Raw genomic sequence first — 72089 nt, 5'->3', positions numbered from 1 at the left:
GTCAGCTCTGGAACTGTCTCCCTCTGTCTGTATTTCCTGTTGCCTATGATCTCCAGTCTTTCAAACGCAGTGTGTCCAGGCATCTCAAAATGATCGGATCTTGAATTTGGCTCTCTGTTGTATTTTGTTTTTCTCTTGGAGGGAACTGTTACTGCGGGCTCATGGCCTTTGGTTCCTTCTTCCTCGCATATATATATATATATATATATATATATATATATATATATATATATATATATAATTCTCAATATCATTAGCCTTCAGTTATTTCCCTTGGATTCTCTCTAGTTGGGAAGGCAAGTACAACTGCCAGCACTGATAACTGTAACAGTGGCTGGCAAGTTTACATGCATGTTTCTGGGGGTATGAATGGGCTGGCATACCAGTTAGTGTCCCCCCGTTTGGGGGAGGTGGTAGCTCAGCCGTTAGAGAGGTGGCCTGCAGTCCTACTGGACCTAGGTTCAAATCCTCGCTGGGGCAGGGAACAGTAAAATGATTTGAATTTAATAACAGCAGAGTTAACTGATCTACCAGAAGATCCACCAACATGTAAAAATACCCCCGCTAATACCAATACACCAGTCCTGTATGAGGCAGCCCTAGCATGTATTCAATATGGACGGTGGGTGTTAGAGCCGAAGTGGTGACATGTAGAGGTGTATGGTATGTAGGAGGACTACTGGGCCTTGGGAGCAGGCTGTGATGCCTGTGCCCGGAGTCGGACACAAAAAAAAAAAATCATAGCACAGTGTTTGAAATTTACTGTCCATATAGGCTGAAGTGATTGGCATATAAAGTACATTTATGCATATTGCATCCATATGAAATATAGCTGCAGTACTCGTTACATTTATAACTTAGACGGATATTACATAAAAATCAATTGGGAAAGAGTGTCTGACTTGGTTCAGGCTAGAGGAAACGTAAGTGCACTGAAGGAAATGAGATCAAAAGTTTTATATATTAGCTAGTAGCTTAAGGCATGGTTTGCACTCAATAAAATCACAGTAAAAATATATTATGAACATAATAACATGTTTTGCAGAATTAAAGTTATGTATACAGAAAAAAAAATAAGAGAGCCACTGGAATTGGTGAGAGAGTTCAAATACTTGGGTACAGTGATTGAAAAGAGAGGAAAATGTGCAAAAAAAGTTGAAAGTAGAGTGACACAAGGAAGAAAAATAGCTGGTGCAATGAAGGCCTTGATAAGAAACAGAGGCTTGAGTGTTGCAGCTGCATGAGGCTTACATGAATGAGTGTTAGTGCCAACTTTAACATATGGATGTGACTATGGTGTGGCATGAAAATGAAAAGTCAATAGTAAGAGCATTGGAGATGGGACTCCCGAGGATTGTATGTGGAGTACAGAGGGAGGATAGGATACGAAATAATGTGATTCGTGAAAGATGCAGAGTGAGGACGTCAGTGGACACCAGAATTGAAGAGAGTGTACTGAGATGGTATGGTCATGTGGAGAGAATGGATAACAATAGAGTGGTGAAGAAGGTATATCTGAGCGAATTCGAAGGAGGGAGGAGGCGAGGTAGGCCAAGGAGAAGGTGGAGAGATATGGTGGATGAATGTGTGAGGAAGAGAGGTTTGGAAGTCGTTGAGGCTAGGGAACTGACAGGAGATCGAGCTGGCTGGATGAATTTTGTGAGGAGAAGTGAATGATCAGGGATTTTTGGCACCACTTTTTAACGTGGCAGCGTCTGGATTGACTCTGTCGGATACGATTATGTGAAGCTACAGGACGTGGTGAATGTTTTTGGCGTATCCGATAGAGCCAGGATTCCGGGGGCTTGAATGATGAGTGAATGGAAGCGTGGCCTATTGGATTGGGCAATTTTGGGCTGTCTGGACATTGCTACTCCTCACCCTGCCCTTGGGTGGGAAAGGAGGTCCGGATGATGATGATGATGATATCCAGAAAATATCAGGCATGGAAGCAGAAGGAGTTCGAAAGGTTCGAACGAGTCTACCTTTCCTCTTAATCACCTAGTAATGGCTGATCGTGCAAAAAAATATTTATTTGTAAAGTATTATTCATTTCACTGATGCATAAAGTTAATATGAGAACTTAAATTATGAACAATTTATTGTTCATAGGAAAGAAGCCTCCTTTCCTTCGCTCCGACACACGTTTCTCCTTCCTCTTATCAACCTTCTGCTTGACTCACTCCGTCATCCACATCCACGTATCCACTCGTGTGTGTGTGTGTGTGTGTGTGTGTGTGTGTGTGTGTGTGTGTGTGTGTGTGTGTGTGTGTGTGTGTGTGTGTGTGTGTGTGTGTGTGTGTGTGTGTGTGTGGTTGCAATATCTTTTTTGTCAAGCATTGTGGCCGGGTGGGTAGGTTAGGAGGTTCAACGATGAGGTAGGAAGGTTGAGCAGAATGGTGGGGTAGGTGGGTGGGTGGGTTGGTCAGAGCAGGAGGGTTGGGGGGGGAGGGACTGTGAGTGGATGGAGTGAGTGCTTGGTCAGGATGAGTGTGATTGGTATTTTAGGTGCGAGGGTGTGGTGCATGGGCACTGTGGGCGGGATGGTGAGTGAATGGGTAAGGGGACGTGGTAGGTTATTGGGTAGGGGAGTGGGCAGGGGGGCTCTTTGAGTGAATTAGGTGGATTATTGGGTAGGCGGGCAGGCAGGGGATCTGTGAGGAGGGGTAGGGTAAGTTGATAGGGAGGGGGGTTGATGGGTTGAGAAGGTGGATGGGTGCGTCTGTAGGTTAGTGGTGCGAGAGGTTGGAATCGGCGGCCTCGTGGGTGGATGCTGAGGTTGGGAGAATAGCCAGGGCGGGTGAGGGAGTGAGGAGTGGGATATTATACTAATAGAGTGAGGAGTTTCATGACAGAAACAGGATTACTTGTATATGGGAAGTATGGCTAATGTGAATGTGTCCCTGGAGAAACTGGCCCAAACAAAAACAGGTACAAGGGGTAAACATAGGTTGTCCCTGCGAGGATTTGATTTCGCCAAATGGGGAAAGCATTGGTCCATAAGGGAAATTGTGGTTTATGGGGAAAATAGGTTCATGTGATAAGTTCATCAGGGAAATAATCGGTCCATGGGGAAGTAGATCCAATGGAGACCATTTTAAAATAGGTCCATAGTTAAAATAGAATCATGAGGAAAAATTTTCCATTGATAAAATAAGTCTATGGGGAAAATAGGTTTGTGGGGAAACTAGGTCCGCATGGAAACATTTGTCGGATGAAAATTGGCCCACAGGGAGAATAGACCCATCGGGGAAAATAGGTCCACGAGGAAAAATGTGTCAGTGTGGGAACTGGTCTCTGGGGGATATAGGTGGGTGGGAGACCACGCCTATTAATTCTTGCCAGAGACGGTTCTGTGTGTTTATTTTAATCAATCTATCGCTGACCCAAATTATTATCTTTTCAAAAAACTATAAAATTTACACCACCAATATAGTGTTGTCACATGATAGGTATATACAGATCCCTCAGTATCATCATCGTAAAATAGAGTGGCTGATAAGAGTGATTACTGAGGATTTTTTGTGTATATTGCAGACATTATGATCCAGAATATTTGTTACCAGATCTACCTGCTGCAAAAACACTAGAGGTGTAATCTTATAGGAAGGCAATGTAGGAGGAGGGCTCTGAAGGTGCAAGATACAATTACGGTGATCAATAGCGTGTGTGTGTGTGTGTGTGTGTGTGTGTGTGTGTGTGTGTGTGTGTGTGTGTGTGTGTGTGTGTGTAAGGCTGTATAGCTGGTAAAGGACTGCTCACTATAACAAGTATACCACCTGATTTATATATTATTGATGCTGAAACATACGCATGTTTGTCGTCAGTGACCTGATATCCTATAGTTCTACAGTAAATATATTTTGCTTTGTCTGATGCATCGAAACACTCTAAGCTATGTGCTTGCAGGCAGACATCAAAACACATGCCGTTTAGCACTGGAGAGTGGGAAAGAATATGTGTATCTCTTGGTCTGCTGCAGCCCACTACACCAAACGACTGTAAGCGATATGTTGAGGAGAGAATATGACATAGTGGAGACGGGTTGAGGGGGTTGGGGGATGAGGGCAAGGAAAGGATAAGCAACTGTGCTGTTAATATTGTTCCCTGCAATTGCTCATCTCTTTTCGACTGTGTCAATGTATTAATGATAAATAAATGACACCTACGTAGACGAGCCTGCACCAAAATCACACACACTAATAGTAGCATATTGTCATGGATATTGAACTAAGTGCAGGGGTGAACAGAGGAATTAACGAGGGGGGGAAGGAATATCTAAAATGGTCTTCAACAATGGTGCTGTAATAATTCTGCATAACAATAATTTTGGCTCAAACGTTTTTAAAGGTTACATTAGGCTCAGATTCTTCCAGTTAAATTAACTGAAATTAAATAGGTAACAAGAAGGAAGTCCCTGAGAGTGCCACAGCCCCATCTGCCAACTGGACCAGGGGCTGAACATTTGACTTTGCTCTGTGACATTGCCCTTTGACCAAATGCTCTCAAATACGAACTGTTTCAATCCTGTCTGACTCTTAACTTATCCATAAAGTTTGGTGCAGATTAGACCAAAAGCGTCTGAGCTGATCTTGTCCACTGACCTTGACCCTTGACCTTTCCCTTCCACCTTGAGCACTAATTTCTTGTATTCGATATCAAATAACGATATATTTTTTTTAAATAACAGAACGGAGGAAGGAAAAACAAATGAATAAAAAAAATAATCCATACACCAGATTACTGGTGTCTTCTGTTCATAAAATATCTAACAGTTAGACCTGAACAGCTGTGGGTTGAAATTTGGAGGGAAACAACTCTGGGGAAGCGAGTTCCAGAGAGATGCAGTTCGGGGAATGAAAGAATTCTGATAGGCAGAAGTTCTGCAATATTGCTGAGTGACATTCCAGTCATGAGCGCTACCAGATGCCCGTGTAGCACGAGGGAAGGCATGGTGAGGTGGCACAATGGACGCAACTTCGTCTGAGCATTGGCCATAAAAATATCTGTAAAATAATGCAAAGGAGGCAACAATCCTTCTTACTTGCAGGGGAGGTAGATTATTTGTAATGGCAGGGTTGTTAATGATTCTAACTGCTTTATTCTGAATTTTGTCAAGTTGTTTTAATGCAGCCTCTCCACAACCATTCCACAAGGGTGAGCAATATTCAAGCTGAGAGCGCACATGACTCTTATAAATTATAGCTAACTGCTCATCAGCAAAGAAGTTACGGACTCTGTACAATAATCCAAGTTTCTTTGAGGCGATTTTAGCAAGTGATCTAACATGAGAGGTCCAGCTGAGGGCATTTTTGAGTGAGACGCCAAGAATTTCAATACTTTTGGAAACGGGAATATTAGTAGCACTGAAGGTAATGTACGAATCTGGCAATATCTGTCTATTAGTAAATTGTATATATTTAGTTTTACTAGCATTAAAAGAGACAAGGTTGTTTTGTCCCCATTCACTGATCGTAGATAGGTCTTGATTTATGGAGATGGCTGTACTGAGTTGGGAGGTAGAGATACTAGACTTTGTAAATGGGTGTCTGCGTGTGAATGAACTATGTAGTGTTGAGTCATCTGCATATGAGTGGATGGGATTGTGAGTGACAGGTAAGAGATCATTAATATGAACCAGGAATATGGTTGGCGCCAGAACTGACCCCTGCGGCACGCCAGCGTTAATTGAGTGGAAATTAGAATATACATCATCTACTTTTACTGTATTAGTCCACAACATTACACAAACTTTTGTTTAACGCAGATAAAGAAAAGATTAAGTTGACCGTGCAATGTGCCTTTGACCTCGGACCTACTGTCTTCAGAAGCTATAGGTCAACTCGTTGGCTAACGGTCAACCATTCCACTATTTTTGGTGCAAATTAGATTAAAACTTTTGTAATTATTTTGCTTATACACAAACACATAGGTCAGCATTTTACCTTGCCCTGTGACCTTGACCTTAGATTGATTGTTCTCAAAATCGAATTCCTTCGTTCTTGTCTTTCCCTCAGTCTTTATACAGGTTTGGTTTTAGCTGGATGAAAACAAAAATTGACCTCAGAACTTTGGTATAACCCTGTGACATTTACAGAGCTTCAAAACACTGGCATTCACTAGGCTGACTCTCAACGCTTAAACTAAATTTTTAACATAAGACAAACTTTAACTTTTTTCAAACAGACTGACAAGCACACAGAGAGACATATCACGAAGAAAAACAAAGCATCGACTCAAGTTCCAAGACCAGGTGTAATAAGTGTACAAAGCACTACAACCAGCCAAAAGAAATCTCGCGTATAGCCTAACAATAGTGCAAAAAAGGATTAGCCTGTGAGAATGAGTGCTCGAAAGAGTGTTTGTATTAGGGAAGTGTGTGGGACAAGAGGAAGTGTTGAGAGTAACAGCGTGTGCAAGGGTGTGGGTGTGTGAAGAACAAGATTGCTTATGATGGAAGATGGTAATGCGGAAAAATGCTACGCAAAGAAACGACAACCTGTGCAGAAAGACTGAGCGAGAAGTTAACTGATAACACTGGTTTACAAAAAATTTGAGGCAAGCATGAAATTAGGTGTTCTAACCTAATTTTGGGGTGCTGATTTCAGATTCGAAATCCGTTTTCACTCATCACCTCTAGTTTTTGAAATATACATGTATACATGTATGTACTTGTATACAAATAGGCCTAGACCCAAAATATTCGTCAAAAATCCATTTACCGTCCCATTTTCTTGGAACTTGGTTTATAACGCGCCACAACAAGCTCAAACATGTCAAGCACTACACGCAGAAGGACTGGGGGTCGAGGAGCACTTTCGTGCCAGGGAAACACAGTGCCCAAGAAAATCCTCTGGTCGACATGAACAAGATGTTTCTTCCCCCTCTTCATATCAAGCTTGGGCTTATGAAGAATTTCAAGAAGGCCATGGACAAGGATGACGCTACATTCCAACACCTGTGCACTCTGTTCCCAGCTCTCAGTTCTGCTAGGCTCAAGGAGGGCATCTTCATCGGACCTCAGGTCCGGGAGGTTCTGAAGGACGAGGTATTCGAGGGGAAGCCCACCTTGAAGGAATTGAGAGCATGGGAAGCATTTAAGGTAGTCTGCCATGGCTTCCTTGGTAATACACAGGCACTAGATTACCAAGAGCGTGTCGAGAAGTTGTTGCAGGCTTATCAGGATATGGGGTGCCTAATGTCTCTCAAGATTCACTTTCTCCACTCCCACCTCAACTTCTTCTCCCAGAACCTCGGAGCAGTAAGTGACGAACATGGGGAAAGGTTCCACCAAGATATTACTAAGATGGAGAGCAACCACCAAGGCAAGTGGAACCCCAGCATGATGGGGGACTTCTGCTGGATGCTCCTGCGCGACATCCTGGAGGCAAAGTACACCAGATCGTCCAAAAAAATTCACTTCTGACTGTCTGTAGTACTATGGTGTGTATATATGCTTATATCCAAGTAATGGTAATATTTAGTTCTGTCAGTGTTCTGTGTCTGTTTTGTTTCGTTCTGTAATAAGCCATTTTAATATATGAAATAAACTCATTATATTATAAATATATCCATTATAATAAAAAAAAAAGTTATATGTGAAAGCAAAAAAACTAGAGGTGATAGAGCAAAACTGTTTAGAAATCTGAATTAAGCATATCAAAATTGGTCAAAAACACCTATTCACATGCTTGCCTCAGATTTTTTTTTTTTTTTTTTTTTTGTTAATCAGTGTAATGAGAAGGCATAATGAAATGTAGCAGTATACCGTGTGTGAAGGAAGAATTGGGTAAAGGAGGTGGCAAGTTTGAGGAGTGTGTGTCAGATTTGAAGAGAGAGAGAGAGAGAGAGTTCACAACACTGCACCCACTAATCATCCTCTATGATTCTTTTTCACTGAGGAGGATTGGTCCCAAGTCTAATGAATTACTGTTTGATGGCTGACTGTATACTAATTCAAAAGTATGAACAGCAAACAATAATGAGACTGGAATGATTATATGTAATATTTTTCCGAATTACTCGTTCATTAATACTCTTGCCTGTTGGATAGCATGTCATGAAATCCTAATAGAAATGCATCCCAAACATTGCTACAATAACAAGTGCATGTCGACGATACAAGAGTCAGCATACTGTATAACTTGCTGTTAGAACAATGCAAGACACTTCCACATCTCATCCTTCCCCTTCACCGTTTCCAGATCCTCCCGCCTCTCCTCCCCTCCTTTCCCACCCCTCTTCCACACCTTGCCAGCTTCATCTGCCAGTCTCAGCTTTTCCTATAGAATGACTTCACATGCTAAATATACTCTTATGTTTCCATTCTTGCCTTACATATGAAAGCAACAATGTTGTATGCAACCAACCACTGGCAATTATGTTGGTTTATACCCTCCCCTGTACCGGTATGCTTTATATAATCCGTAATTCAACAGGGCATTTTATTATGTGTCCGACTTACGGCATGGACCAAACAACCCCTTGCCTGGCTCCCAGCAGCCTTACATATCAAACACCGATCACCTCTTATGATAATCAGCTGGGAGTAAGTCATGAAGCTTCAGTGAAATACACGTACATTGTCACTGTTAACCTTCTTCACTATTGCAGTCAGTCTAATAACAGACCATTTTACTCAGCTGAGAGTGAGTCACAAGGGCCTGAGAGTATTAATACTGCCACCATTATATCTCACGGTTGGTGCAATTCTAGTTTTCTGTTCCCAATAACTCCACATTTTTTTTTTTTCAACATCAGAGAGTGAGTCATAGAAGACTAAGATCTGCTGTTACTGTTAACCCTCTCGTGATCAGGCTGGCTTAGTATTCTACTCCACCTAACGCCAGACGATTTTATTCAGCTGAGAGTGGGTTATACGAGCTTGAAAGTTTTAATTCTATCAGCATTAACCGTTACATCGTTGGGGAAACTCTAGTATTTTACTGCAGCCAACGCCATTCTATTTAATTCAGCTGAGAGTCATACTGTAGAAGCCTCTGTTAACTCCTTCAATCCAATGACGTATTTTCTTTTAGTCTTGCTATCAGGAAACGACTTTACTTAGCTTAGGACGGACCTTTAGTAGTGAAGAGGTTAATGAGGAATATATGTAAATCCTCCAGTTGTAAGTCTCTCCAAAGCTGAGTAAACAAAGACGTCATCGTACTGAATGGCTTAAATGCCGCTGTGTACTTTCCGGCAATATTCAGTCTTGGATAACTTAACCCCTTCAATCCAATAACATCATAATTTTACACTGGCTGTGTTAAGACGACTATGTGTAAACTAGGAAAAATGTCTCATTCTGAATAATTACAAATTATGTTTCAAAACGCTGGAGTTAAATTTTAAAATATATCCAAAGCTGAATAAAACAGTCCATTGACAGCAAAAACAAAATAGAAACGACGTTATCGCATCACAGAGATTGACCGGAGCTGAGTACTTATGGTACTTATAGTACCTGTATTCTGGCTCTGTCCTTCAAATCTTTCTTTAACTATGACAAAATAATACTTGTTGGTTCCATGAAGGGTCCTTCGGGGTAAAAACTAAATAAATATTTGCTGAGATCCAATCTTCTCCTAGAATACCTGCAACTATTCCATTTTCATCAAGGTTCCCAACTGTACTGGTGGTTGAACAGGTACAAAAGGGAATTTAACTCCTTTCAAGAGTTTGTTCGGCAAGAAAAATGAATTCATTTTGTTCTAGTTGCGAATTGCCACTGCACGAACAGTTGCCTGCCTTCCATATGCAGCCTAGAATGTATTATCTGGGACAGTACTTATAAACTCTTTGAAGCTCAAGCAGTATATAAGATCATTAATTTTCTTTTTTCTTTTACTTGTTGTTGCTGCAATCCCAGGCTGACCTAAATGTGAATCTAGTCGACTTCAGGGAACCGACAGTTTCAACCGGTGTCTCTGATTTTTTTTTTTTTTTTTTTCTGAGATCATTTTGAAGGCTTGTCTGTTGATGTGATAATGATACATGAATGTGTTATGATTTAGGGAGCTGCACTGCGCTGTGAACATAGCGAACTGTTTGTAACAAGTAATTTGTGTTGGGATTGTAGTAGGGAAGGGTGTTGACCGCACCGTAGTCTGGCTAAGCGTACTCGTGTCTCTCTAGACAGTGTGATTTCTTTGGGGTGGATGTCTGGTGGTGGTTCGTGAGGGATGATGTTTGTTTGAAGATTTTGTATGATTTTGGTAGTTATGTAATTATGTATATCTAGATCACAGAAATACACCAACACTGTTGCTTTGTTATGGAATTAATGGTACTTTTCCCTTAAAGACAATAATAGCGTAAAACTGGACATCCACTCATACTTTCCGAAGCAACTATCATGCCAGGTTTTCTTTGTTGCGTGGTTCTGTCTGTCTGTCTGTCTGTCTGTCTGTCTTTGTCTCTCTCTGTCTCTGTCTCTGTCTCTGTCTGTCTGTCTGTCTGTCTCTGTCTCTGTCTGTCTGTCTGTCTGTCTGTCTCTCTCTCTCTCTCTCTCTCTCTCTCTCTCTCTCTCTGTTTTGCCGGTTTCAGTTGGAGGCATTGCTAGGTTTGGGAGTATTTGCTATCGTTGTCTTCAGTTCTTGGTTAATATAACATAAAATTATATATATATATATATATATACATATATATATATATATATATATATATATATATATATATATATATATATATATATATATATATATAATACTTCTTCTCTATAGTCTTAAAAGGTGCATGATTTTATACATGAGGTGCAATTAGGGACAAAAAATCGTCTACCAATCCACTGTGTTTACTGTATACTGAGGGCATGTCGGTCACGTTTTTCACCAATGAATCGTGCTAAAAATCATCATCTATGGACAGAGGAAGGTATCAGGCTTTAGGAGTATTTGACACCAGTGGAAAAATAGACGTAGAAGAGTTGATGTATCAGGCTAATGTTTGTTCCCAACTGTAATAGCTCTATGTTTCTCTAAAGTGTGGGATTGTAATACTTCTTACAACCAATAGACTTCTGTAAGTATGTCACAATACTAAAATAAATTTAAGGAAAATATTAAAAGAAACAATCGAAGCTGAAATAAATTTTACTATAATGCTAATCTATTACAAGAGAGACATTTATGTACAAAATCAGTATTTGTAAGTTCCAATCATCCTCCAAGCATCGACTAACAGCTGTCTGATTTAGCGTACAGTTCAGATCCTTTATTTTCAGTTTCAAATAGACTATGAGGAAAAAAAGAAATCTCAGTCCAGTTGCCGAGTGAGAATCTAACCCGAGACCACTTGGTTGTGGGTTAAGTAACCTACAAAAAAATAGTTCAAGAAAATTAGATAACATTTCATGACTTTACTAAAATCTTCACTTGTGACTGAGCCTAATAACTGTGGTATTAAGCGGGCCATACACGCACAGGCGAGCCCGTCCGGTGGCCTGAAGAGGCCGGCCCGTTCAGGCAAACCTGGGCGTGTGTGGGTAGGGAACAGGCGCCTGCGCAGGCGGCTTCAACGGTCGTCCTGGGATCTGTCGCGGACAGATTTTCGTGGTCAGGCTTCGGTCAGGTTCAGGCAAACAGCGTGTGTGGGGTACCGCAGGCCGTCAGGCGTCAGTCTTGTGTCAGTTGTGCGGGAGAATTTTAAATCCTCGTACGAGCAACCTGTGGCAGACCTCAGTGTGGCTATCAGTCTTTCATGTGGTGAAATAGCACTCTTCATACAGATATCCTTCTTCTTTAATACTAGGGAAACTAGTGACAACAGCTGCAGGTATGAATCCTCGTCCATCCTCAAGTAATTAAGCCAGTCATTTTTCTCGCACCGCAATTCTTTCAACAGAATCAGATTGAACAAGTTACTCCTAATCAACCAACCTTTTGCCCATTTAGTCCGTTTTTTCCTCCTCTTGCTATTATTTGCAATATAGGCCGCGGCAACAGGCCCAATAGCATACAGCTCTAGGTCATCTGTGGGCAGAGGAGCGTCCATGACCACCCTCACGCCATGGTGTTTCGCTTGCAGCCGAGCTGAGACGTGAGGCCGACTGAATTGTGTGTGGGTACAGCATTGTTCGTTGACGCCGGCCTCTTCAGGCCACCGGACGGGCTCGCCTGTGTGTGTATGGCCCGCTTACAGGGAGAGAGAGAGAGAGAGAGAGAGAGAGAGAGAGAGAGAGTAGATCAAAACCACCGTGATTACTGGATAATCAATGTACATAATGAACTTAAAGGGCATCTTGCTGAGTAATTAGGACTGAAACACTTGTTCATCAGTCTGGTTGGGAGATCGTGTTAACCCCTTCAAAAGCATGTAGCTTTAGTTTCTCTCTCTCTCTCTCTCTCTCTCTCTCTCTCTCTCTCTCTCTCTCTTAATGCAATTCTATTTAGCTGTAGCGAACTTTTTGATGCACCTTTCTGTGTTCAACCCAATTGTGAGGAAAACTTACACACACCTTCACAACTTCTAATGAATTTTTTCATTCTTGGTTGTTTTACTGTCCCACAATTTTGTCTTACCGTCCCAAGGCATATATTACTGACTTCCTTCACTTCTATTTTGTGTTATATATTCACAGCATACAAAAAAGACGAGACTGCCTACTTCTCTTCACAGTTATTAAATAAAAACTTTATGTGTATACTCGCATATTTTCGTCACTGTAGTCTGAAACGTTGCTGTTGGCCCATAACAATTAGGATATGATGGGCCCAATGTTGTTTTACACACACACACACACACACACACACACATATATATATATATATATATATATATATATATATATATATATATATATATATATATATATAATGAGTTCATGAAAGAAAAAAATAGATAATAAGAGAAGTTTGACATGGGATACCGAGCCAGCAGCTTCTTGCGTAGTTCTTGTGACCTCGGGAGGGAGAAGCCGATGATTTCACGTCATTTAACGTATATTCCACTATTATGCATTAGAATATGGCGCTGTTACAGTAACGTGGAAGGCCATTCCTTTACCGCAATTTATATTAATTTTAGGGGTCACCCACCTTTCTGAAATATAGACTCTGAACATGTATTATCGTGCTGGCGAATAGGCCTCTGCGAGATTGCCGCAACTAAATGAAATGGTCAGGTGGTAAAGAGTATGAAACAGCGACCTCAGGGCAGAGTTATGTTAACATTAACCCTCTCATGGCAGGGGACTCTACAATATTCTTCCCCAGCTAACGCCACATTGGTTGAAGAAGCAAAGTGAGCCAGGGAACTTGAGTGTCAATACCGATACATTCGGAAACCATAATCTCTAGCCCACCTTGGTCTGGCCTAGAGGTGACCGGGTCCTTTCTGGACGGACGGCCCACTCTATCACGAGGCAACACCTGCACGTACATACATGTTATGAACCAATCGAAGCTTGAATCTCCGTCTGGTATGGATAATTTAATTTGCTAATCATATTATGGCTGTATAGATGACAATATGTATTAATTTACTGTAATTTTTCCCTGCAATAGCTCCATTCTCTCCAACAAGGAGAGTATTTTGTCACCCCTGTTTATTTGTTTGTCTATTAGCAGGATTACCCAAAAACTAAAAGAGAGATTTGGACCAAACATGGTGGGTAGATAGCCCATGTCCCAGGGAACAATCGATTAACATTTGGGACCGATCCGGATCGTATTATTATGTCTGGATCCGGAAAACACTTTTTGCCAAACCCTAATCGATGATGAGATAATCTAACCCATTATGAAGAGTGGTTTGGAAATTGCCTTGCCCTAGTCGGAGAGGTGCGCTCCACTGGGTGCCCCTTTAGTCAGACATGGACACAACTGGAAAAGCCTATTGCTTTCAAGAAACGAAGCATTTACAAATCACCCTGTGAATCCACACAACGGATTCAGCATCTGCATGTGTGTGTGTGTGTGTGTGTGTGTGTGTGTGTGTGTGTGTGTGTGTTTGTGTTTGTGTAAAAGCGAGATAATTAACTTATTGTAATCTTTTGGGTTTGTGCTTGAATCACCAGGCGTCATCTGAAGCAGTTATGATTAATACATAATTAGTTCACGTACGAAAGTTCGTCCATACATCCATCTGAACACAGTGGCTGAAAACGATGCTTCCACCAAACCACATAGACAAATATATGTTTTATTTTCCTACATCTGTGTAACTACGTGAAAATACGTATTTAATGTATCCTTAAGTTTCAAAAACGTTATATATAATATAATGTGAATCAGTCACTTTTCACTTCACACACTTGTAGTACAATACTTAAAAGGAACCTACCTTTGTATACAAATGCATACAGCAAGACTCACAGGCAACACACATACGAACATACAGGTTATGGACCCTTAAAGTCCCCGCTATCAGTGTCGTGCGATGCTCGCATTGTTACGTTTGGCCAATTTATTTCCCATAATGCTACACGTTTTACCCTACACTTACCTTTGTAAACCACGGAAAGGAAGGAGACAGACTAATCTGAACACTAAGATTTAAAAAAGCCTCCCCGCATCTGCCAAAGCATCATACAACGTTACACTGTGTGTGTGTGTGTGTGTGTGTGTGTGTGTGTGTGTGTGTGTGTGTGTGTGTGTGTGTGTTCTAACATCAACCTTCATTCTCAGTATTTTTTTTTTTTTTTTAATATTTTACCATTTGCCGTCGGAGACAGTTCACCCACTCGTCATTGTCAGCATGTCAGCACCGTCCTGGAGCGCACTGATTCCCTCACAACCATGATTCATCCTTAATTTTGAGAAAGAAGGCTGGTTAATTCCCTTTGATCATCCCTATCCGCTCTGAAACAGGAGATAGCCTTCTACCCATGACGTCAGGTCGCCCTTCTGTATGGCGGTGCTTCAGATCTTCAAGTAACTCCAGTGCCGACAGTTTTCTCTCAAATCCGGTTGCCATGACGGTATTTTTGGGGCAATGCAATAAAAAGGAGTATTATCTTATCAGTCATTGTCATCAATGTATCCATACTTTGACTGGTTACCAAGATACAGAGTAAAAAAAGAACATGACACATAGCAGAGCTTCGAATGATTCATAATTTGTGTGTATGTGCGTGTATTGGCTCGTGATTATCAGAGTGGTGCTCCGTCCGGAGAGGATACGTCCTTAATCTCCGGCCCCAACCCGGGTGGGCTGGAGATTCTGGTTACTCAGTGTACCGTTGGCCCTTTAATGATCGGGGAAGCCGTTATTCTATGCCAGTCAACACTATACCACTTTTATCACTTAAAACTGAAATATATTAGCCAGAGTGTTAAGACTGGAGCCACTGACTGTCTCATCACCAGGACAGCTCAAGCATTTCTTTAGGTGGGAGTAGGTATCGGTACTGTGGCGGACACTAATACCATTTCACATCCGTGCGATGAATTACGAGACAGTGAACAATGATCTTTTGAAATCCAGTATTGAGATCATTACAACCCAACAAACTTTTACGAATTTTGTGCAAGAGTTTCATAATTGTTCATTCAAAAAGTGGATTGATATTGCTGACGGCAACAGTAGGCACGTGAAACTGTTAATACTGGCATCATGGACTGTTTCATGGCCAGGAGTCTAGTAGATTGATGCAGCTAACGGCAGGCCAAAGTGACTCACAGGAACCAGAGAGAGTTTGTTGCGTCTCAGGAAATAAGTATCCCGTAATGATAGCGTTACCTTCATTAAAACAGTCTTAACGAACACCTGAGCCATCAATACATGTGGCAGTGTTTTCTCTAATTAGAGTTTTGCCCACGTGTAGCTCCAGTGCTCTCATTACAAGGTGCTGCGTGACTCCGCCCCGTTACTTACAAGTACTAATGAACTAGCTAATCAATGCTGCTTTGGCAAATACAGACATTTTTCCTTTTTTAAGTTTATGTGCCCGACTTGTTGCTTTATACAATGTTTTTCTGGTCGCTGTTGTTGTCGTTGTCATTCATGTCATCGCCGTTGTTGCCGTTATTGTTTGTTGTCGTTTGTAATTGTCGTAGTTCTTGTCGTCGTCTTAGTTGTTGTAGTCTTTGTTATTTTGTCTTTGTCACTGTTGTCGTCGTGGTCGTTGTTATCGCCTTTGTTGTTGTCATCGTCATAGTTGTAGTTGTAGTTGTCGTCTTCGTCGTTGGTTTCGTCGTCGTTGATGTCAGTTTCGTTGTTGTTGTTGTCATCACTGTTGTCGTCGTCGTCGTCGTAGCTGTCGTTTGCGTTGTTGTCGTCGTCTTTGTTGTCGTCGTTATTGTTGTTGTCATCGTTGTTGCCATCGTCATATTTGTAGTCGTCGTCGTCGTCTTCGTCGTTGTTGTCCGTCTCGTAGTTGTTGTTGTTGTTGTCATCATCGTTGTTGTCGTCGTCTTCGTTGTTGTCGTCGTCTTCGTCATTATTATTATAACGTCATCGTCATCGTTGTTGCTGTCACCGTCGATGTTGACTTCATCCTTGTTGTTGCCGTTGTTGTTGTAATCATCGTTGTTGTTGTTATCGTCTTCATTGTTGTCGTCGTCTTTGTCGTTATTGTTGTAATGTCACCGTCGTAGTTGGTGTTGTCGTTGTATTTTTCGTTGTCGTCGTATTTAAAGTCGTTCTCACTGTTCTTGTCGTCGTCGTCGTCGTCGTTGTCATTGTCGTCGTTGTTGTTGTCTTGTTGCAGTTGTTGTTGTCTCCGTTCTTGGTTTGCCGTCGTTGTCACCACTGTTTTCGTTGTCGTTGATGTTTTCGTCATCGTCATTATTGTCGTCTTCGTCGTCGTTGTCATGTCGTCGCTATTGTTGTTACCGTCACTGACACCGTCTTTGTCTTGTCATCGTCATCGTCGCCGTCATCTTCGTTGTCGTTGTTTTTGCCGGTCTTGATGTCGCTGTCATCGTTGCTAAAGTCATCCTCGTTGTCGTGGTTGTTGTTGTTGTCGTCGCTGTTGTCGTCCTCGATGTTGTTGTCGTTATTGCAGTCGTTATTGTTGTTGTCGTCGTCGTCGTTGTTGTTGTCGTTGACGTCGTCGTTATCGTGGTCATTATTTTTGTCGTCGTTGTGTTGTCATTGTTGTTGTTGTTGTTGTTGTCGTTGTCATCATCATTGGTATTGTTGTTTTTGTTGTTGTCGTTGTCATCATTGGTATTGTTGTTTTTGTCGTTGTCATGGGCGTCGTCGTCGTTGTTGTTGTGGAAGTTGTCGTTGTCACTGTCGTTTCTGTTGTTTTTGATAATGTTGCTGTTATATTAATGCTTTTCTCAACGTCATCATTATCAGACTACCCTTGTATCTATAGTGCCAGACCTCATAATCCCGTATGGGGTGGCCACAAACAAGTCACGTTCATGTCGCCCTGTCCCCTGCCGTTTCGTTCCCCTTACCTAAACTCACAGTCCTCTCTTTCATATACTTCTCCACTCCATCCTTCCATCTCATCCTCGGTTCATCCTCCCTCTCCCTCCCCCTCCACCTCACTCACATATACACTCCTCTACAGTCTCTCACTCTCCATCCTTTCTGCATGGCCAAGCCACCTAAGTATATTTCTGCTAACAGTTTCAAACACATCAACATCTACACCAGAAAGCTCTTTCTCTTCTCATTTGTCAGTCTGTCTCTCCACGTAACTCCTCATGCTCCTCATAAATAACTCATTTCCACTGCTCTCACTCTTGACTTGTGTCCTTCCAATAAGGGCCAAGCTTCGCGTCCATATGTTGGACTGGGTATTACAATACTATCATCATAATCAACAATTATTATTACTATTACCAGCCGTGATAGCGAAGCTGGTATTTTCAATTTGTCTGTCTTTCCATCTGTCTGTGCTTCTGTTAGCACGATGACAACGCAGCCGCTCAAGATATCATCACAAAATTTTACAGGTGTGTAATAAGGAAAAAAATCGATCACGAGTTCGAAATTTATGACAGTAAGTCAAGGTCTGTGTGTCTGTTACCAAGATAACTTTGCAGCCGCTAAAAATGTCACCACAAAATCTTACAGGTGTGTAGTAGGAATGAAAATCTCCTATGAGTTCGAAATTAGTGAAAGTAGGAGGTCTGTGTGTCTGTTACCACGATAACTTCGCAGCAACTCAAAGTATAAACACAAACTTTTACAGGTGTGTAGTAGGGACGAAAATCTGCTACGAGTCCGAAATTGGTATGAAGGTCATATTCCGGGACGTGCTAGATATGTATCAGCACGTGGTTCGTGTGATTCCCCCATTGGGGGGTCTCTAGTTATTATTATTATTATTATTATTATTATTACCAGCAGCAATAGCGAAGCTGGTATTGTTTTCAGTTTGTCCGTCTGTCTGTCTGTCCATGTTTCTGTTAGCACGATAACTTCGCTACCGCTAAAGATAACATCACAAAATTTTACAGGTGTGTAGTAGCGATGAAAATCTCCTTCGAGTTCAAAGTTGGTGAAAGTAAGTCAAGGTCAAGATCATATTCCGAGCCGCACTTGATGTGTATCGGCTCGCGGTTGGTGTGATTCCGCTCTTCTTCTTCTTCTTCTTCTTATAATATTTCTTATTGTTATTATTTTTCTTATTAGTGTTGTAGTTATTCGTTTCTTTAATTTAACAAAGAATAAACAGTTCTGACCTATCTGAATTCTTTCAGGTCAAAGTTGGTCTCATGTTGAAATTGTTTACTTTGAAGGTACGAGTAAAACTGTTACGGCCCGACTTGGACAGTCTCAAAGTGTGTATTTTCTTAATAAACACAATTTCATTAAATGGCCCTAATTTCCACCATGAGGTTAGAAACTCTGCCTTCTGAACACCTGGAATAAGAGGATGTAAGTTATACTTATTATGCCGCCTCCAGACAATTTTATTCGCCTTAGGACAACCAATACTTGTTAAGGTCACCTAAAACTCTCTCTCTATCTCTCTCTCTCTCTCTCTCTCTCTCTCTCTCTCTCTCTCTATATATATATATATATATATATATATATATATATATATATATATATATCTGTATATATATCTATATATCTCTATATATATATATATATATATATATATATATATATATATATATATATATATATATATATATAGTGCAAGTAACAAGAAACCAAAGGCCGCAAGACTGTTTCGTCCTAGGAGAAATAAAAATAAAATAACAGATTCAATATCCATTCATTTCGAGATGCCTGGACACACTGCGTTTAAAAGACTGGAGGTCATAGGAAGTAGGAAATACAGAGGAACACAATTAACAAGTACCATTCAGAAAGTTTCGTAGCCTGCATAAAATCGCGTGTCGATAGCAATAATAAAGCAGAGAGTACGTTATGATGAAGCGGTTAAATCCTATCCGACGAGCCTATAAGATCAGTCGTTTTCTCGCTGGTATCGGACACTGCGCAGCACTTCTGAATGATCAACTTTACCATATTACACCTTGGACCGTACTCTCGTCGATTAAGAAAGCTCCCTAAGACCTCTTCCTAAGCGATTTATTGTTTACTACTTCTTGCCGTCCTCTTCCGTGTTATTTAAATCATTTTAATGTCACCAGACTCAACATAAACAATGCACAAAACGATATTAGCCCACCGTATCCAAAAATCAATCGCTAAGGAAGAAGTGTTAGGGATCTTCCTTAACCGAGGAGAATACGAGCCCTTAACCCATTACCAACGATGTCGTCATTCTTATTTTATTTTCATATTTAACGTTACATGTTTTTATTTGGTTTAGGATAGGATTTTCAAAATGTAGTAGACAACACCTTCACTAACACCGTCAATATGAGAGACGTATGAGGTCAGAAATCAGTCTGGTGTGATGATGATGACAATGATGATTCATTTTTTTTCATTCATTCATTGCCAGACGCCATGTATCCCAAACGGGGTGGCCAACGGCTTAGAGTTGTTTTACAGGGAGGGGCACTAATCCTCCACCAACCCCACTTGACACGTAGGGATTAATGATGATGATGGTGAAAAATACATTATTTTTTCTCAAAATACTAAGAAATATCAAACGCCTAACCAAATTAAGGGTGGTAGTGTTAGTGTGGAAATGAATCCCAGAGAGAGGTGAGAGAGAGAGAGAGAGAGAGAGAGAGAGAGAGAGAGAGAGAGAGAGAGAGAGAGAAGGGGGGAGGGGACGGGTGAGGTCCACCATTGTCCCTTCCCTTGTAACACCTTATAATATCTACCCCAGCACGTGAGAGCACATTTGTGTTCCACGCCTCACCAGGTACAGAAGCAGCGGGAAGTGAAGAGCACTTCAGCACTCAAAACAGTTGCCTCTCTGCTCATCTCACCTCCATCTACAAGTAAGAGTCTTTAGTGGAGACTGTTTATAATTCCCTCATTATAATGTATTTTCTGCTACGTTACTGATCCAGACAGATAATTTTATTTCTGTTTATAAAAATCCTCACTTCGACGACCACTTACTCTGTAAATCCCTTCTGAATGTTAAATTACTACAAACAGAAAGCTTCATTACTCTTACAAGGGACCTATTGCATTGAGGGAAGACGTAATGTCTGTAGTCTGTCCAGGCTGAAAAGTAACTATATCCTAAACAGAATTAAGTAATCTTGACAAAAAAAAATAATGTATAGAAATCATCTAAAGATAACACGAGTAAAATATATATAACAGTCTCTGGCTGAAGGAGTCAAACACATAACTCCTATAACTTTTTTTTTTTTCCTCGCTAGCTTAAAGAATTTCCTTCAGCACATAGGTGTGGATCTGAATAAAAAACCTTAGTATTACGGTATGTTGAGATCACTCTTAGTCCTGCGGTGGCGACATTGGTTCGAGCCCCACACTGATGAGGGTGCCTTGCGTCTCGATGTTATTCAACCTGTAGCTTATATATTAATAATTTGTCAACCATCATGACCGGAAGGCTGAAATTCTCTACCACCCACACTGCAATAGGTCGGGGTGGGTGGATCTGAAAAGAAAAACTTCATAATTAGGTGACAGACACACATCTTTTTAGACCTGCTGTGATGAAGTGGGTTCGACTCCCACGATGACGATGGTACTTTAATGTACGATTGTATATATATATATATATATATATATATATATATATATATATATATATATATAGATAGATAGATAGATAGATAGATAGATAGATAGATTTATGTGCGTGTGTGTGTGTGTGTGTGTCTAAGGATATTTTCTGTCTCCCTGTTAATTGCCAGATGCCTTATCATGACTTAGCATTCAGATAAAATCATATATAAAGTGTAATAAAGATTTGCTCTATCTGACAGTACTGAAGTATTCACAATCTCAATGTTTTTTTTTGTAGTTCCACTGAATTCGTTGAGCCCATGACCATTAGTAGCAATGAATCTCCTTGATTACTAGTTTAATCAGCTTTATACTCTGAATATGCGTGGTCAGTAAAAGAGCTGAAAAGGGTTAGGGTTCTTTGTTAGATTAGTGCGATATTCTGATCTTGCATGATCTTGGGATGAGGCACAGCCCAGCATTAGAACGTCATTACCCCTTCATGATAAGGATACGTAGCATCCATATCCACGCAAGACTCAGCATACGCACAAAAAAACAACACTTATTTATATATGGTGTTAGAGCGAGTTTACATTATCATTTCGAGACATAAATTAGGATGATGGAAGCCTTTTGTCCTTCATCCAATGAGTGAGAGGAGTCCAATTGACTCGTATTCTCGGGAAAAAAAAAATCGTAAATTCATAATGCATTGGACTAAACTGCTTGTATGGCAGTCATAGTCAGTTAGCCTGTCATGGTTTCCCATCACCATGGATTAGATTGACAGAAACAAAGCCTTCAATAACATTCCAAACTAGTTGTCGGTTTTAAAATATGAATTCATATTTACAGTGCATTACTAGTTATACAGTTTTATAAACAATATAATTCGCTCCAGTTATGTAAACTTTATAATGAGCCTTCGGAGAAAAAGGAAATTATTTGAAAAAACATATAGCTGAAAGTTAGTTCCCTTGTGTGAGATGTACAGCACCATCATTAACATTATTTCTTTGGGAGCATTCAATTCAATTTCTTGCTATGCATGACAGCAGGACAAACGGAACACTAGCCAAGACATGAAGGTAAGCGAAGCTGCAAACCTCGGATCCTTCCGACAATCATACCAGTGCTCTGGAGTACGGTGGGTGGGTGATGGGGGGTAAGCTTTTGCAATTAGCCTGTCCTCTGCCGGCAGAAATTTGACATTAATCCTTTCTTTTATGTAGTGTTCACAACAGTATGTCAGTAAAAGAAAAGTGCAGTATTACATCCGCACGGCCTTTCCATAGCACTTCTTCATGATTAGCATCGCGTTTTATTGCTAATTTGTTGCTACAAATGAACACAGAAGATGTAAGGATGGCAATTTTAGATCAAATTATTGTAGAGCCCAGGCACTGTAATGAATACTTAATAAAGGCTGCATCAAACGCCTTAAGACCGAAAACTCTAGCTTACGTTTAATTACATCGTGAGGGGATTGAATGGCATTAATTACTATAGAACGTACAGACTAACCGATTAGCCCACTTTCCATATAAGAACTGACATATACATATATATATATATATATATATATATATATATATATATATATATATATATATATATATATATATATATATATATATATATATATATATATATATATATATATATATATATATATATATATATATATATATATATATATATATATATATATATATATATATATATATATATATATATATATATATATATATATATATATATATATATATATATATATATATATATATATATATATATCGCACCTTAGGCGAGGGTTACGTTCCCAAGGCCTCGCGTAAAACAAAAAATCGCTTAGAGCAAGAACGGCCCACTTGACATCCCAAAATCGTTCCTAAAGTTAAGAAAAATAGCATTCATATAGCAGTAGAATATAGCCCACTTAATATTTGGGAAGCTTTTTTTTTTTTTTAATTGAAAGCACGATGAAGCTCAATGGGCATCTGACAATGAATGTAAGTGAATTAAATGAAAACCTAAAACTGCCATCGAACAAAAACCCATCTAGATGAGGCTGTTTATAAATTGTACATACGGCAGTGATCGTGTGGAGTGTCAGTTCCACAGGAGCCAGAGAACTTTGCAGCAAAACTTGACGTAACCCTACCAGGTGCAATGCATTGGTGCTCAACTCGATCACCACACAGTGCAGTACCAGTCACCTTTTGCCACCAGGGTACAGTTTTGTTTGTAATTTATCAAAACATTTCGTTGCTCATGATTACCGCACTGACAAATTTTGGTTTTAAACACACTGTAACACACGGTAATCTCTGGTACTAATACCATCTATATACCTAGGCTGCTTCCCCCAAGGAAAAGGAGGTAGCCGAGACAGGACGACTCACTTTCAATTTACTAATGCATTCAAACACATTCACTCGCATCTTAGCCCCAGAGGGGAGAAGGGGCAGATCCTCACCGCACCACACTGCACGAGATGAAATGCGAAGTGTAATCAGTGACATCCGCAGCAGGGCCCGACAGAAAAGCTGGTTTACCCCTGCCACATCATAATAGACCCATCCCCTTACCCGCACCTGATGTGATTAGCTGATCAGACCAAATGTGGGAGAATATCCCCCCAGGGCTGCGTCATCATTTATTCATTCACAGTTTCTCTCCATTTATTTCTGTCATGCACAGTGTTACGGAACAGAGAAAGATAATGTACACTAAGTGAGAATACAAAAAAAAATCACTACTGTCCCGTAAAGTTCCAGGTTCAAAACAAAAGAGTTAGATAAAATTACAAGTTAAAGTTTAATGCACAAACTAACAACAAAACATTCAGGACTCATAAGGATAATGTAATGGCAAATAAACAGGTTAAATATATGGTTAACTGCAATAGCCTCTATTAACACGAAATTAGCAAGAGTAAATTTATCTAAGTCAGCCCTGATAAAATGAGATACCAGATAATACTCAGTGAATGCCAGATAAATAATTACAGATACAAACTATTATAAAAAATGACTGACATAAAGAACCCCACACGAATTACAAAAACTTCACTAGGCCTACAAATTAAACTTATGCTATACAGTACAAGAAAGAAAATGCAACAACAGTTATACTCAAATTACACACAGCTGCTAGATGGTTGGAGATTTCTTGAGCACTCACAATAATAATATCTGTACAGGGAGGACAGAGATGTGAACAAAATGAGGAGCAGATCTAAGTGGCAATGATGCAGAGACTGAGCTCATTATATAGGGGCCGGCAGAGCCTGACACAACTTGTAAGAGGGACGGCGCAAAATGAAGCGATGGGGACAAACAGTTGACAATCCCGCACTGAATAACAGAAAGGACGACTTACTCTACTATTACGGTAGAAGGGGGGGACTGAGGCAGAACACGCTCGTGATCAAACATGCAGCATACTGTGCGTTAAAATTACACAAAGGATGATGAAATCATAGGCTATGTAACACCTCCCCACAAAGAAAAAGAAATTTACAAAGGAAATTTCTTATTACTCTAAAACAATCTGTCTAAAGTCTAGATAAGCAATCTGCAATAACATTTTCTTTCCCCTTGACATGTTGTATGTCTAATGAAAACTCCTGAAGAAGTAGACTCCATCTTGTCAATCTCTGATTTTTATCTTTAAACTTACTAAGGAATTTCAGTGGGTTATGATCGGTATAAATGACTATGGGGTCAAAACCAGAACACAAATAAAATGAAAAATGCTGTAAACCCAAAATCAAGGCCAAAAGCTCTTTCTCAATAGTTGAGTAGTTCTTTTGAGGTGGAGTGAACTTCTTACTGTAATAAGATACAGGATGTTCAATACCCTGATCATCCTCTTGCAGCAAAACAGCCCCAGCTCCTGTATCACTTGCATCAACAGCCATCTTAAAAGGCTTAGCAAAATTTGGAGTAGCGAGCACTGGCTGACTTAATAGAATAGCTTTAAGTTTGTTGAAAGAGGATTCACAGTTATCGGTCCAGACAAATTTAACTCCCTTTTTCAGTAGGTCTGTAGTGGTACAAGAAGAAAAGTTAAGAACAAATCTCCTGTAATAGACTTAGCCCTAGTGACAGCACATGCAGGGAACACATCAGGGACATCACAATCCTGGGACGCAGCCACTGGCTCACTAGACAACTGAGGAGCTGGACACACTTGACTTCCACCAATATCATTTCCAAGTAAGAAAGTTACACCTGACATTGGGAGTGTCTCAACCAACCCAACCATAACGGAACCATTAACAAAACCAGACTCTAAATTCACTCTGCACAGAGGAACAGAGAAGTAGTTATTCCCTACACCTTGTAAGATTACAGTTTCATCAGAGGAATTAAAATTAGAGCCTAGAACACTGGTCAGCATAAGGGATTGGCAAGCACCTGTATCACGATATATTTTAACTGATTTCCTGTCATTACTGTCCAGAGGACTGACAAAACCATCAGACAGGAAATTAGCACATGAACTCTTGAGAGTGTCACCCACGTTACTGCTCAAAAGAGGAGCTCCATCATGAGAATTTAAGTTACCCCTCAAAGCAGGTTCAGTTAACTCAGTTAAAGAATTCTGGGAACTCTCAAGAGTGGACACTAGACCAATTGACTGAATATTTAAAGACTCCTTTTTGTTCACATCACGCTGTCTCCTGAAACATCTCTCCGTAGTATGACCAAGCTTACTACAATAAGTACATTTACTTTTCTGAAATCTAGAGGTGAAGCTGGTATTTACTTCCTGAGAAACATCATCTTTATTTTCTTTCCTGTTACCTGTACTCTGAGTAGAGGCAACGTACTTACTCTCAGCTTTCCCTTTTTCTCTAGAATATCTCTTGTGAGTGAGAACATACTCATCAGCTAAAACTGCAGCATCAGACAAATTATCTATTCTTTTCTCATCAAGATATAGGCTTACATCTTTATAAATACACCTCTTGAAATCCTCCAGCAAAATCATCTGCTTAAATTTACCAAAATCAGAATCCACATTCTTAGAATTTAACCACTGCTCTAACAGATCTTCTTTGATTTTTGCATACTCAACATGGGATTGCTTATCTTGCTTGTAAGTTGTCCTAAATTTTACTCTATAGGCTTCAGGAACAAGCTCATAGGCCTTAAGAATCAAGCTCTTAACTACATCATAATTATCAGACTGATCCTGAGGCAAAGATACATAAGTTACTTGAGCTTTACCGGTGAGAACAGTTTGAAGGAGTACTGGCCAATACTCCTTAGGCCAATTAAAACCTGTAGCTACCCTCTCAAACAACTGAAAATACTTTGTTAAATCAGATTCATTAAAAGGAGGGACAAGTTTAACATTTTTAGCCACATCAAAACCATCAGAGCTAGATGATCCAGTTCCACCTTGTTTCATGCGATACTCATGGTCTGCCTGAATCCTGGCAAGTTCAACTTGTGCCTGTATCTGTGCCTCCTGAATCCGTGCCTGAGATTCCGCCTCCTTAGCCTGAGACTCAGCCTGCTTAGCATTTGCCTGAAATTCAGCTTCCTTCACACGAGACTCCTGCAGAGCTAGCTGTAACTTAGCTAATTCAATCTGCGTTTGCTCATTTGGAGGAGTTACATTGAACAAGCTTTCATTAATCATGGCAACAATCTGATCTTTAGACTGATGAGAGCGAACAACAAATCCCAATTGTTGAGCAACAATCTTAAGTTCATTCTTTGTTCTGTTTTCTATATCACACACTGTTTGCACATTTGACAAAAAATCCCTGGCTTCATCAAGTGTAGAAATAGTAGCCATCATGAATATATCACAGTCACAAAATATCAAACAATATCCTTATGATAATATCCTGAATATCCTGATATGAGGTCGCCAAATTTATGTTACGGAACAGAGAAAGATAATGTACACTAAGTGAGAATACAAAAAAAAATCACTACTGTCCCGTAAAGTTCCAGGTTCAAAACAAAAGAGTTAGATAAAATTACAAGTTAAAGTTTAATGCACAAACTAACAACAAAACATTCAGGACTCATAAGGATAATGTAATGGCAAATAAACAGGTTAAATATATGGTTAACTGCAATAGCCTCTATTAACACGAAATTAGCAAGAGTAAATTTATCTAAGTCAGCCCTGATAAAATGAGATACCAGATAATACTCAGTGAATGCCAGATAAATAATTACAGATACAAACTATTATAAAAAATGACTGACATAAAGAACCCCACACGAATTACAAAAACTTCACTAGGCCTACAAATTAAACTTATGCTATACAGTACAAGAAAGAAAATGCAACAACAGTTATACTCAAATTACACACAGCTGCTAGATGGTTGGAGATTTCTTGAGCACTCACAATAATAATATCTGTACAGGGGAGGACAGAGATGTGAACAAAATGAGGAGCAGATCTAAGTGGCAATGATGCAGAGACTGAGCTCATTATATAGGGGCCGGCAGAGCCTGACACAACTTGTAAGAGGGACGCGCAAATGAAGCGATGGGGACAAACGGTCGACAATCCCGCACTGAATAACAGAAAGGACGACTTACTCTACTATAACGGTAGAAGGGGGGGACTGAGGCAGAACACGCTCGTGATCAAACATGCAGCATACTGTGCGTTAAAATTACACAAAGGATGATGAAATCATAGGCTATGTAACAACAGCCACTCTTCCTTGGTCAACAGACATCCCTCTCGCATCCAACACTCTCTTCACACTGTCAATTCATCCTATTCGTTGTCTCTCTCTCAGCCTTACACCTCTCACATCAGATTTAGTTACCTTTTTCACCATTATCCATTCTCTCCATATGCCCAAACCATCGCAACACCCTCTGCTCGACTCGATCAGCCATCTCCCAAACAACTCCAGTTCTCCTTTGCACTTCATCACTTCACACTCGATCCATATGCGTCACTCCACACATACTCCTCAGACATCTCATCTGCATTACATTCAAACATTTCCTCTCCGGTACACCCATAATCCATGTTTCAGCCCCATATAACGTAGTCGGTACCACAACACCCTCATAAAACCTTGTCTTTACATCTATTGTAAGTGAACGACATCTAAACCCTTTTTTCATTCCTCCTAGCACTACTTCATTCATTCTAAATTTCACTTCTGCACCTATTCTTCCATCCTCAGCAACATGTGACCCTAAATACTTAAAACACTCTACCTCCTCAAGCAATAACCATTCAAAACTATATTCATCCTCCTACTATCTACTGACCTCGTATATGTCATCACTGTATTCTTATTCTCATTTACTTTCAATTTCCTCATTTCACACACCCTTCCAAACCCCAATACCAACTGTCTCAATCTCTCCTCTGAATCAGCCACCAGTGCAGTATCATCTGCAAACAGCAGCTGCTTCAGATTCCACTCTCTACCATCAACATTTACCAGACTCAGACCTTCACCTAAAACTCTTGTATTCACCTCCCTTACAACACCATCCATATAAATATTAAACAACCAAGGCGACATCACACATCCCTGCCTCAGCCCCACTCTCACGGGAAACCAATCACTCACAGTATTTCCCACTCTTACACACGCCCTACTATTTACATTAAAACTTTTCACCCCTTTTAGTAACCTACCATCAAGTCCAAACAATCTTAAAACAGTCCACAAAGCCTCCCTATCAATTCTATCATACGCTTTATCTAAATCCATGAATGCCCAAAACACATCCTTGCCTTTCATTGAATACTTTTCATACACTTGTGTCACAGCAAACACCTGATCCACGCATCCCATCCCTTTCCTAAAGCCACACTGCTCATCACCAATCACTCCCTCTGCACCCTCTCTAACTCTCTTAATTAACACTCTACCATACACTCTACTTACAGCACTCAACAGACTTATACCCCTAAAAGTAGTACATTCATACTTATCACCCTTGCCTTTATACAACGGGACCACACAAGCACTTGCCCAGTCAACTGGCACCATACCTTTCACAAAGCACATATTCAACAATCTTACTAACCAGTCAACATTAGTTGCTCCATCACCCTTCATGCATTCCACAGCACACCCATCCATACCTGCAGCTTTCTCTGTTTTCATCTCCTTTACTGCCTCCTGCACATCCACCTTCGTGATCAAAGAATCATTCAACTCTCCCAACACATTTATTCCTTGCATCCTTCCATCTGCCACAATCTCAGCCATCCTTTCCTCCTCTACATTTAACAATCTTTCAAAATACTCTGCCCATCTCTTCCTTACTGCATCCATCTCAGTTAACATCCTTCCATCCTCTGCTTTTACTTGCTCTTCCTTCTCAGACTCTCCCTTTCGCACCCTTTTCACCTTCCAAAACATTTTCTTATTCTGTTGAAAATTCTTAGTCAACCGCTTACCCCACCTCTCATCTGCTGCCACTTTAGCATCACGCACAACCCTTCTCGCCCTATTCCTCGTTTCCTTATACCTTTCATATGACATTTCATCCTTCCTCTGCAGCCACACTTCATATGCACGTCTCTTCTCAGCCACAGCCATACTTACTTCCTCGCACCACCATTCACTTCCTTTTCTTACACCACCACCCACACGTCTCACACCACACACCTCCTCCGCATGCCTCACCACAGCAGTCTTAAACAACTGCCATTCCTCCTCCACACTGCCATTTTCCTGATCTTTCACTGCGTTCCACTCATCTTTCAATTTCTCCTGATACTCTATCATTTTCTCTCTTTTATCCAACTCACTTTCAAAACCTCCCTGCCACACCTAACCCTCCTAGCTCTCACCCATCTCTTACCTACTCTTAACTTTCCCTCCACCAGATAGTGGTCAGACATACCTCCACCCTCCCCTCTCAAAACTCTCACATCCAACAATCTTCCTATTACATTCCTGGACACAACCACATAGTCCATCAAAGCTCTATCAACAACCCTTCCAACCTCCCGTCTTACCCATGTATACTTATAACTATCTTTCTTCTCAAACAGAGTATTTTCAATCACCATCTCTCGCTCAACTGACATCCCTATCATTCGTTCCCCATTTTCATTTCTTCCAGGCACACCATGCATATCAACTACATCTTCAACTGATACATTTCCCATCCTGGCATCCAGATCTCCCATCATTACCATATTCACTTTCGCTCCAAAACTCTACAGACACTCATCAACATCATTCCCGAAAGATTCCATCTCTTCTTCATCCCTTTCACTACCAGGCCCATATGCACTCACAAACATCCACAACTCACATTCAAATTTCGCTTTCACCCACATCAGTCTCGATGACACGTCCTTCCATTCAATCACACACTGTTGTACTTCCAGGCTCACTAACAAGGCCACACCTTCTCTTGCCCTTCCTCTATCAACACCTGACAATCTTCCATTCATATTTCCAAACATAGACTCACCCTTCCCTTTCATCTTCGTTTTACTCAGAGCTAACACATCCAACTTTCTTCTCACAAACATTCTCCCAATCTCCTCCCTTTTAGCCTCAATCGTACTACATCCACGTACATTCATAGACCCAATCTTCAGGGTACAGGGATAACTCAGTCCCCCATCCCTTTCTCTGGCCTGTCTCGTTTTAGGAACTAAAAAACAGAGGAGGGGGTCCCTAGTCCCCTCACCCCTCCCCTTTTAGTCGCCTTTTACGACACGCAGGGAATACGGTGGCCGTATTCTTCCTAACACAACCTGGCCACAGAGTAGTAGTACCACCCCACAGTGCGGCCAGATTGTGTTCCCCCCGCCACAGGGGATACAAAAAAAAAAAAAAAAACATAATTCATAAACTGTGGAGCCATTTGTGAACAACATTTTAACCTAGCGGGCGAGGCACTTGCGAGGTTGCCATAGGAAACCCTCACACTTCGCCACACATATTGAGGTGCTGAAGTCCACCACACCCAATAAACAGGATGTCATAATGCACAAACTTTTCATTTTTAAATACAAAAACCTTATCTATTCATTTCTGCTGAGCAGTACATTCTTATGAATATGTCCTAAAATAACTGTTGGGGAGGTAAGTTCATATTTTGACAGAGATAATTTGTAAATTGCGAAGGTCGGTGAATTGTAGGCGACTGCCTGATTGGTTGGTTCCTATACACAACCACTTTACAGCAATAATACAAACATGCCCATTGTAGTAAATTCTTTCACAATACTTTATTAATTTCACATTACCTAATTTAAACAAAAAGACCGCCTTGGGGAGAGTTCCAACATACTTGGCCTTTTTCATACAACTAATCCTTCTGCTTATTCAGTTAATCTTTTCTCTCCGTTGAGCTCCACTGATCACAGCCAATCATCTCAACCTTTTTCAATCGCTCTAGGAAGGCCTGCAGACCCTCCCAAGCAGTGGCGGCTTTGGCAATTTGGAGCTGCGTAATCAGGTAGTACTTTTTTAACCGCTAGGAGCCGGAGGTGGATCAACTATCCACGTCCCAGTGTTAGGACTCCATATTATATTTACAAATCATAATAGATAGATAGATAAATAGACAGATAGACAGCTCTATGCGAGCCTGGGAATGGGAAATGATCTTGCAAGTTACACTGAGAAAAGCTGACGACAGATTACGAAGTAGCCAGCCAGGAGATGATGCAGTTAGTTTGTCAGCGATACACCAGGTGAACAAGCCTAGTGACCATACACACACATACACACATACTCACACACAGGCTTCTAGAACTTTCCAACCACAGGGAACACACGTGACACGACTCCTGTTTCACCAGAATTTAGGAAAGAGAGCTCAGAAGGAGAGAGGCCATAGAAGCGGCAGGGAGTGGGAAGAAAGGCTTAGCAACTTGGAAGAGAGAGAGAGAGAGAGAGAGAGAGAGAGAGAGAGAGAGGGAGATAGCTAGCAGGACTCAACTTTATACTTCGCTCTGTGTGAGAGACTTGTTAATATTTCCAAGACAAATAAAAATAGTCCCATACTATTCTTTACCTCTCCTGTCATTGAATGACAAATGGGAAAGAAGATTATCTACTTACAAAGCTACTCAAGTATAACAACCGCTCGTCCACAAGTCTAATATATATACCTTCTCTACAAGTAACTACAACTAACAACTCTACGAGTCTTTTTATGACACCAGAACCGGGCTATTTTTTGGAATTCTGATTTTCCTCAGAATATTTTTGTCCATTACAAATCAATCACAAATGACAAAACGCATCAAATATTATTGCTTCTAAGGCCAGCAGCCATCTTGGTGTGCCTAGTACATTAAGGAGGTTATTCTCTCGGGCATGAAAGCATACATTCCTTTTCCTTATCCTGTGACTTATGAAAAAAAAAAAATGGTTTAATCACACTTTTTCTAATATTGTCTACAACAAGAAGGTCTACAAAAGGTATCGGAGCCAACACACTCCTGAATCCCATCTATTTTTATATTTCTACGAAGAACCGTGTTGAGTCCTTAGCTCTGCTAATTATAACTTCATTCATACTAAACGCACTAAATGCTCAAACTCAGTTTCTTCCTGCTCCTTGCAGCATCTTGCCAAAAACATTTCTATTAACTTTACTTCATCATTCTTCCCTTTTCTTTTCCATTCTGATGACTCTATAGCAGTTGCTCAAACTGATAAGGCAGAACCCTTCACTCAGACTTCCTCATAAATTCAACCTTAGACGATTTGGGTGCTGTTCCACCAACTCTTCCTCTGACTTACTCATGACTGACATTATAATATCTTTAATTGATGTGTTTTCTGTTACCACTAGCTCCTGCACTAACAAGGCATTTAGGCTTGGTGGGGTCCATCTTGTTGTCATCAACACCTGGGTTTCTGTGTTTACACCCTGCCTAGGTAAACTCATTTGCCTTTGTCTGTCAACTTGTACCTTTCCTTCTTGCTGGAAGTTTGCTCTCATTCAGCCTCTCCCAAAGAAATGTGACCATTCACAGCCCTCTAACTCTCGTCCAACTTCTTTAACATCCTGTATTTCTAAAGGTTTTCAATATTTTCTTTTTAAAAAGTTTTCCTTTCATAACCTTTCCGATCATCAATATGGTTTACGCCAGAGTTGCTCCATTGGCGATCTTCCCACCTTCTTTTCAGATTCCTGGTCATCCTCCTTTCGGTACTTTAGAGAAAGCTTTGTCATTGCACGTGAAATGTCAAAGGCTTTAGATCGAGTCTGGTATGAATATGTAATTTCCAAACCGCCCTCTTGTGGTTTTTATCCTTCTCTCCATGCCTTCACCTCTAGTTTTCTTTCTGGTCGTTCCATAGCTGCTGTTGTAAACGATTACCTTTTATCCCCTCCTAGGGCAGTCATCAGTGGTGTTAGACAGGGCCCTGTCCTATCACCAACTCACATCCTTCTATTCGTTAATGACTTTCTAAACTGTACATCTAACCCTATTAACTCGGATGCTGATGACTCAAGTCTTCAGATTTCCATTAGCTTCTTGCAGCGCTCATCTCTGCAGTTACCGTACTTCAGAAGACAAGGGATGAGGCTGTGGTACAATTAATATCTGACTTGGCTCATATCTCTGATTCTGGTAAAAGTAATCTTCTTTACCCATCAAATTCTACCAAAGGAATATACTATAATTACTGAAAATACCCAACTCAATCGTGCATCATCCGATCACACCTTATCATCTCTCGGGATATACTTGAGAATGATGATATTACCTTTCATTTAAAATCTGCATCCAAGAGATTATCAGGTATGTTAAGCCAAATCCATGCCTTCTTTACTCCGGTGCAATTGTTTACTTTGTACAAGGGTTTTAATTGCCCCTATGTAGAGAACAACTCTCATGTGTGGGGAGGCTCCCCACACCACTCATGCAGGGTGGTACTCCCAAGGTGAATAGAAAGCTGATGACAGGGAGAGCTGGACCTCCCGTTTCAAAAACCCTCGGGACTAGTCTCTGACCATCCTCCTTTGCTGAACATTTTCAGTGTTTCAGTAACACAGAGAGTAGGTCACCATGCTCTCCAGTACAAGTTCCTCTAACAGCCAGCACCAAATTTCATGAACATAACACACAGCACTTCCTACTCAAAATTCAAACAAAACAATATGGCATCTCAATACAAGGCCTCGGAGTCCCAAAGAGTAGGGAGGACAATCAAAGGCCCACCATCTCTTCCTCTCCCAGTGAAGGCCAAGTGATATGCCTGGAACCATTGCCTGAGTCACGTCTTCATTTCCGCAACATTCGAGGCCTTTCCTCTAACTTTTTCTGTGCTGAACACCACCTGTCCTCCTCTAAACCTCTCCTTCTCTTCCTAATTGAGACTAAACTGTCTGAGGTGACTGATAGCAGAATTAATATTTTACTCTATTCTTCTACTTTATACTCATTTCAGAACCAAAGGTGGCTGTTGTGCATATGTACACAACAACATATCTTGCACTTGTGTTCCGGAACTTGAATCTTTGAATTCTCTACTCGCTTGTTTCGGCTGTCCTGTCATTCTCTAACTAAATATATTTAGTATGTGCTGTATACTTATCCTTTATTCGACTGATATAAAAATTCTTTGACAACCTTTCTCGAACGATGCAACACATCCTATCAATTTCTCTTTTCCCTCACCATCACCTTTGTCTATCCTCTTCTTTCACAGATCCACCTCGTGAACAAGCCTTCATCTTTTCTATTCTTACTGACATAGAGTAGCTTGTACAGCACCCTACCCATATCCCTGACTGCCTTGGAGAGAATTCCAAAATACTTGATCTCCTTCTGTCAACTAAGCATTTTGCTTAAGCTGATAATTTTTCTCACCTTCAGGTTCCTCCGATCACAACCTTATCATCTTATCCTGTCCTATCACTCCAGTAAGGCCTGTGGACCCTCCCAAGAAGTGGCGGCTGTGGCTGTTTTGAGCTGCTGATTCGGTGGCACACAGACATTTCTTTCAGATTTTCCATGGAATGATTACTGCTTCCATAGCCGAGAGCCATCTGAGTGTGCCTTGCACATTAAGGAGACTATTCTTTCGGGCATGGAAGCATGTATTCCGTTCTGATATCCTATAACTAATGCAAAAAAAAAAAAATGGTTTAATCACACTTGTTTTGATGCAGTCCACAACGAGAAGAAGTCCTAGAAAAATATGGGAGCCAACCCACCCGTGAATCTGATCTCTTTTATGCTTCTGCCCAGAATCATGCAAAGTCTGTTCTTTGCTCTGCTAAAAATAATTAAACTCGTACTAAATGCTCTGAACTCTCCAACTCAAACTCTTCCTGCTTTTTCTGGCACCTTGCCAAACATCTTTCTAACTTTGCCACATCATCCTTTCCTCCCCTTCTCCACTCAGATGGCTTTGTAGCTATTTCTTCTACTGATAAAGCAGAACTCTATGCACAGACTTTCTCCTCCAATTCCACATTAGACAATACCAGTTCTGTTCCTCCATCACTTCCCCTCTCTGAGTTCATCATGGCTGACGTTAAAAATTCGTCAATTCGTGTATTTTCTGCCATCACTGGCCTCAGTGCTAACAAAGGCATATGGACCTGACGGGGCCCCTACTGTTGCCCTCAAGAAACGTGCATCTGTGCTTACGCTCTGCCAAGGTAAACTCTTCCTTTTTTGTCAGTCAACTTGTACCTTTCCTTGTTGCTAGAAGTTTGCTCTTATTCAGCCTATCGGAAAGAAAGGTGTTCATTCCCAGCCCTCTAACACTCGCCCAATAGCTTAACATCAAGTGTTTCAAAAGTTTTTGAGTCTATTATTAACAAAAAAATTTTAAAGCACCTTTCCAATCACAACTCTTTCTGATCGTCAATATGGGTTCTGCCAAGGACTCCTCACTGGCGATCTTCTCACTTACCTTTCAGACTCCCGGTCATTCTCCTTTCGGGACTTTGGCGGAAGCTGTGCCATTGCACTTGACATCTGAAAGGCTTCAATCGAATCTGGCATAAGTCTTTAATTTCCAAGCTGCCCTTTTACGGTTCTATCTTTCTATCAGAGCCTTCATGTCTAGCTTCCTCTTTGATCATTCTGCAGTAAATGTTGTATACGGCCATCGTTCTTCTAAAGCTGTCAGTAGTGGTGTTCCTCAGGGCTCTGTCCAATCACTAACTCTCTTCTTTTTGTTCATCAATGTTGTTCTAAGCCAGTGGTACTCAAATGGGGGACCTCGGTCCAAATTCGGACCTAGACGAGCTTTGGTGTGGACCCCAGCAACTATCATCACTGAATATTCAGTTTCCCCCTGAAATGAAAGAGTCGCAACATTTAACACTTTTGGATAAATTTCACCCAAAATACAGCTAAATTAAATTTCATTTCATCCGCCTACCATTATAAATTACGTTTAGCAACTGGAGTAACACAAACCTGTCCATTTCGTGGCTATAATGCAGACTACTTTGACGAATGATTAACAGAGGGGCCACTATTCTTTCTAGTCATTATATAGCTACCGCAAAATGACTTAGGACCTCCCCCACAAGGTATTAAGTAACACAGAAATAATAGGATAGCACAATGTTTGTTCATGAAATGGAATTCATTAGTATGAAATCATGTTCCTCTTGTTTTTCAGGACCAATTGGATGCGTTTTGGCATGGTATCACTTATATCTATTAAGTAATCTAAGGACATTTCTTTGCACCAAACATTTGTCAGTTCAGTCTTGAGGTTGTCCAGACTGGGTGTCTTCTTCTCTGCCATGATTTTCTTCATCTTTGCCCAGCAGTTTTCTATCGGATTTAGATCCGGACTGTTGCCAGGCCAGTCGAGGACCTCAATCCGATTATCCTGAAGCCATTTTGTCACCTTTCTTGACTTGTGACATGGAGCTGAATCATGCATGAAAAAGTCGCACCCATGAATAGCAAACAAGTTTAACAAATGATCTTGCAGAACTTGAATGTACTGGCCACCATTCATCATCAAGTTCTTGATAAGAAAGTAGAGGCCTCCCTTTCTCATTTCACCTGAGAAACACCCGCATACCATTACTGATTGTGGGTGCTTAACAGTCGGCACCGTGTAAGCAGGGTCATATCAACTACGGGAGGTAGGGCGATGAACCTTGGTAGAACACACCTGGAACACTTGAAATGTGCTTTCATCAGAAAGCATAACTTTTCTCCATTCATCCAATGTCCAGTGTGCATCCTTCTTGGCAGATTGAATGCTTTGCTTCTTCATGCAGTCAGTGAGAAGTGGTTTCTTGGCTGTGGTGCGGCTTGGCAAACCCAGCTCCTTCTGCAAGCGGTGTTGAATAGTTCGAATTGAGACGTCTTGTAATATCTGGGGATGTATTCTCTTCAATTCTGCTGCTGTCAGTCGAGGATTCTTGATTACATCCCTCTTCAGAAGCGTATCTGTACCTCTGGAAGTCGACCTCTTCTTTCCATCACCATGCTTGTTCTCTGGTACGACATCAGGTGGCAGGCCACCCGCTGCAACAAGAGTCTTCATGACAGTTAACTTTGCGCGTCCAGTACGTTCACAATTGGTGTTGATAGGGACATTATCCTGTCTCCATGCAATGATATGGACCTTCTCATCCCATGAGAACGATTTTCCAGGCATGACAACTCGACTCTAGGAAAATAACAGGGCAAACAGTAGTGTATACAAGAAAAGAGGTGTAAGTCGGAGCAATGGGAACATATACTCCCACTCTCACTTCTGGGCAAGCACTGACGTGCTGAGTGTTTCACCAGCTCCCGCCAACATTAGAGGAGTTGTCAGTTACTTCTTGTCCCCAAAATTCACTTGGTAGAGGTGGAAACACAAAGCAAAGGCAGAAAACTCTCCCATAGCAATTCTGTCTGTGTGTGGGTCCTAAGTCAATTTGTGGTGGGTAGGTGCTCACATCAGTCATAGTAAGGAAAGTTTTATATTTCTAAACAGCATATTATCAATGTTATTTCCTCAAGGATAAACACTGGTGACAAGAGAATGGGTGTTCTGGCCACAAGAATACTGTATTTAACAGCTGCACTGCACGTATCCACAGAATGTTGCCATTATCCTGTTCAAATGATGAGCTGATAGAGCTGGCAATTGTTAGACTGCTTTCTGGCACACGGTATGGTGCTCAAGTGGTGGTGGGAGTGCTAAAGTGACTATGCTTATGTAAAGAAGGCATTAGTAATTGTTCAATAGATGAGTTTCATTTTGTCTTTTTGAGAAGTTGGGAGTGTGGACAGTAGATTCTTTTGTCGTACTTAGCCACCTTACTAACAGGAGAAGAAAATACCTACAGAACTATACCTTATTTTCAATTCGGCCGGGGTATTAACTCTACACACAGTACATTATATCAACATGAACGAGTGTTTTATTCCATTATTGGTAAAAAAAAAAAAAAAAAAAAAAGACTTTTCGTCCGGACCTCTGCCACGAAGGAATATAATATGATTGGGCTTTCAGAGAAGGAACTTGAGAAACCTTGTTCTAAGCTGAATATTAAACCCTATCCACTCAAACGCTCATGACTCCATTGTTCATTTTTCTATTCGAATCACAGTGTCCAAATCACGAGTAACTTCATTAAGCAAGCAATGAGACTATGGCACACCTAATGTCTGACTTGGCTCATATCTATGATAGTGGTAAGAGTGATCTTGTTTTTAATGCATAAAAAACTCAGTTCTTACATCTATCAACCTGATAAAATCTTCCACAGGAGCATCCTCTAATTTTTACCAATATCCAGCTCATTCCTGCATCGTCTTTATACATAACTGGGGTATCATTCTAATGGGATTTATCTTGGGAAGATCATGTTACCTCTGTTAAGAAGTCTGCTCCAAAGAAATTAGGTGTGCTAAGCCGACCCCATGCCTTCTTTATCCCTGCACAGTTGTTGATTTTATACATGGGTTTTATTCACCCCTGTGTAGAATACAACTCTCGTGTGGGATGGCTCGCCACATACAGCTCGTCTCAATAAGGTAGAGTCAAAGGCTTTTCGTTTAATTAACTCTCCTCCTACTGGCTTCCTTCAACCTTTGTCTCTTTGCCACACTGTTGCATTTTTATCTCTTTCTATCGCTGCTTCAATGGTCATTGCTTCTTTGATGTGCCTGCCTGATTCCCTCCAGCATTATGGTGGGTGCTGCCCATCTAGTAACAATCTCTCGTCCTGTTTCTGTCCAACTCTCTAATGAAGCAGTTAACCGCTACTTCCAGTCCTTCATATATTCAACAGGTAATTTCTGGAACTGTCTCCCTCTGTCTTTATTACCTACCGCCTATCTTCTCCAGTCTTTCAATTTCTTTGTGTCCAAGCATCTGAAAATGAAATGAATGGATCTTTAATTTGGCTCATTGATGCTCTTTTTTTTTTCTTTTTTTTCTTGGAGGGAACAATATGTGGGCACCTGGCCTTTGAATCCTTCTTCCTTGGAATAAAAAAAAAAAAGTAATACATCTCTTCTCAAGAAGGTGGAGGGAAAGACCCTTCGTCTCATTAACTATCCTCCACTTGCTGGCTCCAGTCAACCTCTTTCTTTCTTTACTGCAGTGCTGCGTCTTTATTTCTTTTCTATCGCTAATTCAATAATAATTGCTCCGCCGAACTGCCTGCTCGCATCCTTCCATCACCATGGCATGTGAATAGCACCTATCTAGGAGTAAATTGTCATTCCTTATCTGTACAACTCTTTAATGCAAGAGTTTACTGTTACTCCCAGTCCTTCATGAATGCAACACGTTAGCTTTCTTCTTATGTCTGTATTTCCGACCGGTTATGATTTCCAGTCTTTTAAATGCAGTGTGTCCAGTCATCTCAAAACGAACGGATCTTCTATTTAGCTCTCTGGTATCTTGTTTTCATTCCTTTTTCGAAGAAACAATTAGCATTTGCTTCATTATTCCTTGCACTAGAAAATAAAATTACCCTTGTGTATTCGATAGGCATTAAATTAAGCTGTATTCAAACCTAACCTAATTAATATAACCAACCCTAACTAACCTAACCTAAAGCAACCTAACAACACAAACAACTTATCTAAAATAATTAATCTAATCAAACTAGGTGATAGGCAATGATGGGCAGATCTAAGCAGGACATTTCTCGGGAATGAGTAGCAATAGCAACCAAAACCTTGCAGACACAACTAGGTCATAGGATGGTCGTTGTGACCAGGTCTGGTCGGAAGCAATTAATTCTGAAGAACAGACGTCCCTGCCACAATTAAAGAAGATTTCTTGGGATGCTGATGCCAATATCAGCAGGGTTGCCACTCGAGAACTAGAGGTGAGAGGGGAAAAATGGGATGCATACGTCCGATAGGGAATGACCAAGATTATGAATAAAGAATTTAGAGCTTTCTACGCCCATAAAAAAAGGCTTCTACAGTTCAAAACATATATAGTAAAAAAAAAAAAAAGTGGCGTCTCAGCCGATGCTAGGCAATGATTTAGTTGCCTAGCAACCAAAGCCTTGCAGACACAACTATGTCATTGGGTGGTCATTGCATCCAGGTCTGGTAGAAATCAGTTAATTCTGAAGGATAGAAGTGCCAGCCACAATTACACACGAAAACAAGAAAGAAAATCCAGCTAACAAGAAGGGCAATATGAGCTGGCCAGCACAAACTAACCAAAACTACACTCAACTTAACCTAACCTAATCTCACCTAACCACAATAAAGTTTATATCGTAAGCTAACAAACCTAACATCATTACCCTAAACTAACACAGCCTAACATAATTAACCTAACCTAAACAAATCTTACCTAATCCAACCTGACGTAACCACACTAACTTAACCCAACCTACCCTGACTAACTAAACTTAACTCTTCTACAGATTGAAAAGTCGCTGCTTAATCGTCCATCATGAAGGCACTGCTGACTCTGGTGATGATGGTGATGGTGGTGATGACGATGGCAGCCTCTGAGTCAACGAGCGAGACGGGAATGTTTGGCTGTCATGTTGATAGTACATTTAAGTATAATCTCAGGGACCTGTTTGATTGGGAGTTAGGTGAGCAGAATTCATTTGTTTGTTTGTATTAATGCTGTGATGAGATTAAACAGCGTTAACCTGCCCCATCCCGACGTTTTCTAGGCAGTGGTATGCCCGTCCCGACATTTTTGGACCTTTTTTTTTTTTAGGCTCAAACATTCGCTTTTGGTGAGAAACATCTTCATAGAGAAATCGCTCACCTGAGGTTTAAAATACTTGATCCAGGTACGAGTACCTCCTTACCTGACTGGGTTTTCTAACAGGCTGGCACCAAAGAAAACGAGTTCTATGGGAAGGTAACTATTTTATCCACTCATAAACAGTATTTATTTATTTACTTGGTACGAATTTATATGTATTACAAGAGTATATTGGTTTTCAAACAGTAAATAGGCATTATAAGCATTGTTTCACTCACTAACTCATCACCATTCATGACCTTTTTTTTCCACATTACCTGATCATCATTTCTGACTGTTTCTTCCTCTAATGCTATGTAAACTTTGTCCTCCACATTGTCATCAATTGGGGAATCACTCTGGCCCTGAATGTCTTTATTGGCCAGGTCACTGGTAACAGGTGAATTGCCAAGACAATGGCGTGCAGGGGGGGGGAAGAGGTTATGCGGTGTTAGGCATTGTCCCTGCTTGGCATCTTGTAGAGGAATAGAGGAAGGTGTCCCGTGTATACGTGCCAAAAATCACTCGTGAAATCACTCGCGAAAATTGAAAATTGTGCAAATTAGGGACCTTGCAATGTTGCCACATAAATTTACGTCTCCAGAACATGAGTGCACATCATATGAGGACGTGAATTCACGTCTCCTGGACGGGAAGGGTTAAAGCAGGAGACGTTGATGTGATATGTGCTTGTATTCTCATCAGGAAATGAAGCACCTTAACACCTTTTCCTTAGCGATTTATTATTGGATATGGCTGGTTAATATCCCTTCATACATCACTTACGCAGATTATGATGATCATGAAATAATTTATGTAACACGGACAAGGAGAGTATGTATAATAAACAAAATAAAATACTTGGGAAAAGGTGTTAGTCAGTTTCCTAAACTGACGAGAATACCTGTGTAAGTGCGGCGTGGAATGGCAGAAATATTTTTCGTGGATTATACTAGGAATTAATATATGAGAAATAATAGCACTGGAGTGTAGGAATCGCTTAGTTATCCTCCTGTACAAAAATAAAGGTGAAAGAAGTGAGTGTGAATCAAAATACAGTATAATTAGTCTGGTGAGTATACTTAGGAATCTCATATGGAAGAATAATTAGAGGAAAAGTGGGAAATATATCAGAATGTCTGGTTAGTGATGAGCAGTGTGTTTTCAAAACCCGTATTCTCGTCAATTAAGGAATCTCCCTAATACCTTTTCCTTAGTGATTTATTTCCATACACTACTTCTCTGTTTCCTTTTATGTTGTATTTATCTTTTAAACACCAACGTGGTAGGCAAAAATAACACATGAGGGATTATTAACCCGCCCCCGTCCCGTCGACGTATGGGTACGTTGCAACGATTTGCATTTGCCAGTCCCAGCGACGTACCAGTATGTCGTGCAATTGCAAGGTCCCTAATTTGCACAATTTTCAACTTTCGCATGTGATTTTTCGTATGTATACACGGGACACCTTCCTCTATTCCTCTACAAGATGCCAAGCAGGGACAATGCCTTACACGGCATAACCTCCCCCCTCCCCCCCTCATGCCATTGTCTTGGCAAAGGACCTGTTACCAGTGACCTGGCTAGTAAAGATATTCAGGGCCAGAGTGATTCCCCAATCGATGACAATGTGGAGGACAATGTTTACACAGCATTAGAGGAAGAAACAGCCAGAAATAATGATCAGGTAATGTGGCAAAAAAAGGTCAGGTATGGTGATTAGTTAGTGAGTGAAACAATGCTTATAATACCTTTATTACTGCTTGAAAACCAATATACTCTCATACTACATATACATTCATACCAAGTAAATAAATAAATACCGTTTATGAGTGGATAAAATAGTTACCCTCTCATAGAACTCGTTTTCTTTGGTGCCAGCATGTTAGAAAACCCAGTCAGGTAAGGAGGAACTCCTACCTGAACTGGGTATTTTAAACCTCAGGTGAGCGATTTCTCTATGAATTTTCGATGTTTCTCACCAAAATCTAAGGTTTTAGCCCAAAATTTTTTTTTCGAAAATACCTCGGGACTGGGGGATGTCAGAGGTGAGGAAAACCTCGGGCCGTGACGGGTTAATGGGCTGTTTATAAAAATAGCTGGTAACGAAAAATGTTAGGGAGCTTCCTTAACCAAGGTCAATACAGGCTCAAGTGTTGTAGGGGATGTATGGATCAAATATTTACAATGAGAAAGTGGAGAATGTAAGTATGAAGGAATGTACAGTATTTTTGGCATTTATGGAACTGGAAAAGGTATATGACAAGGTGAACAGGAAGGATTAAGGAACGCTTTGCGAATGTGTGGTGTGGTTGGACAGCTGCTGAACGTTGTAATTTTTTTAATGCTGGTAATGTAGCGTGGATTTCTAAGGGAGTGCTTAAATATGAACAGTGGAGTGAGACAAGGGTGTATGATGTATCACCAGTGATATGATTGTATACCGGTACGTACTTGAAGGTATATATATATATATATATATATATATATATATATATATGTATATATGTATTATATATATATTATATATATATATTATATATATATATGTATATATATATATATATATATATATATATATATATATATTATATGTATGTATATATATATATATATATATATATATATATATATATATATTATATATATATATATATATATATATATATATATATATATATATATTATAAATATATACAGTGGTCCCACGCATTTTGCGTGTTTCAGGTTTGGGATTTTCGCTTTTAGCGATAGGTTAGAAAAGCTACCAATCCCGCACATTTAGTGATGTGAGACGTGCCGTCACGCCATTCCCTTGATATAGTCCCATAATGCCTTGCCCATCTGTCACCAGACCACCACTGTTACAGTAGAGTCTTCATACAACATGAGATAGGTTATGCAGAACCTGATACAAAATCAACTTCAAACTAAAATGTGACATATATATACATGTAAAATAGGGGGATAGGTTCTAGAAACCTCATATTTTTCACTGAAAATATATTTAAAGCTATATTATTACCAATATGTCTGCCTGAAGACACCCAAGAGACTGTGTTTACATATGATCTCACTGACTGGACACATAAGAGCATACTGCATTCTAATCTAGCCTAACTGATTATTTTTGTACCCTAATAATCCCCATAAAAATTTTAATCACCAAGGATTGCCACTAAGTCTCTTGAAACTCCTCATTTACCTAAAGAACACGTGAAAAATGGCCTCCCAGCATCACACATATTTCGCCAGGAATCACCTTCGGCTCTTGTATTTGAAAAATATGCAGTGTGAAACTATTTTTGAAAGCCATTAGTCATGAACAATAAAGGAAAAAAAAAATATTGAGAAGTCTTCTGCATGGAGTGATTGTGTATTTCTCACTTCTCATATGCACACACGAATGCAGTAATCGTGAATAATAAACAAGTTAGCCAAGCAGTATACTGTAATTTATATGACAGTATGTTTTACAAGAAATGAACTCACATAATTATCTTACCTACAGTAACTATTTATGTCAACACGTAGTGTCTTTGCATATCGTAAGATCTGTATTTTTTCGACCAAAGACTGTCAATTCATAACAGATTGGGCACAAAGCCTTTTTTTTTAATTTCCCACACGTTGCACTGAAGGCAAAAATGTGAATAATACTGCTCCATCATCATCAATTATTTCTTCCAACAAAGAAAACTATCCACATCATAAACACACCAGACTCATTTTCTCTGTCTGATCGTTTGCATTTTAGCTCCCACATCACACACCACTTCGTCCAACAATTATACATTTTCTTTTAGAATAAATGCTTTTCTTGTACTCATAGCACTTTCGGGGGTCCTTAGGGATAACTAAAGTTAATTTGGAACCAAGTGCTCAGAGGTCTAAGAGGAAATGAGGAGCAAGGAAATAAGCAAATAAACTTCTCATCACAGCGACTGTGCACACAACACTGAGGCACGGTGTGGCAGGTGGTATGGGACATGGGACATGTGGGTATCAATGTTTTGAGTGTCACAACAAGTAACAGTCACACACCTTTCGGGTGAGTATATGTATATATATATATATATATATATATGCACTGTATATAAACCCCTTTGAACACGATGACACATTTGTCGTCATTAGGGTGTTGCTGTGCCCATACACACTGACTCTTTTGTCGTCATTAAAGCATAAAAACTTTCATCAGAGAAAAAGTTTTCAGCCGATCTGCATCATTTTTGGAGGCGTCATAGCTTCCCCGCTCCTCTAAAGTAATGAGTTGGCAACTGTGAGTCTCGATACCAGCAAGAGAGTGGACAGGTTATTCAGTACCAAATGAGCTCAGAGTGGGGAAGGTTCTGTGCAGTTCTGTCCCTTTAAATTTCCACTCTTACTCCCATCCTGGCCATGCAACATATTTTACTATACCTGAAGTGCTTGTGTATAGTGTTTGGGCACTGTTGTAATTAGATTTTGTGTTTGCAATAAGAAATTTGGTGTTTGTGAAGCATTCCTGGTCATTATCAGCCATTGGCCCAACGAAGATTGTGCTACTGTTTCTAATCAACTACATTGCCCCTACCCTGCACCAAATGTAAGTATTCAGCTATAAAAAATAGCAACAGTGAATCATGTGAATATATTGTGCATATCTTGTGTACAAAGAATTGGTGAAATATGTGCAGTAGCTTACAGGAAGGCAGGAAACTGCCCTACGGTCACAACACAGCTTGGGTACACAGTAGTTTTTTGCATTTTTCTTGAAAACTATGAGGCCTAGGATCACCACTGTCGTCTCAAATGAAATCCAGTGAAATTCTGCATAGGATGATGGAATAAAAACATAACTATGGTGAGAAAAGTTTTTTGCTAGAGCTCCCCGAAAAAAAAAAATCCATTGTCTGTTGGAAATAGGTTTTACTTTTCCTCTTATTACTCGAACACCATACCTCGTATCAAACTGGGACCTCCGGCATTCGAAAGCTGATAAAATTCTCTTCCTAATGATTGTATAACATGAAGAGATTGATTAGTAAACATACAACTTATGTTGGGAAGTGAGATGTATGGTCTAGGATGTTTATTGACACTTTCCTAATGTTTGTATAGTGTTTGTTTGTTTTTGCTATCGTGTAGAAATAACATCGACGAATACGAATATGTGGGTTTTGTGGCAAAATAAATATGTTTGGGTGGTGAAAGTAAGCCGAGAATACACTTTTTTCGAGCACGCGGCGGATGGGGGGGAGAGGGGAGAAAAGCCGATGCATCATGGCACAGAAAACTTATCCGCACGCAAAAGGGTAAATAACCCAAAGCCTCATTTCATATTTATAACCCAGTGACTCATCTCAGATATATAAAGAGAGAGAGAGAGAGAGAGAGAGAGAGGGTCATGCTGGTATGCAGCAATCTTCACCCCCACATCACTTCATTCAAGTGTCAAAATCTCAATAATTTCCTTCCTCTCCCCAGCGCTAACTCAGTGCAGTAAACCAAGGACGATGGAGTTTTGCCAGTCTCAGTTGGACAATTGCGCCCAGGTAACACATTTGACAAGTTTTTATTTTTTTGGCTTTACCTTCATTATTACACTTATTAAATGTTTGGAAACAACACAATTCTCTCTCTCTCTCTCTCTCTCTCTCTCTCTCTCTCTCTCTCTCTCTCTCTCTCGAAGTTTACCCTCATTCAGCCTGTTTCTAACTCTAAAAAAGTCAGCCACTGCCTTGTGTTTAATGCTTTTATTTGCTGTTTTTTATTATTTTTCCATTTGATGTTTAATGACTTGATTGCTTTTTCGTTTTTACTTTATTCTTATCTTTGTGTCTATTTCTTGTGTCTTTTTAGTGGTAATCACTGAAATCCAACAGCATTTAACCGTACCTGTTACATAGCCAGGAAAATTTCTTCCATCCATTCATCAATATATCCTGTTGTTATCACCAAAACAGTCTCATCACTTGTACTTCTAAAACCTTTGAATCTAACTTAAATATGATTCTGAAGCATCTGTCCATTTGTAAACTTTTCCCTGATCATCGGTATGGATTCAGAGATGCTCTACTGGCGATTTATAATGAAGGGGTTCAGTTGTATATTAAGGGAAAGGGAAATGTTTCACTGAGCTAGACCTTATTAGATCATATAGCACTGCTTGGTGGCAGGAGGGCGCTACCCCACCTGACATGGCAGCTACTGGGCATGGCTCAAACTCACGATCCCCCAGTCTCGAGTCTGATGCTCTACTATTGAGTCACCCTGTCCCCCCAGTTATATATAAGGCTGACTGTATATACTTTTAACTGAGGGAGAGGATTGTCATGGGGTATTTAAATGTATAATTAAAGGATATTAAAGAATAATTATTAGTCAATAATACTGAGAACAGGACAATGAATTGTCTTCTGAAAATCAAGCAATGAATATTTTATACTGGCTTACTTCGCCGATTCTCTAAGGACGAGAATTTATAAACTTTCTCAACAGTACACAGCAGAGACTAATTCCTCACAATTGCTGTTTGTTAGTACTGTTAGCCTCTGGAGAAAGTGACTTCATCCCTGACAATCAATAACTAATGCTATTAATGATAACAGATTCTTGCTGATGCATTAACTCCTGGTTGCACAACGGATTTTAAGCTTAATACAAAAGGACTGGCCTAAATACCAGTTATGAATAGCAAAGCGTTTATGCAAACTAGGAGCTATAAGTGAAATAAGCTCAATATGGAAAATAAAACACGAATTTACATTAAGCTCGAGAAAAAGAACTGTTAAATTTATTGATTACAATGAAATAAATTTACGTTACATTTCAAAATGAATTCAAAATTAGGAGATCGCACTCACTCTCTCACTCAAAAGCTAGGAAAAACGAAAAGTAATACTGGTCAGAAAAGTGGACCAAGTGGATGACTGGGTGTCATTGAGGAAGGACGCTGCACACGCTAAGTCTCTCGCCAATCATGCTAGGTGGAAATTCAGGAACTGGACAAGGGCGGCTCTGCTACGCACTGGGCCCAACCTACTTTTACGGCGCTCAAATCCTGACTGACTTCAAATCGTAAGAGAGAGGTGAGTGCCGAGCCACATTGCTAACAGCTAGAATGAGCGAAACACGCCCATAATAAATCGCTCAGCGGAAGTGCTAATGTCTCGCACAAAGATGATCACTTATGACACAGTGAAAAATGTCCTGAAAAAAACACTCCCGATCGGGTGAATATGTAGCAGTTAAACTGAGTGATAAATACTGGGATTCCACTAGAATTCGCGGTTTCCCACCAAAGTTAATATCACGATTTTATTCAAATACTTAACCCTTGTGTGGTGTTCGGGTCTGTGGGACCCGTTTCCAATGTTTACCAAAAAAAGAGTGATGCAATCTATTATTATTTCAACTTCAGACTCCTTGGCCCTGGCTCATTTTCTGTGAAGAACATATAAAATAACACATTTTCAATGACTTCACACTGTACACCCATCCTACACGTTTATATTACACATGTGGTGTTCGGGTCCACTGGACTCGAGGGTAATAAAAGTGTAGAGATGCTGTGTTCCTTCACTCTGTCCTCCTACATGGCCTGCTGACAGTGTGTGTGTTCTTACCTTACCTAATTGTTCTTACCTAATTGTATCTTTACGGGAATGAGTCAAGCTCGTACTGTCCCGTGTCTTAAATCATATTTATCATACATATCCTTAAATTTGTGAATAGTTTTGGCACACACTATTTCATTCGGTAGTGCATTCCATTGATCAATTGCTCTGTTTGGGAAACTGAATTTCCTTACGTCTTTATCACCTCTCTTATTATGCAGTTTTTTGCAGTGTCCTCTTGCTGATGCTTCTCCATATGTTAAGTAATCATTTATATCTATTTTCTCCTTCCCTGATATGCATTTATATAGCATTATCATGTCACCTCTTTTCCTTCGCTCCTGTAGTGTTGGTAGATTCAGTTTATTTAGTCTTTCTTCGTAGCTTAGGTCCCTTAAGCTTGGTATCCATCTTGTAGCGGCCCTTTGAACTTTTTCAATCTTGTCTATGTGCTTTTTGAGATGAGGACTCCAGACTACTGATGCATATTCCAGAGTTGGTCTAATGAATGATGTTATTATCCTTCTTAGCATGTCTTCATTTATGTATGTGAATGCTATTCTCATATTTGCAAGCAGTGTATACGTGTTCCGTACCTTCTCGCTGATGTGGTCAGCCGGAGATAGTCTGTTATTGATAATCACACCTAGGTCTTTCTCTCTTTCTGATGTGTATAGGATTTTATTTCCTAACTTATAATCCCAATCTGGCCTTTTTCCACCTTTACCAAACTTGATTACATGACACTTGTCCACATTGAATTCCATTTGCCATGTACTATTCCATTCATGAAGTTTATTTAATTCTTCTTGTAGCTCTTTACAAGAGTCCGTGTTAGTAATTCTCCTTTGTATTTTTGCATCATCTGCAAACATATTCAGATAGCTCTCATTTCCAGTGTTACTGTTTATATCATTTATATACACTAAAAACATGATTGGTGCCAGCACTGAACCCTGTGGTACTCCACTAGTCACTTCTTTCCATGATGAGTAGTTTCCTCTTAGTACTGTTCTCATTTCTTTTTTTATGAGAAAGTCTTGCATCCAACAAAACAGTTTGTCTCGAATTCCTCCTTGATGGTACAGTTTCCATAAAAGTCTTTGGTGTGGTACTGTGTCAAAAGCTTTCTTGAAATCTAAATAGATACTGTCCACCCATCCTTCCCTTTCCTGTATTGTGTTTGTTACTGTCATAGTAGCTCAACAGATTAGTAACACATGATTTTCCTTTTCTGAAACCAAACTGTCTTTCTGTTATCATACTGTGTTCTTCTAGATGATTTACCCAAGCTTTTCTTATAAGCTTTTCTAATACCTTGCTTACAACACTGGTCAGTGATACTGGTCGGTAGTTGAGTGGATTTTGTCTATTTCCTTTCTTGAATAAGGGGACAATATTTGCTTTTTTTTTTTCAAAATATCAGGTAATGTGTGTGTGTGTGTGTGTGTGTGTGTGTGTGTGTGTGTGTGTGTGTGAGTTTTTTCTCTGCTCCTACTATTCACGCACACGGTTGCAACATTGTTACATTTCAAGCACTGAAACCTGTCTGCTCCCGCATTCCCGCACGTTTTACCCTGTGTCCTGCTGGAACCATCCTACATTTTCGTACACTCTTTCCCACCTGCAGATTGTGGGTGGAACACAACAAATAAATAGCTTTGTTTGTGTGGCTCTGCAGTGCAGTCAATCAAGATGGCGAAAAGGGTCTCTGTGCAGAGGGCCTTAGGGATGATTTTCGAAGAGACAGAAGCTTGGGAAGAAAAAGAATAGGAAGATATTTTCAGAATTTGAAGATCGCATTTCTGTCAGTTCAGAGTCTGACATTGAGTTTGAAGAGGAGGATGAAATTGACCTTGAGCCAGCTCCATAATGAGCCCGTCAGCAATCAGCTTCAGGCCCCCTGGAGCAGTCAGCCACAGGACCAGCTCGTCAGTAGTCAGCCACAGGACCAGCTCGTCAGTAGTCAGCCACAGGACCAGCTTGTCAACAGCCAGCTACAGGACCAGTTCGTCAGCAGCCAGCCAGAGGATCAGCGCATCAGCAGCCCACTGCAGGACCAGCCAGAGGACCAGCCAGTCAGCAGACAGTCCACCAGCAGCCAGCAAGTGGAGAAATATGGAAGTCAAAAAATGGTGAAATTGAATGGTATCCTTGCCCACAGAAAGAGCCACCCTGCAGGGCTGCCAATGTGATAAAGATGCATCCCGGGCCAACATGGATGGCAGTTACTCACGTGCAGAATATCGTGTCTTCTTTTGAACTGTTCTTCCCAGATGAAATCCAGAAAATCATTCTGGATTGCACTAAAATAGAGGGAAGGTGTGCTTTTGGAGAGGGGTGGAAGGAGATGGACCAAATCCAATTACGAGCATACTTTGGGCTTCTTTTCCTTGCTGGAGTTTTCAGATCTAAAGGGGAATCCACAGAATCCCTGTGGGATGCAGAAACTGGCAGAGAACTTTTCCGTGTCACAATGTCTCTGGAAAATTTTCACATTGTTGCCAGGATTATCCGCTTTGATAACCGCGAGAAGACAGACTAGCTCGATGGCAGAGAGACAGGCTAGCTGCCATCAAGACAGTGTGGGACAAGTGAGTGCACTGCCTCCCCCCGTTTTACTACCCTGGTCCTAATGTCACTTGATGAGCAGCTGGTGCCATTTAGGGGCCGCTGCCCCTTCAGGCAGTACATACCATCAAAACCCGCAGTATACGGAATAAAGATCTGGGCTGCCTGTGATGCTGCTTCATTATATGCATGGAACTTGCAAGTGTATACAAGGAGGCCAGATGGAGGAGCCCCTGAGAAGAACCAAGGGATGAAAGTTTTCCTGGACATGACACAAGGACTCAGTGGACACAACATCACATGCAGTAACTTTTTTACCTCACACAAGCTGGGAGAGGAGCTCCTAAGCATATTATTATTAACTATATATGCTGTCTTTATTGTCTGCATTTGGGATAAAGTAAACATCTGGTATTTTTAAGGAAACTGTTATGGCTGTAGTGATATAAAAACCCAATAATGCGGTGGGTCCACCAGACCCGCAAACATTGGCTGTGTAACAAAAACATGAACACCACACAAGGGCTAGTCGCGCCGATTCGTGACATTATGCCCCATGAAAATAAAAAATTTTTTCTTCAGAAAAAAAAAAATCAATATACATACATATAAATCCTAACTCAGTTACACAAGATTCACACTGTGGTGTGTGTGTGCTATCCTGCTACAGGAGAAAGTCACAGTCACCAGTGAGCGAAAAAAAAAAAAACTCATATTTATGTTAATAGAAGCAAGCTTGAGGGAAAAACTCCGTGACGACAGTGAAAAATCCTGTACTCATCAATCTGTGCAAAAAGTTCGCTACATTTAAATTAACAACTAATTGTTATGTAGCGTAATGTATGTAATACACGGTGTACTGTAGGTGTGACAGTTGTGGTGTAACTGTACCTATGTGTAAAATTACATAATGCAAATCAATAGTAAATGATGACGACGAGGCAGAAGAGAAGAGGTGGCAGCATGCATCAGGGACGAAACTGTTCTGCATGGCAATGCTGCACCCACCAGCTGCACCTGCAAAAACAATAAAGATGGAGCATCAAAAGTGTGATTTCTCTCTCTCTGCCTAGCAATCAGTACTTATGTTACAAAAAGTACACTATTTACATTATTAACCAGGAAACGTAGTCAAGGCGTTTCTGCAGGACATCAAATGCTGACCCAGTTTACTGGTTAAACCCTAAACTTAATTAGCGAAAGAGGGCGTTTGTGCAGGACATCAAACACTTCAATTCGCTAAATTAACCAGGGAACGTGGTCAAGAGCGAAGAGACTGGGCGTTTCTGCAGGACATCAAATGCTACAATTCGCTAGGGACCCAGTTTACTGGTTAACCAACTCTACGTTTACAATTAATGACAGGAAGCTGAGAATTGCTACGCAATCTCGGGCAGGTCACATTTTAACACCCACCGTGGGTGTGAACACTCATGTGGATGTTGTGCATTCTCCGGGAATCCTCAAAGAGGCCCACAGCTCGAGACATTCCACAAAGTATTTCATACACAGCCTTGGACTGTCTCTGCAGGGTTCTCAAACTTCCCCCTTTACTTATGGTATACATGTATATACAGGCCCTGGACATGATGTGTCCTGTGGGGCCAACAGGCGAGACATCAGGTCTGCACCCACTTCACCACTGCTCTGTCTCTCAACTGACTCAGAGATTACGGGTGTGGTTTCTAACGGCATAAGAAAGACATGTCCTTGATTAGTGGTACGTGGACACACATTGCAGGAACACACAAAATTATCTATCTCTTGTTCCATCCCTGGCCAGAAAAAGTCAGCTCGGATATGGCCCTGGGTCTTCCTTTTGCCCATGTGACCTCCTGAGGGTGAACAATGACCCCATTTTAACACTTCTTGGCGGTACTTTGCGGGGACGACGAACTGCAATTGAACCTTGCCCTGGGGTGTTCGAGATTCACGGTACAACCGTCCTTGTTTTCGAAGGAACTTGGCTTGACTTCCCCGTGAATACTTTATCACTCTACCCTTTTGTTTCTTTCGCACGGTAGCAAGTGTCAGGTCAGAATGTTCTTGAACAACATCTTGGCTACAAATCAGATCTTGCGGCGATGCAATGGTCACTGGGGTGACACAGTTTAGAGCCTCAGGCATGGCTCATGTTTCTGCAGCCGAAGTCTGAGTAGCATCATCTTCAGTGCAACTATACTTGGCACCGGGAATATTGCCTATGAGTAGGTCAAATAAAGGTTCTGGCATGACAACTGCGACTGTCGTACCAGTGTAAAATGGAGATGCCACCTGGATACATGCCTCAGGGAACAATCTCACTGATCCATCGATAAGATTAGCTTGGATCTGTCGACCTGTGTACTGCTCAGGCCGAACTAGACTCTGCCTGACAGAGCAACCTGAGGAACCATTGTCTCTCAGGACCTTCACAGGAATGTCTCCCACAAACCCTGGCTGAACAAGGAAGGCACTGTCACCTGTGGGAGGGCCTGTGGAGGAAGCAGCTAGCCACTGAATAGGCTGCTGAATAAATTATGCGGCAAACATGGTGCCCTGAGAATTACATACTTGAGGGGTCGTACTCACTGCCTGGGGAGATGCAGCATTGGCCATCTGTGGAGGGGGGTTCACTGTCGCTGCAGGACAAGAGAACTGTGGGGGAGTACCCGTACTGGTAGGGACGTGACCACTGTGCTGCTGCTGAGGAATGAAGGCTGCGTTCACCTCCTGCCTCTTATTCACTTGAGCTGGTGGTGAAAAGGACAGTCCCGACAGTCAGATGCGTGGCTGATACTGCTGCTGGTTAGGGTACCTGTTGTACCTCTTCCACTCAGGCTTCTGAGTGTTTTGCCCCTGGTCCTTCTGCGGTTTTGGACCTTGGCCATTATTCTGAGAATGGCCTTGCTGCTGGGGTTCAGTCTGAGACGGTTTCCCAGATTTATCAGGTTTCCTGTTCCAGGTATGCTGCTTGCGAGTTTGATACCCGTATGCAGTGAAGAATGTGTCAGCCTTCTTCACCATTTGGCTGGCATCTCTTACCTGGCAGATCTTAAGCTGAGCCATAAGTTCAGTAGGCCACTACTTTTCCAGCTGCATGCGCAGCATAAGGTCAATTATCCCCTCACGTGTGGAAGGAGTTTCATCTTTCTCCATCCACTCATCTAAGTAAGCAGTAAGCCGGTCAAGAAATTGAACGGCAGTCTCTTTATCCTGTAAACGCACCCTCATGAACTGACTCTTGGCGTCGTCAACTGTGAAACTGTATGCTTTGATGAGTGTGGCCTTCATCATCTCATACGTGACATTGTCTCCATGAATTCTGTGGAGAATATAGAGGGCAGGGCCCTCAAACAGGCTATGAAACTGAAGCCGCTTAGCTGCATCATCCAGCTGGTACAGTTGAGCCATGTCTTCAAAACGAGCTATGTATGGCTCGATTTGCTCGCCTTCCTTGTATGGGGGAAGCTTGATGTGTGGGGTCGCCATAATATGTGCAGGGATAGCGCTCGTGGAGCTTGGGCCAGCTGCACCAGATGTGTCTGAAGCCAAGGAATTTCGCTTGAGCTTCAGCACTTCAAGTTCATGTCTTTCACATGCTTCTTGCTCGGCACGTTCATGTTCTCGTTCTCTCTCGCATTGTTCACGCTCGTGTTCGCGTTGTTCTCGCTCGTATTCACGCTCCTTTTCGCGTTCCTCACGCTGAATTCAACACTCTTCACGAGCATCATTCTCTCGTTGCTGTTTGTAATTAAACCATGAGAGGATGTAATTTTGAATTTTTGGGGGGTCACAAAGCCCCATATCTCTAGCTTCCTGTACATAGACACTGGTGGACATGATGTTAACTCAATCTAAGTAACTAGCGACTCAGTACTGACTGCAATTTTTTCTGAGAAAAATGCCAATAATCGAGAATAAAGAATATAGGCACAGGTTAGTGGTGACCAGTTTTATTTAATTAAACTGGTAAAGAAAGAAAATTAAACAAACAACTGACTGTGAAAGCTATTAATTAATAATCACAAGTAAGATAGTGCCTATAGACTTTAATGATAAATACCTAAGTATGAGTGAGTGAGTATTATCTCGTGAATAACTTTAGAGGTAGGAGTTAATATCCTGGAATAAGGTCGCAAATTGTCACGGGGTTTTTATGTATATACAATATTAAAGGATATTTTTCAATAATTATTATTCAGTAATACTGAGAACAGGACAATGAGTTGTCTTCTGAAAATCAAGTAATGATTACTTACTTCGCCGATTCTCTAAGGACGAGAATTTATAAACTTTCTCAACAGTACACAGCAAAGACTAATTCCTCACAATTGCTATTTGTTAGTACTGTTAGCCTCTGGAGAAAGTGACTTCACCCCTGACAATCAATAACTAATGATATTAATGATAACAGATTCTTGCTGATGCATTAACTCCTGGTTGCACAATGGATTTTAAGCTTAATACAAAAGGACTGGCCTAAATACCAGTTATAAATAGCAAAGCGTTTATGCAAACTAGGAGCTATAAGTGAAATAAGCTTAATATGGGAAATAAAACATGAACTTACATTACATTAAGCTCAAGAAAAAGAACTGTTAAATTTATTGATTACATTGAAATAAATTTATGTTACATTTCAAAATGAATTCAAAATAAGGAGATCCCACTCACTCTCTCACTCAAAAGCTAACTCTTAAACCTAGGAAAAACAAAAAGGAATACTAGTCAGAAAAGTGGACCAAGCGTATGACTGGGCGTCGTTGAGGAAAGACGCTGCACACGCTAAGTCTCTCGCCAATCACGCTAGGTGGAAATTCAGGAACTGGACAAGGGCGGCACTGCTACGCACTGGGCCCAACCTGCTTTCACGGCACTCAAATCCTGACTGACTTCAAATTGTGAGAAAGAGGCAAGTGCCAAGCTGCATTGCTAACGGCTAGAATGAGCGAAACACACCCATAATAAATCGCTCAGCGGAAGTGCTAATGTCTCACGCAAAGGTGATCACTTATGACACAGTGAAAAATGTCCTGAAAAAAACACTCCCGATCGGGTGAATACGTAGCGGTTAAATTGAGTGATACATATTGGAATTCCACTAGAATTCGCGGTTTCCCACCAAAGTTGATGTCACAAGTTTATTCAAATACTTAATCGCGCCGACTCATGACAAGGATGACCGAAAGCCTTGGCATACACATCTCCTGCTACTGCTATTGCCTGCAGCCCATCAAGGGTGGCATCCAGTAGACCAGAGTCCCCAGCATCCCAGAAGATCAGAGGGACTGTGGTTTGGTTTAATGCCAGGGCAGGGTATGGATTCATCAAATGCCAGGATACTGGCATTGATGTTTTTGTGCACTGCCAGATAGTTATTAACCCCTTAACCATGGGGTGTCACTTTCGTGATGCTTGGGAGCAAAGGATCATACCACGGGGCATCACTTTTGCGATTCTGTGTTATTTTGAATTCGCCCGGGCTTTCAAGTGGTGGCTTGTATCATCTATCAGTACTGCCAATGTCCAACACTAGTCTACACTCCTAATCTCATCTGTTCTCCCACCCATTGTTGACAATTTATCCATTTCTCCCAGTTCTTGACTCCCCTCCCTACCTCCCCTCCATTACCCTCTTCTCTCGCCTGCCTGGCTGTGCTATGCTAAGTAAATCTTCTCTGGAATTTTCCAATGATTTCATCCATTGAAATAAACCCTATGCCATATTCTTATACCAAATAACATATACCAAAAAGAAGTAAAGTAAGTGAGAGTGCCATACACCTGGAATTGGCCAATTATCACCTGACAACACCTCATGTGCACTCGTTCGCTAATTTTCGCTGTTTATTTCCCCTTGAAATAAGCTGTATAATCTATTCTCATACTAAATCATTTAATAGCTATATATAAGCAGCTGTCAAGAGGCTGACATTGGCAGTAATGCATTCTCCCTAGGTAGGCCACCCCAGCCTACCATTATCAGTTTACTGTCGTCTTTCAAGGTAAAAGTACGTTGGATTCGCTCCTGCTAACTTCCGCCGCTTTTTAGCCCCATGCAAAGGGCCCTGTCATTTTTACCCCCTACTAAACCTCGTGTGGAAAGAGGTAAAGGGCTGAATTGATAGAGAGTGACTACGATCTCTCTGTTGAGTAAAACAGTGCAAGTGGAATTGTAAATAATGTGTAAATAATGTGTAAACAGCAAGTAAAAGCAATGAATGTAAACATAAGTGAACAGTGGAAAATAGTTTTATAAGATACTTCAAGTGACAGTGCATAACACAGTGTAAATAAAATAGAAATGTAAATAATGTAAATAAAATAGAGAACGTAAACAGAAATATAAATGAGTAGTATTATGAGAATACGAGTATATATACTAGAAGTAATGAATGTGAAAGTTTCACTCTAGCATGTATGAATACTATGAATTATGAGAGTGAAGGTGAAAGTGACATTCACTCTCAATGCTAGTATACAGGACGAGAAAGTGAATGCTATGTATTTTACTGAAAGAGAAATTGAATCCCTACAGTGACTATAAACTACTATTACTGAAGGAAACTTATGGATAAAGACTGTAGATATATATAAGTCTTATATAGTAATAGAAATATAAACTGTGAGTGTTTTTATGAATAATAAAAGACAGAACACCAGTGGCGAACTATGTCAAGTGGGAAGGTCAGACGCCCTCGTAATTTTCATTGCTTTCACAGTGTTTTTTTTTGGGGGGGAGTATGGATTCCAAACTATTTGACAATCATAGAATAATGTTTCTAGTGATAATATCAGGCTGTGGTAATCATTTTACGGGTTGTCGGGAAGTGTAAAGTGGAGACTTCTTTACCAAACTTCAAAGGTCTCCACAAGTCCTACGGTACTCGACGAAGGCTCAACAAACACCCCAGGAGAAAGCTGAATGTATGTGCCATAAGCATATTTGATATTAATATTCTAGGTCTATTAACTGATTTTTGGCAAATATTTTTAGAGAGTCTGTCGGAGCGTGAATATGCCCGCATGAGCCACAAGAAAAAGCAAAGCAAGCCCGTAGTTAAGGGGTTAACTAAACCCACGGCACCTCCAACTCTCCCTTGGGGATGGAAGACAGTGGAGTTTAGTCTCTTCGGGACTCCTAAGGGCCCTGAGGCTCGGGATGTTACTGGGCCGGGAGGTGTGGCCTTGCAGGGTTATAGCCATGCACGGAGACGTCTCACGGCCCAGGGACATCAGACCAGGGATCCTTTGCATCCTGGGGAGCTAAACACTGTCGTGGAGATGTGCATCGCGATGGTGAAGGCTTTATGTGGGGGTAACATGGGGGCTTTGCGTGTCTTCCTACCTAAGATCCTTGAGGAGAATGGGCTGCCTTGTCTTGTCATCCCTGAGTGCTTCGCCCATGATGTACTGTATGCTCAGTTCCTCACCGACGGGAGCACTGGGCCCGGCAGCCACAACCTCCTACCCCCTGCACAACACCATGGAAAAGGCTACGGCTGGATGTACCTTTCAACAGGCAGACTGCCACCTCAATTACTGGCCTGGCTCTGGAAAAGGACACAACAACAACCACTGCCGACAAACACCATCTGCCGTCAGAGACTGAGGAGGGGCAGAATTGACCAGCTCCTCGGTTGAGGAGGAGGTCATTGAGTCCTCCCCTCCTCCAGCAGTAGAGCACACCCCATCTTGTCCTCCCATCATCAACCACAAAGATCGGCTAGACTTAGCCTCCGTCCGACACTTCCTGACCCTCACTACCCACATCCGGTCGTACCAGCTTGGAGCCACGATCTACTCCAACCTCTGTGATCTGCTCCGGTGTGCCGACCAGGGTGAGCAAATTCGACCAGTGTTGATCGTCAGGGGGGAGGAGGTGCATCTAGCTGATCTTTGGTCCTTATACCATATGTTACGACCACGTCTGGCCCCTTAGAATGGCCGTTACGTGCAGTGCCTGTGCAGCGAAGACAAGCTGGTCTCTTCCATCTTTCATTTAATTTGGCCTAATGCCTCATACAGAGGATGGTGGCCATAGAGACCCCCCAGAAAAGACGCTGCACAAAGAAACTTGAGTGAATTATAGAAAAAATAAATAAAGCCATGACAGTTGTTATTTAATTTTGTGACTGAGTTCTCGTAAAATATAATATTAAGTATGGATGAATATCGTCGCACCCTTTCAGCAGACATACTGTAATAGTAGCGGTAACAGCAGCAGCAGCAGTAGTAGTAGTAATAGTAGTAGTAGTAGTAGTAGTAGTAGTAGTAGTAGTAGTAGTAGTAGTAGTGTAGTACCAGTAGTAGGAATTTCAACCCCACATTCATCTGGATGTGAACCCAGTGACTGCAGGCTGAAGTTACGCTTCTCCTGTGGACCACCATCATCCTTTTGGGGGATAGGGTGTGCGTTATGGGAGATTGGTATTACCAGGCAATGGGTCCACGTGAAGGGCCATCACGTGAAGGGCCCCTCTCCAGCACCGGACATTCTGTAAACTGAAAACAAAAATCGTAACATGGTGGAAAATATCGGACTCTAATAAGTCAGATTAAATTTACCTTGCTTCACAGTCAGGTCAGACTCGTTAGGGAGAATCTCGGTGGGTTAAATCATTATGTTTTGGTGATTGGCGGATTTATTCTACTTGCATGAATCTCCTTTTGCATTTTACTACAAAATTTCCAGGTCAAAGTCAGTTTTTCTATATTGTGTGGTGTTCTTTCTTGCCATTTCCTGCCGGTGTCTGTTGGAGGGTTTGGTAGGCGAGGGAGAGCCTTCTTTATTACTATCCCTGTTTTATTCTTGTAGTCACACTCGTGTAGGAGTTGCAGTAGTCACATTCATGTAGGAGCTGCCTAGTATGGCCTACCGCAGTTATCTTCTCGTCTTATGATCTTATGTATATAACGGGGAGAGATACTCCACCCAGACTCACCCTGCAAGACCTGTTGTAACTGTAAACTAATGGGTCCTAACTATTCATATATTTTTTTTAACCTTGTGGCTTCTAGCATCGTAATGAGATAAGGTTACCCAGTCTGCTTATGAATGGCAGATGGGAAAGAGAGCAGTATTAGCTTAGTTCTGTGGACGGTATTTTTGTGCGGTTAGGAAGCTTACTAACACTTCTTTCTTAAATTCCATATTTATTACCATTTTGGTCTACGAGGGGATGGCTGTGTTAGAGTGCATTCGGACTTAGAGTGGGCATGCTGCTGCAAGCCATAGCAGGTTGAGGTGGGAGGTTTTAAACCACAGTGGCTCATACACTTGGCCAAGTGCAATTCTTTTTCTTCGAGTAGACTTAGTCATGCTGTCATATTGGCACCGTCTGATTGAGTACTTAGAGAAAAGAAGCGGCAACGTCACACCCTTGACATTCTCCCAAACAAAATCATGTATTAATGCTGATTAACATTTGACTAGAGCAAAGTTGGTTTGGTATAGGGTGGTTTAATGTCAAAACACGGTTTTTCTGATTAATTTTATGGTTTGATTACCCGATTTCTTTCATCTATTCCCATGCGAAGATGCGATGGTGCCGCATTATTTCTCGCTGAACGCTCTACGATGTTGGCAATATGACTGGATGACTAAGTGTACTAGAAGAACAAAAACACCTGGCCACACTGCAAGCGCTTGCAAGCAGGTACCAGCGTGAGCTAGCGTGGGTTCGCGCAGGAATAGTTGACAGTTACCTTGAAACCATGCATGCAGGATGGATAAAGAGCAGCTTAACATTGAGGTTTCACAAACATCATTTATATGGGAGACATGCAGTATGATTCACGTCACCATTTACTCATATTGCACAGCAGCAGGAGAGGACTAGAAGGAAAAAAAAAAGTGTGTCTAGTCAGCATATTTTTATTTACATAAACGTACTCAGGAGGGTGGAAAGGTTACAAGAGGATGGAAAAAGGGCAGAATAAAAGAGGGAAGTGGAGGGGCGATTGGGTAAATATGGGTTGGAGCAGATGGGGTACGTGGAAGGAGTGTACAACATATTCACAGAAGAAATCTGTACAGCTTGTGAGGTGGTGTGTGGAGTGAAGAGAAGATGAAAGGGGGTGAAGGGAACAGCGCGGTGGAATGAAGAGGTGAGAGACGTTGTGGCACAAAAGAAGAAAGCATATAGTGACTGGATGAGAAACAGGGGCGTGGAAGAAGTTAAGGGACGAAAGAGAGAGTTATATGTAGAGAGGAAAAGAAAGGTGAAAAGATTAGTACCAGTAAGAGAAAGTAAGAAGAGAATGGATGAGGAATTTAGAAGGAGTTTTTGTGTAAAGTGGAGGGAATGTAAGAAAATGTTTTGTAAAGAGGTAAAGAGAGTTAGACAGGGTGCCAGAGAAGTTAACTGGGGAGTGAAAGATAAAAATGGTAGATTACTAGTGGAAAAGGGAGATAATGTCAGTAGATGGAGAGAACTCTTTAAGGAATTATTGAACACAGAGAATGAAAGTAATGCGAGTATAAGTGGCTGGGGAATTGCTGGGAGACAGAGGGATGTGAGAAGAGAAGAAATCAGTAGGATGGAAGTTGTGGAAGCAATGAAGAAAGTGAAAATGGGGAAAGCTCCAGGAAATGATGGAGTGTGTGGTGAAATGCTGATGCATGCCATGGGGGAGAAATGGTAAGAGAATGGATGTGGAAGATGTGCAGATTGGCTTGAGAGGAAGGTAGAGTCCCAGAGGACTGGAAGTCAGGTATAATTATTCCCCTGTGCAAAGGAAAAGGGGAAAAAGAAATATGTGGTAATCATAGTGGCATTTGTCTTCTTAGTGTATTAGGAAAAGTATATGATAGGATACTTATTAACAGAGGAATTAGTTAGAGAAGAAAAGGGAGGTTTTAGGAAGGGAAGAGGTTATGTAGATCAGATATTCATTCTTACATATTTAGTGGAACAATTTCTAGAGAAAGGAAAGAAGTTGTATGCGGCCTTCATGGATTTGGAGAAAGCATATGACGGGGTGGGGAGACAAGGATTGTGGAAAGTATTAAGAATATATGGAGTAGATGGGAAGTTGTTGAATGCAGTGAAGAGTATGTATGAGGGTGCTAGGGATACAGCGCGTGTGGACAGTGAACTGAGTGAATTTTACTATTTGAAGGTTGGATTGAAAAAGGGATGTGTCATGTCTCCATGGTTGTTCAGTCTGTATATGGATGGGGTAATAAAAGAGATACAAGTTAGGGCAGTGGATTAGAGAGGGCAGTGTTTGGAAACTCTCTGTACTGCAGATGACACTGTGTTGTTAAGTAAAGATGGAGGGGAACTGCAAGGCTTGGTGGATGAGTTTAGGAGAGTGTGTAAGAAACGGAATCTAAAGGTAAATGTAGGAAAAAGTAAAGTTATGGTCTTCGAGAGAAGTGAAGTCAGTGGATGTACAGTGAGGTTGCATGAGGAGCAAATGGAAAATGTGAGTGTGTTTAAGTACTTGGGTAGTGTGATGAATATCTATCTATCTATCTATATACCTAGGCTGCTTCCCCCAAGGAAAGGGAGGTAGCCGAGACAGGACGACTCACTCTCCATTTACTCATCCATTCAAACACATTCATTCGCATCTTAGCCCCAAATGGGAGAACGGACAGATCCTCACCGCATCACACCGCACAAGGGTCAACTGATGAATATGGATGGAAAATTATAGGGTGAAGTGCTTGAAAGGGTACGAGAAGGAAGAAAGGTCCCTGGTTCCTTGAAAGCAGTGATAAGAAACAGGGAAGTGAACATGGAAGTGAAAAAGTTACTACGTGACAGTATTGTGATACCAACTCTAATGTATGGAAGTGAAGCTTGGACCTTGTTGGAGAGACACAAGTCAAGAGTGAGAGCAGTAGAAATGAGCATGTGGGATGACATGGAGAGACAGACTGACAAATGAGGAAGTGAAGGAGCGTTGTGGTGTGAATGTGGATGTGATAGGGAGCGTTAGGAGAAACACTCTGAGGTTGTTTGGCCATATGGAGAGGATGGAGAGTGAGACTGACGAGGAGTGTGTATGTGAGTGAGGTGGAGGGGGAGAGAGGGAGGGGGAGGCCAAGGATGAGATAGAGGGATGGAGCAGAGAGGTACATGAGAGAGTGGAGTGTGAGCTGGGAGCAGGGCAATGAAATGGCGGGGGACAGCGTGACAGAGAGGCGATATGTTTGTGGCCACCCCTTATGGGATTAAGGCGTCTGGCAACAGATAGATAGACTTACTCATCTGGTGACAGCCTTTTTGTCCATGAATTTCCATTGGAAGGCAAATCAGAATTTACACTATAGTTTCTGTGAGAGATAATGAAGATAATTTGGCTGAAAATTGCACCAGTAAAATAACTGGACCACTGCAAAGCTCTACTCCTGTGTAATTAAGCAAAACTTAAGTGTTTTTGCCAAGGAACTGATCCTTCATCTGAAAAGGAGTATTATGCAAATGTCTCTCACATTTTTTTTTTCCCATTTTTGTATAACTTTTCCTTGTTGAGATGTAAAACCACACATTTCTGTCAATACTTTTATACTGTAACCATCTGTAACAATATTTTAATAATTTCTTAAACTTGCAAACTAGAGTAAAAACAATATTATGCCTATCTAGTAGTGTATATGTAAAACGGTACATGTACTAGTATCTAGTAGTGTGTAATATAACAGTACTCTAAATGTATCTATTAGTGTATAACTGTATCATGCATGTGTTACTGCAAGTCTCAGCAACTTTTGAAAATGTGATGACAACTGCAGCCGACTCCCCGTACCACTTGCACCACTGCTGGCAGTTGAAGGTTTGGCTTGGAATGGGTTATACCTGTTTCTTTCCCCAAATAAACACTCGTTAAAACTCCATCAGGACTTCTGGATCACTCCTAATTGGGTGTGAATGGTGGAAAACATCACCAGAATTTTCTTTCACAACCTACGGGACTAATAGTTGCACCAGGTTCCTTCATCAATAATAATGTTGTACTGTAGGATGCATACAGATTTAGTGATCTGTACAGGTTTATCGAAAAATACTTTGCTATATTCATTGTTCTCAGTTTTTGTCGTAATTTCAAAAGCAAACTCATACTCAACTAGCTACCTCCAGAGGGTTTCAACCCTGTCTTGGGTATAATGTGTCTTTCAGGACGCAGTTTGTACTACAGCATACTGTACTCCAGCAGGACTTACTTAAGAATGCCGTCTACTTTTTTTTTTTTTCTTAACGCCAGCAATCTTGCTGCCTGCAGTTCCCAAGGGTTACGTGATGATGTTGCCATGGCAACACCAGCCTACTCGCCTCTAGTTCAGACATTCAAACGCTCCAGCCCGCTCCAGCCCTCGTTCGCCTCGCCAACCGCCTCGCAGTCAGGACGCACTCCTATGACCAATAATTAGATTCTTTGTAATTACTTCCACAGATCTTGCATGAACTCCACGGTGAGGTGGGCGACCAGATCGCCAATGCCGTGCCTGGTTATATTGCTGAATGTTCTGAGTTCTTGGACGCCCATATTAATGCAGAGAACTTCCCTTCAACCCTGGCTGGTAGGTTAGTTCTGTCTTTTGCTCCTCCCCCTCCCCACCTCTCTTTCTCTGTCGTTCGACCACCTTAACATAGAGTTATCTCAAGTTTTTTTTTCAACATATCTCCAATACTTCAGTGTTTGAGGAAGATATTATTATGACCTTATACTCTACTCTCTCTCTCTCTCTCTCTCTCTCTCAACAGCAATAAAAACAAAATCCGTCATTGAGGAGAAAGGGTTGATTAACACCAAAGATCGCCACCCTCTGCACAAACTCTCATGCAGGGTTGTCCAAATATTGCCCACCCATTTCTCGGCTGTCCCTGGGACGGCTTAGTCAGCGATACCATGCAGTGCTTAGCCAGTATCATTTTCTTTTTCTCATTATGTCTTTTGTAATTTATATTACATTTTTTTATGTTCATGAATTGTATGGTTTTTACCAATTTTACAGAGGAACCAAAGTCTCTGTTTCCCACACCAGCAGACTGAGCCGTCTTTACAACACACAAGGATTATGAAACATATGTGGACCACCTTGAGTACCTCGAAGACAAGAGAGATAATATATTTCTGTTATTTAATATTACCATAATCATCATCATCATCATCATCATCCGGACCTCCTTTCCCACCCTAGGGCAGGGTGAGGAGTAGCACGTCCAGACAGCCAAAGTTTGCCCAATCCAATGGGCCACGCTTCCATTCACTCATCATTCAAGTCCCCGGAATCGTAGCTCTATCTGATACGCCACAAACATTCACCATATTCTGTAGCTTCACATAAACGTATCAGATAGAGTCAGTCCGGACGCTGTTACATTAAAAGGGGTGCCAAATCTCTGATTATGCACATCTTTTCACAACATTCATCTAGCCAGCTCGATCTATTGTCAGTCCCCTAGCTTCACCGACTTCCATGCCTCTCTTCCTCACACACTCATCCACTATATCCCTCCACCTTCTCCTTGGCCTACCTCGCCTCCTTCCTCCTTCAAATTAGCTCAGACGTACCACTCTATTGAAATCCATTCTATCCACATGACCATACCATCTTAGCACACTCTATTCGATTCTGGTGTCCACAAACTTCCTCACTCCACATCTTTCACGAATCACATTATTGTGTATCATATCCACTCTCTGTATTCCACATACATTCCTCAGCAGTCCCATCTCCACTGCTCTTACTCTTGACTTTTCATTTTCATGCCATACCATAGTCTCACATCCATACTGTATGTTAAAGTTGGCACTAACACTCCTTCATATAAGTCTCGTGCAGCTTCAACATTCAAGCCTCTGTTTCTTATCAAGGCCTTCATAGCACCAGTTACTTTCCTTCCTTGTGTCACACTACTTTCCACTTATTTTGCACATTTTCATCTCTTTTTTTATCACTGTACGCAAGTGTTTGAACTGTCTCCCCAATTCCAGTCTCTCTCCATTCACTGTAACATCACACTGGGATTCGCCTTCTCTCTCAGTAACCATCACTTTACTCTTTTCTACATTTATTCTTAAGGCACGACGTTCACATACATTAGCAACACTGTGCACTAGTCTACCAAGTTTTTGTGCGGTATTTGCGAGTAATACTGTATCATCATCATACAACAAAATTGAGATATTCCATCCATCACCAATCATCACCAAAGCTATCCCTCCCTCCATTACTCGTGTTTTTACTTCCCCATCCATATATATATTGAACAACCATGGGGACATCACACAACCTTGTCGCACGCCCTCAACAACCGTGAACCATTCACTTAGATGCCCATTTACCCTTACAAAAACTCTTGACGACGCCTTGCAGCTTACAATCTACACCGTACATTCGCGAAACCTTCCACAGTCCTTCTGTGTCTAATTTGTCATATGTTTTTTTTCCAGATCCATGAAAGCCATAAACACCTTATGGTCTTTCTCACAAGCCTTCTTCACCATCTGTCTTACTGAAAATATTTGATCCACACATCCTCTACCAATCCTAAAGCCACCCTGTTCATTACTCACTTGGACTTCTGATACTCCTTTTACTCTCTCTCTCTCTAATAATTATGTGGAAGAATTACAATTCTTCCACATACCTTCCCTACCACACTGAATAAACTTTTGCCACGATAATTCTTGCACTCATCGCTCACCTTTATTTTTGTGTAGGGGTACAATCAGAGCCCTTTTCTACTCTGCTGGCACAGTTTCACTCATCCATGCCTTGTTACATATCATCAACAAGCACTTCATTCCGCTCTCTCCACTACATTTGAGTATCTCAACATACATCTCATCACCCCCAGCTGCTTTCCCATTTTTAGCCCCTCCATGGCCATGGGTCCAGAAACTGTGGGGACCCAGTGGTCTTCCCGGGCACCATTTATTCAGATTTCGAATATCGATGTTTTTTCATGCTAAATTGAAGATTAACGTCTGACACACCAGGTAATTCAATTTTTAGCCTGATAAACCCATCCTGTGCTTCACAGAGAAGAGTGAAAATTTTAGCAAAATGATCGCTACATGCCGGTGAAAACACATGGAGGAGCGATAAAACATGGCACTGAGAAATATCCATATTTTCACCTCCCAAAAATTTTATTTTTGGTGAAATGGTTTGAAATGATTAGATATGTGTGTTACGAACAAAATCAGTACATAATATAGGAGATTTCATTAAAAATATATATATTATTAATTATCAAAATTTTTGATATTTCTAGTGTTTATCCAAGTATCATGTAATTTCGGTTGTCTGGGTGATTTAGTTTGTGTCCAAAGAGAGGCGAAAATGTTATTTTTAGACTCTAACCGGATAAGGTCCTCCTTTGTGTGTACAGGCTGAACTGCAACGGCCCACCTAGAGCTGGCCATCGTCTCCTACCGGCCTATTATTATTATTATTATTATTACTATAATCGCCACAACCCACTTCATCACCACCATCGTCTACATTCCACGTCAATCACCACCGATTCCGCCACATGGCCCTCACTAAACACGTTTACAATCACCACCACTCCATACGAGTAAATCTTCACCATATATCCCTCAGCTCCTCATTAACCCCTTCATCTTGTCCCCGCCCACCTCACACCACCATCACCCCTCTGTTTACCACCATAATCTCACCTGCATCGTCATTACCATCACAATCTACCCCTACATCACTGTCATCACCATCTTCTCCCGTCCACCTTGAACCACAAACACCCTCTCCCTTCACCACCACCATCTTCCCTTACATCACTCGCCACAACCATCTCCCCCTCCATTACTATCACCACCACCATCTCCCTGTGCATCACTATCACCACCACCATCTCCCCCTCCATTATTATCACCACCACCAACACCATCTCCCCTCCATCATTATCACCACCACCATCTCCCTCTACAACAATATCACCACAACCATCTCCGACTACAACATTATCATCACCACCACCTCTCCCTCCATCACTATCACCACCACCATATCCTCCTTCATCACTGTCACCACCACCATCTCCCCCACACGTCCTTTCCTAAGAACTCTAAGACCCTCCTCCCACCACTCCACCACTAACTTCTACCACCACCAACTTCCACCACCACCAGCTTCCACCACCACCAGCTTCCACCATCACCACCACCACCGTTTCACCATTACTAACTCCCGCCATTACTTTCCATCACCACTAACTTCCACCACCCTACACACATCCACTATTACCACCACCACCTTTCATCACCGTCACTAACTTTCACTACCACCATTAACCATCACAACTACCAATACTACCAGCACCATCCAGCACCACTACCACCACCACCATCCACCACCTCTACAACCACAATCTTCCTCCACAATCCTCCACAGCCTCTCAGGTCTCTTCAAAGTCCAGCGAGATAATGTTCTGTAATGTTTCTTAACCAGATATCCAGGAACAGTGCTACAGTCTGGACGATTTGGCCGATATTGGCGTTACCATGATGAACATCTTTCCTATGTACAGATGTTTTGCCTACGAAGTGAGTCGGGTAAGACCTCTTGGTTCTGTCTGTCTCTGCTGGATTGCCGTTTCTCATTCTCCATTATATCTCACACAAGTATTACTTTTTCTTGTTATCCCATGACTGTTTTTTCACCTAATGACTATTTCATTTGTTTTACTCTTGATGACTATGTTTTTTAACTATGGCTATTTTACTTTTGTATCCCATTTCTATTTCGTTTTCCCCCATAACCCAATTACTAAATGTTTACCCAGTAAATAATTTTTACCCTGTGACTATTTCATTTTTCATCCTAAGCTTTTTTTTTTTTTTTTTTTTTTTTTTTTTTTTAGGATACAGTTCTGTCACCCTCAAACTGGACAGTGTGATATAAATTAGTTCTACAACATACTTCTCTTCAGTACAGTAAATTATGCTTTAACCTCGTTATTAAGTTCCCTTTCCTAAGCTGAATAGAACTTTCTTTAGGTAAGGGAAATAAAAAAAAAGGTCATTGTACTGGAGAAAATATCAACATATTCATCGCAGTGTATTTAAACCCCTTCAGTAAAAAAGATTTTTTCTTCTTTTGGCTGCTGTTAGGTGATTCTGTTTTACCTCTATGCTCTTTTTATATTACTTTAGCCTATAATTACCACCTCTTCAGCTTCAGTATTGACTTATAACAATCGATTATCACAGGATCCTAGCCATGAAGATGTGTTATGTATAGGATGCTTAGCCACGGCATATCTTTTTCTTCCACTGAGCTGCATGAAATAAGCTGCAAAAGGACTGAAATTTGGGCCAAGTTAAGGTGAAAGAACTATAATGGCGATGAGCTAATGAAGGCTATATCTAACCCCCTTTAGTTTGGGAATCCTCCCAATGTGCAAAATATCGTCAAATTAAAGGAAAACGAAATTTGAGACATTTAGAGTAGCGAAGATATTATTGGTGATGTCTTAAGAAGCAGATACTTAATACAGTCTAATGACGTATATTATATACTCTTCTTGCCAGGTCTAGACGGCTTTACCAACCCTAGAATGAATTTTTTAAACAGCAAGGTGTCAGACGTGGGTTTTTTACATGACGGTTGAATATTGGACCCAAGCTGAAAAAGCGTTTATTCCTTCAAAAAAAAAAAAAAAAAAAAACTATTCGTGGCAGCTCATAACGGGTGAGGATTGTGCCTTCGTCGATGCAGCATTTTTTCTCAAAATTAGCCCCCCAAATTAAGCATATCCCCCCCCTTCCTCTCCTATAGCTGCATTGTATTGCTAGTAATTGCCAAACCCATCAAGCAGCGAGTCCAGCCTACTAATGCATTAGTCTCTGAGTCACTCATTGTAACCAGGAGAGAACTAGGCCAGACTGCAACCCCCAGGGCGACTCAAACTGTCTTCCCTGTGTCTAATTGGATGCTAAGCGATGTGTTCCAGGGATCTGAATCAAATTCAGAAAGATTCTTCCGTGACGGTTGTTTTTATATGAAAACATTAAGATTCTTTGTGAATACCAAGTCAGATTCTTGAAACAATCTCCATTGGATCGTCTTAAGCCATTCTTTTCCTTTCAATGCCAAGAGCCCCAAAGGGTCAGGCAATACACAGCTAGTTTTTCTAGTCAGAGATGAGAGAAACATCAGTGTAAGCTTCGTTATTAACCAATTTATTTGTAGAATGGAGGACACCTGTGAACAGATGCATGGATTATTTTTTTCTTTCGTTTTTCCTTGCATTGTTCTGTTACTTTAAAAAAAGTATACTGTACATTTTTATCATTATTTTTCCAGGAACACATGGATCGTTTCACAGCCTGCATCAATGGACTGGAATAATTAAGGACAAGAGTAACACCTTCAGTCCGATGACGTATTTTGCTGTGTATTCTCGTTGCCTTCAGACGATTTTATTCAGCTGAGGTTGACTTAGGTTGTGACGGGGTTTATGAAGTATATTTTTAACCCTGACACAAGTGATGGTTTATTCTGAGTTGAGGTGATTGTTTGAAGGTGGCAAGGATACACACACACACACACACACACACACACACACACACACACACACACACACACACACACACACACACACACACACAGAAAGAAAGCGGCACACACACACACACACACACACACACAGAAAGAAAGCGGCACACACACACACACACACACACACACACACACACACAGAAAGAAAGCGGCACACACACACACACACAGAAAGAAAGCGGCACACACACACACACACACACACACACACACACACACACACACACACACACACACACACACACACACACACACAGTACGTCCGCATACAGGATGTTGAAGATCGTCTCTCCGTGGAAGACCTTCGACTGGATTCAACATAGTCCCCTGCACATCCACCCCTTCCCCTTCACTACCACTAGGTCATATTTTATTCTTGACACCTCCAGACGATTTTACTTAATTTGGGAAGGACGTGTCTTAAGGAAGGAGTTAGAGAAAACTAAGATCTAACTCTCCTTCCGTTTGAACAATGTTTCCTAAAAGGATATAAAATCGTCTGGAGAGAGCAAGAGGAAATATGGATGACCTCTTTTGTGAAGCGGGTAAGGTAATAGGATAGTTGTTAGGTATATACAATTCTTTGATATTATGACCAACGTCTTTTTTCATTTTTGCTTCTGTAGAAGAATTTTTAAAGTAATTTTCCTACTTGCGTGCTTCTTCTTTGCTTATTATTAGATCCTAACTCACCCTTTCCTTTCAACGGAAGAAAAGAGTTTTGGTGATAATGATGATGACGGTTGCCGGAAATTATTGAATATTTGTCACCTGAAATGTAGGAAGGAAGGGAGGTTCAATAATATTACCAATAATAATAATATGATGATGATGATGATGATGATGATGAGGAGGAGGATAAGGGATGAAGAATCTCCTGCACACACTACACAAACCTGTTAATTTCATCTGCTCCACTGTGTTACTTCCCAGCCAGAACTAATTAACCATGTCCCACAGTCTAATGGCGTTCCATATTTCTAAAATATCTTCCCAACATTCATACAATTTTATTCACCTTAAGATTATGAAAGGGCTAAGAAGACTGAATACAATCCCTTCCCTAGGAATGTTTTCTCCAACGTTAACAAAATCGCTTAGATGTTAACAGGAACCAAGTAAAAAGAGTTGAAATTACACTGAAGGAAAAAGATGAACCAAATCTATGATAAATTTCTGGTCAAGGACACAGATAAGGTAAAACATAATGGTCTGTCGATTATCACCTTGAATTTG

At 41.0% G+C, this 72089-nt stretch overlaps 1 protein-coding gene across 1 annotated transcript; it reads left to right on the top strand.

Moving 5' to 3' along the window:
- Positions 1-20193: 20193 nt before the first annotated feature.
- Positions 20194-70748, top strand: LOC145395423 (uncharacterized). Its single transcript, XM_080269027.1, has 6 exons — positions 20194-20279; positions 40815-40991; positions 46623-46690; positions 64715-64841; positions 68742-68845; positions 70599-70748. Exons 2-6 carry the CDS (start codon positions 40844-40846, stop codon positions 70641-70643), a joined length of 492 nt encoding a protein of 163 aa, XP_080125153.1. The 5' UTR covers positions 20194-20279; positions 40815-40843; the 3' UTR covers positions 70644-70748.
- Positions 70749-72089: the final 1341 nt, after the last annotated feature.

The sequence above is a fragment of the Coenobita brevimanus genome, chromosome 31 (genome assembly GCF_032717465.1).
Source record: "Coenobita brevimanus isolate Jiangsu-jjx chromosome 31, ASM3271746v2, whole genome shotgun sequence".
Lineage (NCBI taxonomy): Eukaryota > Metazoa > Arthropoda > Malacostraca > Decapoda > Coenobitidae > Coenobita > Coenobita brevimanus.
Note: the sequence above shows the minus strand (reverse complement) of the source record. Positions and strands in the feature narration are given on the sequence as shown.

Coding starts and splice junctions, on each gene's coding strand:
- LOC145395423 (XM_080269027.1), top strand. CDS start 40,844: ATGAAGGCACTGCTGACTCTGGTGATGATGGTGATGGTGGTGATGACG. Junction 40,992..46,622: donor CCTGTTTGATTGGGAGTTAG/GTGAGCAGAATT, acceptor TCCTCTCCCCAG/CGCTAACTCAGTGCAGTAAA. Junction 64,842..68,741: donor CTTCCCTTCAACCCTGGCTG/GTAGGTTAGTTC, acceptor TTTCTTAACCAG/ATATCCAGGAACAGTGCTAC.